This window comes from Lutra lutra, chromosome 13, assembly GCF_902655055.1.
Source record: "Lutra lutra chromosome 13, mLutLut1.2, whole genome shotgun sequence".
In the NCBI taxonomy this organism is placed as follows: domain Eukaryota; kingdom Metazoa; phylum Chordata; class Mammalia; order Carnivora; family Mustelidae; genus Lutra; species Lutra lutra.
Genome location: NC_062290.1, coordinates 80,823,574 through 80,895,662, shown reverse-complemented (window position 1 = coordinate 80,895,662; position 72,089 = coordinate 80,823,574). Strand labels below are relative to the sequence as shown.

The 72,089-nt window shown below is 42.0% G+C and overlaps 1 long non-coding RNA gene across 1 annotated transcript; it reads left to right on the top strand.

Moving 5' to 3' along the window:
- Positions 1-56,764: 56,764 nt before the first annotated feature.
- Positions 56,765-71,840, top strand: LOC125084009 (uncharacterized). The gene is made up of 3 exons (XR_007122435.1): positions 56,765-56,928; positions 64,563-64,702; positions 71,471-71,840. It is a non-coding gene; the product is annotated as an uncharacterized LOC125084009 (long non-coding RNA).
- Positions 71,841-72,089: the final 249 nt, after the last annotated feature.

Genomic DNA, 72,089 nt, shown 5'->3' with positions numbered 1-72,089 from the left:
GGCACCAAGGCTTAAATGTTTTATGATTCCAGCAGGAGCCCTGTGGTTGTCGTATAATCCTTGTGCAATAAATGCATGTGGAAGAAATACAAATAAATGGCATGAGACTGTTTTTGGAAATGAAGGGCATCAGATGTAGAATATTTCAATCCAAGATACTTTATCTCTCTCTAGCTGTCTGTGGTCTTCTCTGGGAAATGGAGGGGGTGGGGAAAGCCCACCTTGTCTATTTCATGAGTTCATAATGACAGCGAGATGCGGCGGGCTTGGTGGATCTCTATAAATACACAGCAAACTATTTGTTATTGCTCTTTGCTTCAGACAGTCTCTGGAAGGAGGAGCGTGGGCTGCTTTTGTGATAGGAAGATACAAGCTTAGATTTCTAGAATGGCCCTAAGAAAGTCTGTCTCTCTGGATCTCAGTACATCCAGGTATAAAAAGGAAGCAATTGGGCCAGATATGCCTGCAAGGTCCATTCCTCCCGTGTTAATCCATGACCAGCTCATGCACAGCAAGGTACAGAGACAGCCTAATCAAATGCTTTGGCAGATAATTTGTGCTGTCGCAGATGATCCCTAGGAAGGGGGAATTCATCTCCAGAGCAAGGCCACGTTTAGAGGACGACTCTGTTGTTGTGGTGCCATATGGACATTTCTCATGAACGAGCCGCGGACTTGGTTTCAGGGGCTAGGGTGTCAATTCCAGGTCTGTTGCTTGTCAGTGGTAGAACCCAGAACTGCTTTTTTTTTTTTTTCTTAAACATGTACTTTTTTTTTTAAAGATTTTTATTTATTTATTTGACAGACAGAGATTACAAGTAGGCAGAGAGGCAGGCAGAGAGAGAGAGAGGAGGAAGCAGGCTCCCTGCTGAGCAGAGAGCCCAACACGGGGCTCGATCCCAGGACCCTGGGATCATGACCTGAGCCGAAGGCAGAGGCTTTAACCCACTGAGCCACCCAGGCGGCCCCCAGAACTGCTTTTTTATACTTGTGAAGCCTCAGCATCCTCACTGGAAACACACAGGAGTCACATGACTGACCTCAGTGAGCCAAAGTGGGGAGAAAACAAGATCATGGTCAGGGGAGTCAGCTGTCAAATCAAAAAGGCTGCACACCATTTTCAGCAGGCAGGCACCTGACATCTCCCCAAAAGTGGGAGTGGGCCCTATTTTCCTTCTACAGAGAAGCCTGCTATAGAGCTTTGGAAACAAAAGGTGACACGGGCAGCCCCAGCACTTTAAAGCAGCAAATTGTTCCCAGTCCTTAGCCTGCAGCGCAGAGCACAATTTTTTATCCAGAGATGGCAAAAATTGGGCCTGGAGTAACTTGATACTGCAGGCTATTGTCTCACAAATGATTTATTAGCCAAGGCTGCTCTGTGCTCAGAAGTTTGCACACTGCCCAGGGCCCCCTCTCCAGAAGGGAATCTTGCCTCCCCTTGGGAATGGGTCTCTGGAGATGAATATGAAAACTCTGTTTATCCTCTGATACTCCCTGGACGCTGTTTCTGGCTATGTTCTAAGAACATCGAGGGTCCATCCCTATGGAGTGGTTAGTAAGGGACAGGACCTCCTGGTAAGAGGTATGTCTTAAATTGTGCCTGTTAAAAAAAAATAGCTCTGTGTGTTTGTGTGTGTGTGTGTGTGTGCGCGCGCGTGTGAAAAGGACATCAAATATAAATAGTTCAAAATCCAAACTCTACCATTTATTGACTTTAACAACTTGGGAAGTTTGTTTACTTGTTTGAGCTGCTATTTCCTCTCCTTTGCAAGGAGATATTAATGCCTCTGTGATGGGATCATGCGAAGCTCAAAAGATGAAATGCAGGTCAAGCCTTTAGCTCTATGCGTGACACATTCTAGGGGCTTACTGGGTGTCAGGGATTTTTCTTCCTTTAAGAAAGGGCAAAAGGTCACCCTGGGCCATTCAGTTTGAAAGGTGGTGCCTACAGCAGCTATTCCTCACTTTTGTAGCTGTATCAGTCATCTACTGCTGTGTAACAAGCAACAACAAATCTCAAGGCCATGCAATGAGCCTTTATTTATCCTTCAGCCCTGCTGATCTTGGCTGGACCCAAGCAGGTGGTGCTAGGCTGCAAATTGGCAAGGTCCACCCGCCGGGCTCCTGGTCCCCCTTGGCCCAACAGGTGAGACAGATATGTTCTTGTAGATATGGCAGAACTGCAAGACAGCAAATGGGGACACAAGATGGCTTTGGAAGCCTAGGTTGAAAATGGACACCCTGTTGTTTCCAACCCTCTTACACTGTCCAAAGCCAGTCACGTGGTTTGGCTCAAATTTAGGAGGTGTTAAAATGCACTTGGCATTTTAGGAAGGAAGGAAGTAAAAATCACTTGACAAAGGTTATGAATACAGGACAGGGTAAAGAGCTGGGGTCATTAATAAAATCTAGTGCAGCTGCCACACATACAAATACTCTTCCTTTTTCATGTATGTGGAAGGGGAATACACCATAAAAGGTGAAAGGAAGTCCTGCCTCCCTCCTTTCTAAGCAGTAGGAAGAAAAAATATTTTCTCCCCCTGCCTCCAGTAGCTAAAGCTGGAGTGAAGCAGACCAATCATATATTCCAGCCCAGGATATTGATGTTTTCTTTTTAATTCTATTTGTTTTTACTTTCTAAAATCACTTTAGATTAATCTTTTTATTAAGTAATGTATGCACATCGTGCAAAAGTCAAAGGATCCAAACAGCCATATTACAGTAAAAAGATGTCTCCTGTCTCCCATTTCTTCATCACAGAGCTTTTCTACTTGACAAAACTCTTATAACCAAGATGGTCTGGAGTCTCCCAGGGAAATATACTTAGGTATGTGCAACAGCATACCCATCCCTTTTTTGCTTAACATGAAGGTTACACACACCATTCTGTACCTTGATTTCTCACTCGACAATATATCTTGTAGATCTTGCCATGATAGGAGTAACTACTTTTTGTTAAACAACTGCCAGTATTCCTTTAAAAGGGGGGACTGTGAGTCCTTAAGGAGGAATCCAAAGATTTGGGGTTAGTTAGAAATCACTTCTGTGGCTTCAGTGCGGTTGGGAGTTCAACAATAGGACATGAATAGAGGGTCAGTGTTGGGAGAAGAGGATGCCTGAAGTAGACCATTCCAGGGCCAAGAGCTTGGCTATGCTCTGTCTCTTTCCATTCCTACCTGAGTCTGGTCCAACAGCCTTTCCAACAGCACTCTGCACCACCACCCCCCAGTACAGTTCTTCTCTGCTGAAGTTTACATGAAGTTGGTTTCTTTCATCTGCAATCAAGAACCCTAACTAATACAGAATGCCGCTAGGAGCAGGCTATCTGCAGGAGACCTGGGATCGATAGGACCAATGTAGGGCTAAAGACAGCAACAATCCACTGGTACTAAACGATGGGAATCTCAGAGTAAGAGGGAATGAATGGGGAGGCACCAGCGCAGGGTCTGAGCATTCATGCACCAAGCGTTTCTTGAGCTCTTAACATGGGCTGGACGTGATTGTCAGTGTTGAGGATCTAGTGAAAGGAAAATAGACAAGGTCTCTGGCCTCATGGAACTCACATGCTAGCACAGCAGAGACAATAAAGAAGCAAACAAATGCCTGGCATAACGTCAGGTAGTGATAAGTCTTAGTAAAAAGGAACAGAAGATGACAGGGATACCATTTTAATAAGAGAGAAGAAAAGAGGCCACCAGGCTCCACCAGCACAAGATTCTGCTCACTCAGTGCCTTTTCCACCATGGATCGGCAGTTGTCCAGCCCATGGATTTTGAGACCTATCTCCCTTATTATTTATTCTCTAAAAATTTGCTGTAATGTTTGACCTCTCCACTAGAGCTGAGTATTTCCTGTAAAGATGCTGCAAGTTGCAATGCTCTCTCCCCAGGCGGGAGCCTTCCTTTACAAGACCACTTACTAAGACTCCACTGCGAACTGGGGAACAAAGAAGCTCTAGGGAGATGAGGCAAAATGAATGAAGCTTCCCACTGAAAGCCTCAGTGACTCCATGTAGTTTATAGAATCTCTCATTCCATTTGGTACTAGGGGTGCTCCATGCCCAGATTTTCAGGGCTCCTTCTAATTTCTCTCCCTTAGAATATTTTCCAGCAAATGGTCATTCCCTTCCCTTTCCCCCTGGGATGGGGCATAATTTCCTGCTCCACTTTGGGATTGGCCGTGGGCCTTGCAGGGGCCAGTACAAGGTGAAGGCAGAGGCAACGTAATCGAAGGTGGCTTGTTCTCTTGAGCTTCCGTGAATCTCCATGAGGACAGACCTGTTCTGCCACTTCTCCAAGGAGGATGTAGGCACCTGTGGATGAGACATGTATGGAACAATGTCTGGAGTATGAGTGGGAAAAGAAGGTAAAAGCTTGTTGCTATAAGCCAAACAAGTTTGGGAGCTGATTATGTAGCAGGTTTGCAGCAATTGGTAATACTTTAATAATGAACTCAACAGGGACACCCGCATGGCTCAGTGGGTTAAGCCTCTGCCTTCGGCTCAGGTCATGATCTCAGGGTCCTAGGATTGAGCCCCGTGTCGGACTCTCTGCTCAGTGGAGAGCCTGCTTCCGCCTCCCCTCTCTGCCTGCCTCTCTGCCTACTTGTGAACCTCTGTCTGTCAAATAAATAAATCTTAAAAAATAAAAAAAATAATGAACTCAATAATTCACTGTTTATCTCCATAGGGATTTTTGCCTGTAGGGCTCAAGCCATCTGAGCTAGCTTCTCTCTCTAGGCATCATGACTCCATGTCTAAAGCGTCCTTGCTAAGATGATGTCCTGGAGACAAGAAAACGTGGGCTTGAGTTCCTGTCTGGCCACTTATTAACTTTGGGGAATCATTCAATTTCCTTGTGCTTCAATCTTCTCCAGTGTAAGTGAGATTAATAACGTTTACCTTTGTGGGCTCTTGCCAGGATTCAGAATATCACATATGTAAAGCTTGGCACTTACTATGTGCTCAGTATATGTTTCGATTTTTATTACATGTTTTCTTAGATAACATTGCAATAATGCTTTGAGGCAGGTGTATTGTTACCACCATTTTACATGGGAAAAAAGGGAGACTTGGACAAGTTAATTTACTTGTCTCACAGTTATTAAGTGGCGAGCTGAGGATACACACCAGGCAGCTGGACCCAGAAACTCTACCTTCATGGCCGTATTATGGGGTGTGGATGATTGCTGAGATTTCTTTCAGTTTCTCTGCTACGCGGTTCCTTGGTCAGAAATGTAAGTGCCAGAGGTGTAAATAAGGGAGGTTATGTTCTTTGAGCCCAGCCTTTTGCAAAGTGTGAGACGCACACTGGCGATGGTCCAAGAGGCAATTTAGATGGGACGGGACCCCGAAGACAGCAGACATCCAGTCACATTGTAAGAAAGTCATTTCCTTTCCAATTATTTTCAAATGTCAAAGAAAAACAAAATCTTAGTTGGGTGCTAGCATCTTTTACACTTTTAACACTTGCTAACCTCCCCACTTCCATCCTTTTTATAACAAGTAAGAGCTTGACCTAGGCAGAGAGCTTCTAATAAGGAACAGCATCCTGTTAGAATTTCACTAACCAAGTTGCGTCTCTGTGAGTGGTATTATTACCATTGTAATATTCCCACTGTCTTCTATTTAAACATGTGCTTTTGGCTTTCCCTTTAGTATGGAAGTTAGAGTCACCCTGGGAGAAGCATTTCTTTAACTAAAAAGGGTTAATATAAGAAAAAGAAGTTACATAAATAAAGAACATAAATGGTCTCTGAATAGCAAAAATCATGAAGGTGGTGGTTGAAACAACGGTCGTTTAGGAAGGACTGTTTCATGAAGGTTTGGCATTTTACTTTCGTCCATATGTCTGGCAGCCTACCTCTTGCCTCACCCACGCTACAGAACCAGTATTTCAGTCCCCATGGAAGTCCAGTAACTCAGAAGGATCCCTTGACAGCGAAACTGGGGACAGTGGTAAACATTTGAAACACAAACATCACACCAGTTTGAGATTATGCAGCTCCCTAAAAAATATCCCAAACTGGACAGCAGAAGCCCTGGATCTCTTCTGATTAGCTGTGTGACTGCAAACAACCTGCTCCAGCAAGCTGAGCCCCAATAGCCTCATTTATAAAAACAGGCATTTTAACTAGATGATCTCCAAGGCCTCAGCCATTGCAAAAGTGTGTGAATATTTTCAATATTATTTTTATTAAAAGAAGCACTTCACCATTGAGAATTTCAAATGTTTTTATAATAAAGCCCCAGAATCAAGGGCAACAATATATTTGCAATAGAAAGTGCATTAGCATATTTTGATAGTTTTTGATCATTTGTGCATGTATTAAAATGAAATATTTGGTAAAAATTAAACATTATATGCAAATGAGTGCAACAAGCCTACTTTTGGAATAATAATTCATTATCTCCCTTATAATATATGTGAGTGGCTTCGTTTTATTTCCAGTACACCGTAGCCATTAAGTCAGCTGTTGGAAGTTGACTAAGAAAGTGTAACAGAGGATCCAATCTTTCATTTACATAAATCCCAGAATTACACCTGTCGAAACTGTAGCTATTAATAGGTGACAAGACTGTCACTCGATGTTCATTATAATGTTGTCACTGGAACCTAATAACATTTAGGACATATTTCAGAAATTGTTGTAATTTTTTTTTTAATTTTTTTTTGCCAGCAAGAAGAAAGCGTGTTTGTGCTGTAACAAAACGTTTTTACACTGGAAAGATACTGCTAGCAGAGGTGTTGACTTTTTCCCTTGCGTATTTTTCCCTTCTTTTGCTTTTTTCAAAACAAGAATCCACATAATTGTGATATTAAGCTGGAAGGAAATAGGACGATCTTCTGCTTCACTGCTTTCATGTTTCAGTAAGGAAATTTTGACCCAACTTTCTTATGGTTTGCCACAGTTACTAGAGGTGCCAGAACTAGACCCCAAGGCTCTTGACTTCCTGTTAAGTATGTTTATGTATTTCTGCATGCATTGATATGTATGATATAAATACAGAGACTATAAATATATATGCAACATGACAACCATTATGGGGATTATTGTTCAAGGTCACGTCTAGAGAATCATGGAGTGAGTCAAGTTTCTCATCAATACTGTAGTTTTAGCTCCTTCCCCATCTCCTTCTGGAACAGCCATGTCAACCAAATGACTGTCTTTTCTCCACACCGCCACCACGGACAGCCCAAGCCACTTTCCAGGGACATGAACTCATGCTACACCGTGGCACTGTTTGCTTGAAATTTTAATTCAGATAGATTTTGTTTCTTGCAGTAAATTGTACATTCTTTGAGGAGTCTGCCTATTCTCTCCCAGATTTCTATGTTTTGTGACATCTGTTCCAGGACTAGAATGGAGAATCACTAAAATGTAAAGAACCTTAAACATAAATGGCCCCAACCTAATTCTTTTACTGAAATTAGTGGTTTGTCTAAGATTGCCTAGCAAGTTTAAAGAAGGGTCCTAATAAAATATATGCAGATATCAGATGTCAGTAAAATAAACAAACAGGTTAGCACTGGAAATGGTTCTGTTGCACATTTGTGACTTTAAGATCACTAAAAGTATGTCAACCTTATTCATAAAATAAACCTTAAGATCAGGTTAATAGATTTTATATATATATATATATTTATATATATTTTATATTATATATAATATACGTCTTGTATATATATATTATATTTATATTTATTATATAATATATTATTTTTATATTTTATTTGTGTATTTTATTTTTATATTACAAATATAATATTTTTATATTATATTATTATATTATATAATGTATTGTGTAGTTATAGAATGTTATATGATTATAGAATAACATATAGTTATATAATGTATATTAATATACATTATTATATAACAACATACATTATATATTATAGATCTATTCTATAATTATATATTATATGTAATTATATATAACATATAATTATATGATACATATTTATATAATACATATATATTATGTATATATAATATGTTATATATAATTATGTATATAATTATAGAATAGATTATATAATACATATAATTATACTTATATATAATATATATTATATTTATACCATATATTTTATATACACATATATTATATACACGTGTGACCATGTGTATGTTGCTATGTTAAATAAGCTATGCTAAATAAGCTAGTAAGTCCATAAAATAGCTAGTAGTAAGCTAGTAAGCCACAGTCCCCAAGCAGCATGAATAAAGAAAGAGTCACTGGGACATAGTCACAGAGACTAAATCTCTAGATGGTCTGGAGTGTGAACTCCAGCAATAGTGAGGAAACTCTGGACCTGAGACCATGTGAAGACAGGTAAACAACACCCATCACCTTTCCTAACTTTCCAAGCCCAGAGGGAAACACGATGCTCTTCAAAAGTGCACAATGGAATTGTAACAGGGCACCAACAGGCTTTAAGCTCTGGAATCAGACCCACCTGAATCTGACTCCTGGCTCCTCTTTACTAGCTGTATGTCTTTGGGCAAATCGATTCCTTTTTATGAGCTTTCTCTACTTTGTAAAATGGATCTAATGTTATCTACTTGTTAGGACTGCTGTTAACATTAAATTAAAAGTGAAAACTTAGCATTTTAGACAAGTAACTCTCATACAACAAGTGACCTCTAAAGAGTAGCCATCAGTAACAGTGATGGCATAAATTATGGAAGCCACTCAAGTGTCCATTGATAGAGAAATGAATAAAGAAGAAGTGGTATATATACAATGGGATATTACTCAGCCATAAAAAAGAATGGAATCTTGCCATTTGCAACAATGTGGATGGATCTAGAGAGTGCAATGCTAGGAGAAATAAGTCAAAGAAAGACAAATACTATAGGATTTCACTCATACGTGGAATTTAAGAAATAAAACAAAGGAACAAAGAAAAAAGAGGAAAAAAAATCAGATGTTTAATGTAGAAAACAATTTGATGGTTACCAGAGTGGGGGGGGGGTGAATAGGTGAAGGAGATTAAGAGTAAATCTACTGTGATGAGCATTGAGAAATGCATAGAAATGTTGAATCACTGTATTGTTAACCTGAAACAAGTACTGGAATTTTAAAATAATAATAAAAATAAAATTAAAAAAAATAAACAGCAGTGGCATTCATAACTGCAGAATTTAACACATACTAGAAAAGCAAGACCCTTATTGAATCTAGTAGCACTAATTACGAGCTGCTCTACACTATAACCACATTATTCTTATCCTCTCTGGACTGTAAGTTCCTTGAGGGGAAATGCATCACATCACACATATGAAAACTGAGACTCAGATCAATGCTCCAGACTCCAACTATTATTCCCAAGAAATCCTAAAATTCAATTAGTATCAATTGATATGGAAATTTTTGCATATTTTTAAGACAAAAAAGCACAGTACTCCTTTGCTTACCAGATCACTGTGACCAGGTTTCCTCCTATCTGGTGCAATGCTCTAGGCCCCCCATGTGAGCCCAATCTACCATTCCTTTCTCCTCTCAATCCATGCTTCAGCATGAAGAGTATATTTCAGACCCTCCAGTCTTCTCACCATTTCCTGAAAATGCTCTATCTATTCATTCTTCCCTGTTGTCCTCTTCACCCTCTTTTCTGCCTCAATAATGCAACTTAATATTCAAGAACCAACTGTGAAACATTCTCCACACAATCAGGAACATGGGAATGATAGCAGTAGTCACCGTTTACTGAGCCCTTATCCATGCCAGACACCTTGTTCTTGGAAGTCACACCATCTTCCGTGATGCCATTATGACAGCTGTCTTGTTGATTGTGCATCTTGAAAATTTCCATCTACCTGTCATTTTCCTACTCAACATGACATGAGGGCAGATCACTTACCAGCACTTTCCCAGCACAGATCCTGTTGTTGGTTCACAATAACTATCTGTTGTGCTGACGAATGGTAAGATTAGGGTTATAATTAATAAGTGTTTGTTGAATGAAAATACTGCAGAGCAAGTTTAAATATCAGACTGGAGATTGGGTGAATGACTCTCAATTACCTATCAACTGTAAGATTCACGATCTAGCTACCCTCATGTTCAAATAAATCCCCTCACACTGGGAATTAAGAATAGAAATAAGAAGTAGATACAGTGTGATCTCATGCATATTTGAGCTCCCAGATCTCCCTATCCAAAAAGGCTCAGACGTGGATTCATATGCAGTCGCACATCTGGAGCTATTCCTTCCCCACTGCCTTGGCAGAATCCCTGTGGCTTTGCAGCAGACCGTGCATGAGGGTATCTATAAATAATCACCCAAATGTAATGCCACCCAGTCCGCCAGGTTAAATATAGACATTGGATTAGCTCCAGGGAGGAGGGGACAAGTGATTCCCAACTCAAAGAAATTGTTATGAATTCCATTTGCTGCGTGAATATGTACATTGGATGTTTCCTTCCATAAGGACACCAAAATAGCAATTAACTCAAGGCTAATGTTATAGCTGCTACTGTCTCCCCTGCTTAATCTCTCCCCATCTGGACCCAACACAGATGCTGATGTGTCTAAATGTGTATGTCAATGACAGCTCTCTCCACACCTGTTCTAAGTATACCTGCCTTGCCCCCTGCTCACCGCCTCTGCTTCCCTTCGGTGGGAGAAGGTGTTGCATGGGTGACGACACACCATCTTTCCCTTTTATATCATGGATCTCCATAGGATGGTGGAAAGGACTGACCTGTGACTTCAGTCAGAACTGGGTTGGGTCTTTGTTTCCCAATTTACTAGTTGTGTGGTCTTGGGGAGGTTAGTTAACCTTTTTGGTTCTCATCAATTTCTCTATTTATAAAATGGAGATTATCTTACTTACCTGATAGTATAAGTTTCTTATGGAAATTGGGAAGATTTTGTAATCTTCTTTATGTAAATTGCCTGGTCCACTAGCAGACTCTGAGTGAAGTAACTCCTCTCCTTCTCACCCCATAATCTCATTTTATAGACCTCTGGAGATGAAATGGTCATTAGTGATTATCTGGTCCACTGCTTGCATTTGCAAGGAAATTGCAGGTTAGAGAGGTAAATAATGTGCTTCAGAGGTGTCAGATTGAGTTAAAGATGGGGCTAGGACCAGGATTCATGTGTACTACCTTAGAAGCCAGCATTTCTCCCCACATCATTCATTCCCTCATTTATTCATTAATCCTTCATGCACACATGTTTTCAGGTTTGTTGAGCACCTATCAAGCAGCAGGTACTGAAAATATGGAAATGAGCCAACAAATGCAACCCTCACCACCACCAAAGATGCAACCAAGTTGGTCCAGAAAAAAAAAGCTAATAATATTAGCTAATATTTTTGACCTCTCTTCCTACTCCACTTAGTGCTTAGAATTGTTCTAAAGACTTTACATGCTTGACTCCTTTAATTCTCCCAGCGTATATGAGTTATAGATTCCTTTGAGAAAAACCGAGGCATGGGGGTTGAATGATTTGCAGAAGATTACATGGCTAGTAAGTGGTTGTTACAGGATTCGACCCCAGGCAGTGTTATTTCCAAGTTCATGCTGTTAACCACTAAATTTTACCATCTCCTGGTGTGGAAATAAGACCAGCGAGTTTAACACAACAATCCAGAGACTGTATGAATTCAATGTTGGGCCACTCCCACTATCGAGTGGGTGTCAGGGGAAGGGACTCATTTGGGGAGTGATGTTGTCCATCTGATATTGTTAATGAGCTAGGATGTCATTAACTTCAGAGATGGCAATCTGATAGAATTCCATGGCATCAGAAATAAGACTCCAAGCGAATCACAGAAACATAAGATAAAGGAGACCAACCATGGGTTTAGGAACACTTCATGATTTGCATGTCACTTTCACACCTATTGGCTTGAGCAGCACAATACCGCCTTAGTCATGAGGGCAGGGCATGGATAATAATTCTAGTTCTACAAGTAAAAATAACTAGACTCAGAGACAGTAGCTTTGGTCAAAGATGTTAAGCAAGGTCATAGCAGAGCCGGTTATACCACAAGATAGGGGTCCTATGGTTATTTAGGGCACTCCCTGTCCTTGACTTGGCTCCCATTACCCTTTTTTTTTTGTTATTTGGCTTAAAAAATGAAGAAACCCCCAGCAAACAAGAGAAAGGGATAATTAGTGGACCCATCAGCCTGCCTCCCCAAACATCCAATGTTGTTGTTGTCAGGGTTCAGTATGGCTCTTAAGTTCAGACAGATAGCACTAAAATCCTCCAAAAGAACCCACAGGGTAGATATTCTACACATTGTTGTCTAAAGAGAGCAGGATTTTTTTGCCAGAAAAGTAAGGCTAGAGGGAATGATACTCTTGTATTTTTGCCCTGAGAGAAAGATTTACCAACCCTACAGTGAACCAAAGTAGGGCGCAGATAAGCCCATCTTTTTTTTTTTTTTTTAAAGAAACTGTGCTTTGGGATCATACAAAGGTTCTGCTCTCTATGACAAGAAAGTGATAACATTATCTGTTGGAAGCTTTTTTAAAGACACTCGTAACACTCTAATGGTTCAACACATAACCTTTGCGGCCTCTAGCAGCATATCATTTTGAGGACACATTTCTGATTGGATGAGTCAGCAGTGAAATGTATCCCTGAGTAGGCGGCCCTGCTATGTAAGTGCTGGCCAGTGTGAACAGGTTTTCACCGCATTACCATCAAAGGTTGTCAACATCCCTTTGAAAAACATGATGTAAAACCAAGGGCCTTCTCTTTAAAAAATGTACATAGGCACACACATGCACATTTTTAATACATTTTCCAGGAGTCCACAGATACCCTGAGGCCTAAACATAGAAATTCTGGTCATCCAGATACAAAAATGTAAAAATCCCAGAGTTTTAAAATTTTGTAGTTAACGTTTAAGATGGGTTGGATTTGCATATTTCCATGAACAGGGACTGTGTTTTATTCACTATTATGTCTTCAGTGACCAGGAACAAAATACGTATTCCAAATCATTTGGTTGAATTAAACTGACTTAAAATATAATTAAATGCTCTATCAGTTAGCTATTACTGCTTAACAAACTATCCCAAAAGATAATGGCTTAAAACAAAAAGCATTTATTTAACTCATGATTCTGCAGGTTAGCAATTTGGACAGGGCTCAGCTGGGAAGTTCCTTTGGTCTCAGCTAGGTTCCCTCATGTTTTGGGGGGGTTTGTTTTGTTTTTTAATTATGTTCAGTTAGCCAACATATAGTACATTATTAGCTTTGAGGTAGTGTACGACGATTCATTAGTTGCTTATAATACCCAGTGCTCATTACAACGTGCATCCTCCTTAATACCCTCATGCGTTTTGGGTCAGTTTCAAGTCAGATACAAATTATTTTTGCTGATAGCGATTGAACATTATATCTGGGGCCTCAACTGGGACAACCAGGTTGACTCATCTGTGTCATCTTTAATCAACATCACATGAGTTAGTTCACGTGATAGACACAGGGAAAACATACCTTCACACTCAGAGTGACTTGGCTAGCTTCTGTTGCCAAGGACACTCTCTGTCACCCCCAGCTCTGTTTTGTACCATCTCCATAAGAAACCCAATGCTAATTGATCCCTACTGAGCCTTCGTGTCTCATAATGTCTTCCTTTTGCCTTTAGCTGAAAAAGAGCAGACTCATTAATTCACAGAAATGTATTAGTGACTCATCTTTTAACACTGTACCTTGCTATCAGTGGCAACATCACCTATGGGTGGCTTGGAGACAAACACTGCTGAGGAGGTTGGGGTGGCAAAAGAGACAAAAGAGAAGCTATGAATAGCAGGACAGGGGGAAAGGGTGGAAGATGGTTGTTCATCAGGCTGACCAACTGCAGACTTTAATGCTATAGCTTCAGTTCTATATGTGGGCAACATTTCACCTTTCCACTGCCGCCACCAGATTTCCTAGAAGAAATCACTGGGGAAGAAAGCAGCCTGGATTTCCTGAAAGGCAGGAGGGTGAAGTCTGGAAGCGCTGAGATTTGAACTAATATTATTAATGTGTACCAAAGAGAGAGACCACACAGGGAACCTTGTCATCACCCTGTCTCCCGACCAGAATAGGAACTCCCTCCCTGAGCTCCCAGGGCGTTGGTCTGTGCGCCTCATCTGTGACTTTGATTGCCTGTATGATCATGTTTCATACAGAGCTTAAGTTCTACGAGAGCAGAGACCTCCACCGTATCTCTTTCATCCTCCCAAGATTGGTGTATAGAGAAGGCCCAGTGTTGATCCAATTTACTTACAACCATCTTTTATGGATAACACAAGAATTTGGGGAGAGAATGAAGTGTCAGGTCTAGGATGTAAGAGACCCAGATGCAGTTTTTAGACTGGCTTCCCCATCATTCCACCATCTTTAAAGATTCACCCCATCTCTAAGAGTCTCTGACTCTCCTGATCCAACTTCAGGGCCAGAGTTTCTCAGGAAGGGTCAGGTTGCTCATGATGGGTCTATCAAAATGCAAGCAATTCTGATGTAGGTGGAAAACAATGATAATAATCATAATAAGCACTACCAAAGAGATGTGTTGTTCTTTGCAGCTCTTATTAACCTGGATTTTGTTTAAGAGGTTTCCAATTAGCTTCTTGTATCTGCACAGTTAACCTTCTCTGAGCTTTTCTCTTCAGGGCCCCTCTCCCCAAGCCCTCAGCCCTCATTTCTGCCCATGGGGCCTCACAGGAATAGCTGGAATCCAGCCTCCTGAACAGCTCCTGAGCATGGGATAATTGCAATATAATTAATGAATTAAAAAGAATGAAATGTTTTAAGTGCTTTCAATATTCCCTTTTCTATAATTATCTACAGGAAACATGTTCATTAACAATCTTGGGCTGACAGCCCCCAGGCTCTAGATAAGCTAGCTCTCAGCTTCCAATAAGAAAATGAATTGATGACCTCTCTATCTCAGGCCTTCACCTTCGATGGGGAGAGTAGAGGCCAGAGCAAGACCATCATTTGGAAAACTGGTGACCAGATCAGACTCCCTCCCTTACCTTCAGTCTCAGGGCACCTTGACTAGTCTTATATGCTAAGGATATTCCCTTTGCCTGTCTCCCCAGATCTGCTTTATGCTGTCCCTCAAGGAAACACAATATTAGTTGGTCTCCATTAAGTCTCTCATGTCTCATATTGTCTTCCCTTTGCCCTCAGCAAGAAAAGAGCTGAGTCATTCATTCACAGAAATATGTGAATGACTCAGATTTCAATGCTGACCCTTGCAGCCAGGGGTAACACCATCCATGATGGGAAACCAGAAGTTACTCAGAGCCACAGGGTATACCTGGTGTAGATGTCTGGGACTTAATTTTATTTGGCCATTGGGAGGAAATATTGGTATTGCATAAAATAGTATTCAAAATACATGTGGATTGAAAAAACTAAAACATTATACCAAAATAAAATCCTGTTTGGGGGAAACTGTTTCAGACAGGGTGCCCAGTAGCTCCAGAGACACGTGGTCACTGATCACATCACCACAGACATTTATTGTTAAATCTGGTCGAATGAGATACCCTTACTATGATTACTTGGTGCCAACCCAGAACAACAAATCTTATACTGTGTTATTTCCATGATTGTGACAGACGATGAGAAGGACATTTTGGGTTAGGGTCCCATCCCAGAACTTTATAGGTTTATTTATTTTTAGACTTGTGAGTTTCTAATGCATACGAGGTGATAAGGCAGGTCCAGTGTAGAATACATTGGTGAACGACATAGAACTGTGTATTTAAAGGTTTTATAGACTAGTGGGGGAGATAAGATTTCTATCTATAAATAACTATAATAAAGACAGGGCTAGGGACTGGGAAAGAAGGGCAATAAAAGAACTTTAGAAGTGCAGAAGAAGCATTATCATCTCCAGTCCCAGGGACCTGAGGACAGGTCATGGAGAGGGAAGAATTTTCAGCTACAACTTGAAGGACAAGTAAGGTTTGGATGGGCCGAGATGCAAGAGGATGGTTGTCACTAGGTCAGGAAACAATCCTTCTCAGAGATGCAGAGACTGAGGCCAGAGGTCTGGCCAGGATGGGACTGTTGAGGTTAAATGTACAGTTGGGGTATGGCTGAAGGAAGCAAGTCTGGAATTGCAGTTGGGGAAGAGTCTGCAAAGGCGTCTGCCTGGCACACGCAAGAGGTTAAATCATTACCAGGCTTTCAGCTTATGAGCAAAAGGAGTCTTTGTGTTGCCGAAAGACAGCAGTGTGGTCAGGAGGGGCATGGTTCAAGTGGTTGGAGGAAAATGGAGGTAAGAGCTCAGGTTAGGAAACTGTGAAAGAGATAGTGCAGGCAACAGAGAATGAATGATCAAATAAAACCTGTTCAAATCCCGCCACCATCACTGCATGTGCCAGAGGACACCCGGCTACCATTATACCATGGAACACATGCAAATAAATGGAAATCAACAGTTGAAGGATGTGCAAAGGAGCCACAGGACACACTGAACAGATCTGAAAACCATCAGCATTAAAAAAAAAAAAAACTTAGTAATCTGTTGGGGCATCTCTGTGGCTCAGTTCGTTAAGCATCAGATTCTTCTGCTCAGGTCGTGATTTCAGGGTCATGAGATCAAGCCCCATGTCGGGCTCTGCACTCAGAGGGGAGTCTGCTTGAGGATTCTCTCTCTCTATCCCTCTGCCCCTCCCCCCACTTGCACACTCTCTAAATAAATAAATAAATAAAATCTTTGAAAAATAATCTGTTCATAGAATCAAACCATCTTTGTATATATTTTTGAGACACAGGAAGTTGGTAATCAATAAGATATTTATTGGGGTCATCTTTGGCATACCTAGAAAATTCAGATTTGGGAGCAGGCTCTTAGAGGCAGGAGATACTGCAGATAGGCTGGGCAGGGAACGGTTTGGGCAGCTGTCAATATAACAAAATGACAGCTTTAGAGTTTGTTGATGTCAAGGTGGGTGCCTTTGTTGGGGTCCCTGAAGCAGGTGCTGCACAGAATTCAAGGCAGGCAGAGATGGTCAGGCAGACACAGAGCCAGAGGCAGTTCCTTCCAGAGCTCCAACAGGCTTGGGCTACTCTGCCAGTTTGCAGTCCGCCAGAGGCTTTTCCACCCTCTGAGTTCAGGCCAAATTGTGTCATAAGTTTTCTTGTTCCTCAAAGGGACCTATCACTTTTATATATTCACTTTGTTTGAACTGAGCTCCATCATCATATCCTCAGGACAACGTGGTCCCTGAATTAAAATGGGAGGTCAGGACTTCTGATCTCATAAGAATGACAGAATGCGGCTTCTGGAGCCAGGCCAATTGGATGACTTCTTTTTTTTTCTTTTCTTTTCTTTCCTTATGCCTTTTACTGGGTGAGCAATGTTGGGCAAGTTTCTTAAAATCTCCGAGGTTTCGTATCCTTCTCTATGAGCTGATATTATGATCATATTTACCTTCCAGGGCCATCATGTGGATGAAATTAGGTAATATTTGGATGTCTGGGTGACTCAGTCAGTTAAGTGTCTGCCTTCAGCTCAGGCCCTGATCACGGGGTCCTGGGATCGAGTCCCACATCAGACCCCTTGGTCATCAGGGACCCTGCTTCTCCCTCTGCTTGCCACTCCCCCTGCTTGCGTGCCCTCTCTCTCTCTCTGACAATTAAATAAAATATTTTAAAAATACTTGCAAGTCCCTAAGCATAGAATGTGGTATTTACTAGACACCCAGCAAAGGTTCCTTGTTGTTCTTTTCATTGTTGTGGTTGTCTTTTGCGTACTGTTCTCGGGTTGTCTGCTGGCTAGTCCTTAAGGAACCCTATTATCATTTCATATCAGTTAACAACTTCTTAGATGTTTCTTTGGGGTTTTGTTTGTTTGTTTTGTTTTGCTTTGCTTTTTTAAAGGACCAAACCCGCCCTCTGTTCCTGGGAAGAGAGGTGTATGTAGTACTCAGGATTATTTGGTTGCAAGTAACAGAAACCCCAGTGATTCAAGCTAAAAGGAGAATGTGGGGTTTCATACAGCATGCTTCAAGAATGGCTGGAGAAGTTCAAGTTTCAGGAATCTCTGTTTTGCATGTTTCAGCTCTAATTTCCTTATCAGTATAATCTTCGGAAGATCCAAGATGGCCTCCGGTGGATTCAGGCTCGCGTTCTACCAGGTGAGAAATCCTCGAAGAAGAGGAGTGCATTGGTTCAATATGGTTCTCTTGTCTGCCCTAAATAATCCTCTATCAGTGGGTGGTTGGAATTAACTAATTGTCAGTTCTAGCTTGTGTTCCCACCTGTGGAGCTGAAGGCTGAAATTAGTCTCTGAACCCCATAGATTTAGAATCAAGGAGTGGTGGCTTTTTAGTGTAGTGGTTCCCAGAGTATGGCCCCTGGACCAGTAACATCAGCATCCCCTGAAAAAATACCTAGAAACACAACTTCCGTAATACAATCATATTGTATAATATAATTTTATATTAATACTACTATAAATTTTATGATACAATTATTTATACAGACCTATAAAGTCAGAAACTCTGAAGACAGTGTTCGGGAATCTGTGTTTTAACAGCTTTCCATGCGATTCTCAATGTATGCTCAAATTTGAGAATTACCCTTCTAAAGGAAAAGATGCAAATGATTTTTGGAAAAAGACAGAAGGTTACCAAACAAGCCCAGTATAGCCTGCACCTTCATCAATTGTCATGACCCTTTTACAGAAGGGGAATCTGAAGGTGCAGGAAGTAATGAGACTCTACCAAGGCTTCCTGTCTCATAAGCCCAGAGCCAGAACTGGCACTCAGATACCCTAATCCAGCACTCCTACCAAAACACTGTAAAAGAAAATGAAAGAAGAAACTTCTTGCCTCAAGGTATGACACCTGATTGTGTGGACGGTTCATTTTTTAAGGAGCTTTTTTCACCGAAGTAACCACTACTTAATAGTGGATTGCCCAAATGCGTTTTCAAGACATGAGCTTCTCTACGGCCCTAGAGGGAATACGCCCCCAAGAAGTGATGGGTACGTCAAGTAGCGGTTTCTATTCCATATCTGCTCACATCCCAGAATGCTTCCCCATGCCCACAGGTTCTGCATGGCCAGATGACATGATTATCTGCAGATGTTACTGACTCCAGGGCCAAGTTATTCATATTTTACATTTGAAAATCATCTCCCAGCTAAGGCCAAATGAAATGACCTTTGCAGAATGAACTAGACTGGAGTCAACAAGAATTTATTGAGGCAGGGAGCCTGTGGCAGGGACTGTCAGTCACGGCTGAGCGTGTGAGGGAGGAAGAAAGCATGGGCACTTCCCCAAAGGAGATCTCAATTCAGTCTGGCAGATGACATGAGTGCACTAAAAACAATTAGAGAATTTTACAGGCATTCTCATCCTCCAGTTGTGCTGTCATGTGCCCAGCACATGAACCTTCTTTCTGTGTTTGAAGAGTCTTTCACATTTATAAACCTTGATGAGGATCAATCTGTTTCTCACTGTGAAAGCTGAAAAGGCAGGTAGAAACTTTCCAGCTAGCCAGGAAATGAGAGCATGGACGGCCAGGCAGAGGTGCCTGGCGGGAGGTAATGGTAGAGCAGGTCAGGGGGAGAAAGACTGGAGAAAAGTTCATCATGGTAGCAGCAATGACACCTGCATCTTTTCAGGGCACTGGTGACAAAGGTGCGGGAGATAAGCCAGAAGCCCTGTGCTGCAGGGGTGGTGATGCTGGCTATGGATCCTGATGTTAAGACCATGAGCTCTCAGGGTCCTCACCAGATTGCTTAAGAACCACAATGTTTGTGATGGGCTTTAGTGGTGTAGACTCCTTTTGTTTCCAAGTGAGGCTTTGAACTTCTCACTATTCTTCCATAATTTGCTACTGGGCTTAAATGTCACCAGAGTCTGCTTCGGTTGCTTGCCCCTATGCATCCTGGCTGATGAACACTGCCTCCTTTCTCTTCTTCAGTGTATCATGTTCTCGCTGCCATGGGCTTGTGCTGGGTGTCCCCTCAGCCCAGGCCACATTTCCCCCCTTGTCTCCCCTTCTCTTTACTTATGTAACCACTAATCACCCTCCTAATCCTTTCGGCCCTAGCTTGAACACCATTTCTTCATGGCAGCCCTCCCTGAACACTGGGATACCTGTCTTCTTATCCACTCCCCCCACCATGCCATCTTGCTTTGAAACACTATCCAAGTTGGTGAATGCATGGAACTTGTTGCCAGCTCCTCAGACTAGATTTGAATTATATGAGGGTAAAGACTGTGTCGTTTGCTCACTGCCCGTATCACCACTGCCTAGCATGGTCTTGGGCACATGGAAGCTGCAGCATCTGGGATGGCTGAGTGGGATGAATGAATGAAGACTGGGGGGGGTGCGGAGAATGTGTCATACACACCATAAATACTGTAGTCCTTCTTCAAGGCACTGCAGAAACTAGAGTAACCAGAGAACGTTTCCTGGAGTAGAGGGTGTTGAGTTGGATTTTGAAGTATTTGTGGAATTTGAATTCAGGGAATTTGGAACAGGACAGCACATTCCAGATTGAGAGAACAGCATGGAGGCCAGAGTAGGAAGGGATTTGTCATTGTGTGCTCTGAGAACAAGCAGGTGACTTAGCTGCTGAAATGGGGGTCTGTGCAGGAGAGGAGGAATAGGTTCAACCACATTGGTTAGAGAAGGGAGATTTGATAGACTTTTATTAAAGGAGTCTAATCCTGGCTCTGCTATTTTTAAGCTATCAGTTCTAGGCAGATGCTTCATCCCATCTGAATGTCAACTTCTCCATTTGGAAACAGGAATAACGTCAAGTCCATGATTTCCCTGGAGCGACATAAATGTAACGTGATTTCTAAGGTTCCTTCTGAAAATCAAACATGGCCATCTCCTGCTAGGAACCTTCCCACTGTCAAAGCTGGAGATCCATAACCGAGTTTTGAGGTTCTTAATCATGTGACCCACACTGCTTCTCCAGCCTGGCTTCCTGCTTGACTCGTTCCCGCACTTCATTCACATTTCCCTAAGCTCTTTATCACCTCAGTGTCTTTGTGCATACTCTTCCTTCTGACTACCTTGCCCTTTCTGGTCCATCTGGTGAGCTCCCAAGTCATCCATTCAAACCCAGCTCATGTCATCTCCTCCAAGAAGGCTCTGTTGCATCAGAGGTCATCATCTGGTTCCCTTTCACAACTTAGAGATGTCAGTGATGATCTTTTTTCTTTCTTTTCTTTTTTTTTAAAAAAGATTTTATTTATTTATTTAACAGAGAGAGACATAGCGAGAGAAGGAACACAAGCAGGGGAGTGGGAGAGGGAGAAGCAGACTTCCTGCTCAGCAGGAAGCCCGATTTGGGGCTCGATCCCAGGACTCTGGGATCATGACCTGAGCCGAAGGCAGATGCTCAACGACTGAGCCACCCAGGTGCCCAATGATGATCTTTTTCACAAATTTTTTTTATAACCCAGCACCTTCTTTGTGACTGGAATAGAATAGGCACTCACCAACTGGGTATGAAATCAAACCTCTTGTGTGAACTACTGAAAAGTAGAGAGAGTTCATCTACTAAACACTTGCTGATCATCTATTATGTCCCAGGTGAAACATTAGGCAGCTTGTTGGTGACTGTAGGAAAACCAAGCAGTCCAGGGAACTCTCACTAATGGGAGGGACTTGGGAGCACCTGTTCCAATCCATAAGAGAGCAAAGCCCTGAGAAGTTAGGAGTTTGTTTAAGAGCAAAAAGTAATTTATAGCAGTGCAAAAGACAAACCCATTTCCTGTGACCCTCAGCTTGAGAACACGTCCCTATCGCCACCTACTTTTATGCTTATCATGGTTAGAATTATCCTGTCTCTTAGCCGCACTAGTTATCTCTTATTTTTATAGCCCGAGCTAACATTGTGGAGGATAAATATCCTTTCTTCCTACCCTTATTAGTACATTATGTGACTGCAACTAAGTCATAGCCTATGTTTTCCTCTGTTTTTTAGATGAATATACAAAGAATGACTTCCTAATATTTGAAGAGTTGCTAAATTATAAATTCAGAAAATTTCCATTTCCACCCACCTCCTTTCCTGCTGTAGCAATTCTGGAGTCATTTGGTGGTGATTTGTAAATCTTTGAACCTGTAACAGGAGAATGGATAATTCTAAGAGTGTGTCTAGAAGAAATAGTTTGCATCGTTTGGAACAATGAACTATTCTATAATTGAAGAGAAGAACTGAGACAGCATGAATGAGATCATGTCTGTAAAATGGTCTGAGCCCCTTAGAGGCAGTCACTCCATAAATACACGGTATTGTTATTCTAGCATTTGTAGCACCACATAATATGAGCACTACTCATTATGAGAGGAAATGGCTTATATGGAGTTTCATAAATAAAAAGAGTGTGCTTGCTCACTCCTCCCTCATTGTTCCTAGCTCTGTTGTGGCCTCTGGGCCAGTATTTGACCCTGTTTTCCATCTTGCCGCTTAAAACAGAATGTTGGAAAAAACTCAGCAAAATGGGTCATCCCTTCAGTAATTCATCCAATTTTTATTGAGATCCTACTATGTGCTAACTGTATGCTAGGTCCTTGGTAACTTGCTGGCATCTCTGTCCTCGAAGTCTTATCCCTAGTCCTCTGGACCCAAGAAGTTCTGGCATCAAGTGCTTATTTCCAGCCCAATGAAACTCTTCCCTGTTGTGCCATGAAGCCTCAGAGCTCAATTTGGTGCCAACACTTTATGAGTCAAGTGTAGAATTCTCAGAGATTGGAGCCATTTTCATTTTGTCCCCCCATAAAATTTCTTATTGGTGACAAACTGCAGTGCCCCTTATATGGTCAAAGGAGGACAAATTATTTAGTCACTCATTCAACCAATATTCACCAAGTGCCTATAACGTGTTGAGAAGGCACTATGGATATAGGGAAGAATGAGAAAGGTAAGTTCTCTACCCTCAGGAAAACAAATAATAAAGATGTCAACAAGTAAGGATAAGTAAGGATATCATATAATGACAGGTGGTGTAAGTTTTGTGAATAAAAATAAACCAAAAAAAAAAGAAAGAAAAAGAAAACAGGGTGAAGGGATTAAAAAATAACTGTGGGCCATTTTAGATATAGTAGCCTGGGCTACTGTATCCTGTCTACCCTATTGGAGCACTTTCTACTCCCTCTGATGCCAGGGTCTCATCCTTCCAATCATCACTGTGCATCTGAATTTAAAGTCTCCATCCAATCTTGGGTCAGATCAAGCCACATCTATCCTCAAGGCTTCCCAGGGGCTCCCTGATATTTAAAAAACTAAGTTCAAATGACTCTTCCTGACACTAGCATGTCAGTGTCATGGATATAGATGGGCGTAAGACTACGCCCATCTATATCCATCTACCTCCCTACACTCTGACTGCTTTTGAACATATGCATTCCTGGAAAATGCCTGGCTCTTTCTTACCATCATTCATGCCATTCCCTTGACCTTGTCCCTCTTCTTCATTTCTCATCCTTCAGGACTTGGCTCAAATGCCACGCTGTCTTCCAACACACAGTTGGAATGATGCTCTTCCCTGTGTGCTCCAAAATGGGCATTATTCCATTTGTGTTGTGTTGGATTCTGCCTCAGTGAACAGAACTTGTCCATGTGTCAGGTCCCGATGAGAGTGTCAGGTTCTTGAGAGCAGGGATTTTGTTCTTAGTTATTCCCAAGTTCTCAGCACTTTGCACCATGCCTGGCATTATGATCAGCACTTGGGAAAGGTTTGCTGAGTGACTAATAATCTTCATTGTAAGCAAAACAACCACAGAGGCTAACATTGTTAAGGAACCCACCATGTACTTAGTCTTAGGGTAGGAGTCTTAGGTAGAATATCTCACTTAATCTTTACCACAGTAGTTGGGGCTCTTACTAATGAAATTTACAGAGGAGAGGACAGAAAGGCAGAAAGTTAAGGATCTTAGCTAGGTTCAGTTTGACACTTTTAACCAAAGTTAAAGCTGCACTTTTAACCATCATGTTGGACGAAATCTCTACGATGGTTAAATTCCGTTTCTGTGGAGATCAGAACCAATTCACAGAAGGATGGAGAGATTCTAGCTGACCATGAAGAGGGTTTTCTTGTAATGGAAGTTTCCTTATTTCTGGAGTGTGTTGGCAAGGACCGCGATGAATGAGGTAAGTCTTCCCTATCCCTAGTAGGAGCTGGTTAGGATATGTCACTCCCCAGGTGATCCTTAGAGAACTCTTCTTCCCAAATTTGCCCTAATAGTCTATATCTTACCTATACAGAATAAAAGACTAAGACCTATATTTGAAAGTCCTTGACCTTAATCCTGGATCTGAGTATGACCTAGCTAGGAAACTTGTTTGTTTTTTTTTTTAGTTTTAGTTTTTTTATTTTTTCAGCATAACAGTATTCATTATTTTTGCACCACACCCAGTGCTCCATGCAATCTGTGCCCTCTACAATACCCACCACCTGGTGCCCCCAACCTCCCACCCCCCCCTTCAAAATTCTCAGATCGTTTTTCAGAGTCCATAGTCTCTCATGGTTCACCTCCCCTTCCAATTTCCCTCAACTCCCTTCTCCTCTCCATTTCCCCTTGTCCTCCATGCTATTTGTTATGCTCCACAAATAAGTGAAACCATATGATAATTGACTCTCTCTGCTTGACTTATTTCACTCAGCATAATCTCTTCCAGTCCCGTCCATGTTGCTACAAAACTTGGGTATTCATCTTTTCTTTTTTCTTTTTTTTTTTTTACAGCTTTATAAACATATATTTTTATCCCCAGGGGTACAGGTCTGCGAATCGCCAGGTTTACACACTTCACAGCACTCACCATAGCACATACCCTCCCCAATATCCATAACCCCCCCCCCCTCTCCCAACCCCCTCCCCCCATCAACCCTCAGTTTGTTTTGTGAGATTAAGAGTCACTTATGGTTTGTCTCCCTACCAATCCCATCTTGTTTCATTTACTCTTCTCCTACCCCCTCAACCCCCCATGTTGCATCTCCTCTCCCTCCTATCAGGGAGATCATATGATAGTTGTCTTTCTCCGATTGACTTATTTCACTAAGCATGATACCCTCTAGTTCCATCCATGTCGTCGCAAATGGCAAGATTTCATTTCTTTTGATGGCTGCATAGTATTCCATTGTGTATATATACCACATCTTCTTTATCCATTCGTCTGTAGATGGACATCTAGGTTCTTTCCATAGTTTGGCTATTGTAGACATTGCTGCTATAAACATTCGGGTGCACGTGCCCCTTCGGATCACTACGTTTGTATCTTTAGGAAACTTGGTTTTTTAATCTCTGAATTGGTGGCAATATACCTCTAACCATGCAGCTTCCCAGAGTTGTCACTATTAGACATAACATGTACTAATAGTCACTTCACTACCAGAAAACTTCATGTCCACCATAAATAGACAGGTGACATATAGTCCCTACCATCGTTGAGGAGTTTATATTACATTTAAGAAGATAAGACATATATTTGGAAAACCATGATTCTCATCAATGTATGATAAACACCAATAAAGGAGCTTGTACATAGAAAATGCTAAATAAGTGTTTATGGATGATTGACTGAGTTCATTAAATAATTCAAGAAACACTCATCAGGCATTGCATGCTATAAAAATTATGAAAAGATGGACCACTTCCGTGTTGTGTGACTTAAGAAGGCTTCACTGACAAGGTGACATTTGAGAAGACTCTGTAAATTTCAGGCTCCATGAGAGCAGGGATTTTCATTAATTTGCTACTGTATCCCTGGACTTAGGACAGTGCTTTGCATGTGTGGGCACTCGCTATGTATTTGTTCAATGAATGAATGAATAGAATTGCAATGGCCAGTTGACAAGAGCATGTGACAGCAGCTGAACCAGTTTTCTCCTAACACCAACATGCATGAAGCTCCACTCATCTCCAAGGCCACAACTGCAGCCCTTCACCTTGGTGATCTTCAGCATCATCTCTTGTCAATATTGCATCTGCACCAAAAGCTCCCCTGGGATGCCTTCCAGGTTTAATGCCGTATATTCAGAGTTTTCTGTGAAGCCTGGGGAAGGAAGGAGGGGGGACTCATGATTTGACCAAATCTCCCAGTCTAGAACCTGCGAGTATTGGTCCAGAACACTAAGGGAACCAATCTCCAAAACGTGTCTAACATTTCTAAAACATCTCTCTGGTGGCTTTTAACCACTTCTACCCTTGAGGTTGCCCTAGGCCCTGATCAGAGTGAGTAAATACTACAACTCATCTCTATCATGACACACAAAGTGGCCTTGCATGAGTTACTGCTCCCCACTGGACCTCAGCTTCCTCAACAGGAAACTATTGAGGTTGGCCTAGATGATCCCCAGGGCCTCCTCTCCCTCCTGTTGTGTGCTATATCCTGCACTGCTTCTAGTAAGCAATAGTCATCCCCATGACTAATGTGTTCTTGAGCTGGGACATATCTGTTTAACAAGGGCCTACAGGATGGAGTGGGTTTCTCTGTGTGTTCCCATTAGAGAAGAACACACTCTTCAGCATGGGCTTCAGCATGGACATCTGCCCACACCAAGCATGACGGTCCAGCCCCAGTGGATGAAGGCTTATGAATTTCATGGCAGTGCCTGGAACCTGAAGCCTGGGCCTGAAGCAGGTTCTGGGTGGGAGGATGTTGTCACTCAGAAGCCAGTTCATTCAGTAAGTGGAAAATTCCATTCTATCAGAGAGTTGATGCCATGAGGATCCAGAAGAAGGCTTCATTTCTAAAAGTCTTGAACGAGAGCTCACTAAGGGAGATCCTCCAAAATCCTATAGGAACAGGACTGAAAAATATTTTACTGTGTAGCGTTAGAAAAATTACTTACCTTCCCTGCTTCTTTCTTCCATCTCTCTCTGGAGAGGTGCTAGGGCATCACAAAGGATTTGAGATCCTCCCATACACCCTGGAGTAAGCTTTCTGGTCACCAGACTCCCCATATTGTAGACTCCTAGCTCTCTCCTCAAAACTATCCTGAGACAATGGATGGTTATTGTGATCTCTCCAAAGCTCTGTTTCTCTTCTATGGATGTTTTAAGACTGAATGAATGAATGCTTGATAAATAAAATATGAAAAAGACAGCAGAGTAACATAAAGGAAATAAAAACATCATGTTATCCTGGCTTGGTCGAATACGTTCTTTACTCCTAAGATGTATAACTTGGAAGAGTTAATTGACCTTGTGAGTCCAATTTTCCAACTGGACAAATGGCAATATCATACAAGATTATTGTGGGGGTTAAAGGAGATACCCCGTGGAAAATGTCAGGCCCATGGTAGGCATGCAGTAAATACTGTTTCCTGTCTCCATTTCTCCCTGTATGAACACATGAAATTACAGATGCATCAGTAAGATGCACTGTGCAATGTGGAGTGTTTCTGTTTCTGAGATACTGAGCATGCTCTGGGCTTTACTGGCAGTGTTAGGTAATTAAGAAAAGGGGTAATTATTCTAGCCCATGGAAGCTCATGAGGCCTGACAGGACTGTAGGAGCAGAGAAAGTAGTAGCTCAAGCCTAGCTCTAAGAAGAAAATGTACTTTCCATGATTTTCTTTTTTAATGTTTAGCTTGTAGTCCTGACCAGAGATCAACCACATTAACTGCCATAACCCCCTATTCCCCCAACTCAGTTGGTGGCTTGTCAAGATCAGGCAGTAAGATAAAGTTTTTGATGTTTTCTTTTGGGGGTTCCAACAGGTACACCTGATTTATTCTTGTGGATCTTGACATTGTGTACATTCAGCCCTGGCAGGGAGCATGCCCAGATGGAGAAAGGTGCCCTTGCAATGCTGACACATCCCTAATACCACATGTGTTTTTCCCAACAACCAGCAACCAGGCATCACAATAAAGAAGACCCAAGTCACATAAATCCCAAGGAATGACCGATATTCGCTTGTATCTGTGGTTACTCTCTTGCTAAACAATGAGCATGGATTCTCTTTCTGATTGAGAAATCAGTGCTCAGCAGTCGGTCGCGTTATTACCCCCATGTTACAGATGAGGACTTAAGCCCCAAGACCTCAGGTAATTGACCCAAGTAACCCTAGTAAATGACACAGCACAGATTTGAATCTAGGCTGGCGGGCTTCCTTTGACCTCCACCCAGTCTCACCTCTCAAAGACACAAGCCTCTGTCCTGGGAAGAGCTCTAAGCACAACACTGAAGTGATCTAGCACTCAGCTTGGGTTGACTTAATTCCATTTGGGCACCCTCATGCTGAGCTTTTCCAATATGGAGTTCGACCATTTGGCTAAATCAGCTCCTTCTTTCATAATGACTTTGGATAAAAATTCCTTGGAAGAAGGCCATTGGGGTCTGCAACTTGCAAGCAGTGAGATCCAGGCCCCCTGGGCACATTTTATCACTGACATTATCTAGAGTTGCCTAAGAAAAAGCCAATCGAATTTTAGGTTTAGATCTTATTGTTTTGTATTTATCTTTTATTGATTGTATCATTGTTTTTAAATTTCCTGCAGAGATGACATACCCCCTTGTTGCCTACCTCCAGGGTGGACCACTGCCACTATCCCACCCTAGAGACACCACTAGCAGAGAGTAAAGATTCTAGAAATTGCTTCTCCAATGCCCCCTGCACCCCCATGTCTCCATAGTAACCAGAAACTTTTGCTTTCATGTGGTTTATATGTTGGGGTATGGACAAAACTTTGGCTAGGAAACAGGCTCCACTACTAAAAAAGAATTTGAAACCATCCACCAAGATATTCTTTCTAGAGTTCAGTCTGGTCTCAACATTTTATGGTTCTAAAACTGTACTCCCTTGGGAGGAGTGATTCAAAGCACTTATTTACATAAGTGCACAAGTTCCCCTGAAGGCATTTGGGAACAAACTGTGGACATTTCCCACTTTGTGACCGTTATTCCTGATGTGAGTCCTAAAGACGATGCATCCCTTTTTTTAAAACAAAGAAAAAACCAGTTTACTCTGTGTTCACTGTTTGCCAGGCACTGTGTTAGGGACTGGCCTCTCAAGAAGGAAAAAGGAAAAATACGATTCTTGGGCTCATGGGGCTTGAGAATAGTGGGAGAAAGAGAGAGGGCAATGAATAATTCCAAACAAATATATAATTACAGATTGAGGTAAGTGCCAAGAGCAAAGGGATCCTCATTTAGGTTGGAGAGGGGTAAGAAGAATCTTTCTGCTAAAGTAATATTTCTTCAGAAATCTGGAGGAATGTTAGCAATGGATAGTAGAGGACCAGAGAGAAAGGCATTCCTCATGGTGGGAAAGGCCCATGCAACAGCACTGAGGAGGGAAATGAGCTAGGGTCCCTGTAGGAAAGCAGGGCTATGGGAATACAAGAGGTAGCGGTGTGGACCAGGGGACGTGAAGAGGCCAGAGAGGCAGGCAAAGGCCATATCTTCCAGACTCTAGAGGCAATGACAAGTATTGTGAAAGTCCCTAAAGATTTTTAGAAAGAAAATGCCATGACCCAGTTTTTATTTTAGAAAGACCCCTCTGGCTGTGCCATGAAGAACTGAGTCACTAAAACTTGCTGAATAATCCTAAAATATCTTTATCACAAAAATAGTACCCTCCTTGAATCTCAGTGAGAAAGTTGCGAATTCAAGCTTTGGGGATTGTCTGCGTCCACACCAGACCTTCTGTACACAGTGTTCTGGGGGTCTAGAGCTTAGCAGACCATAGACATCGCTTGTGTGGAGTCCCATGCTGCTGGGTGATGTGTCTCCCCCCTTCCCTTCCTCCACTGGGTGAATCATAGCTTTTGTCCAAAGTGGGTGGATCCTCCTGCCAGCTCCCATCCTCCTTGTCCCCATAAGAGGAGGCAGCTCTGCCAAGTCCCCCTTCAGAGTCAGGGACACCACCTGTCATGTTGCGTCCTCCTCCTACTCGGACATCTGACAGCCTCCGTGACTCGTGAGCTGAGGAATTACGGATCATCAAAGCAAAAGGGACCCTAGAAACTATCCAGTCATCCACCCAACTTACAAACTAAGGGAGGAGGAGGACGGTGCCCCTAAGGGCCACAGTTAGCTGGGGGCAGTGTCAGAACCAAGGTAAGTTGCAAGGGAGCTACATGATAAATACCTCTGGACCAGCCTAGTGCTGGAACTTGAACGGAAACATTGTAGGCATCAAGAGGTACTCTGGGATTGGAAGCCAGTGACTTGTGTTCCAGTCCCAACCCCAGAGATGGCCTGCTGTGTGACCTTGGGCAAGCTTCCTTCTTCTCTGAGCTGCACTGCTATCCCCTGCACTCTCAAAGGACCCGTGCTGCAGATGCCCAAGGTTTGCCTGAGCTTTCACGGGCAAGAACGCAGCCCATGGTCCAGGAACCCAGAAAGGGCCAGTCCCAGTGGCAGAGGATGTTTGATGGGGCTCTGCAGCAGCTCTCCTCCCAGCCAGCCTGAAGAATCTGCTGGAACTGCTGCCATCACTGGACACCCCTCTCCCCACATCCCTACATGGGACGCCTTGCCTCCACATCACCATCAGCCAGACACCCGACCCAGCTCTGCCTTTCTTGACAGAAGTCCTTTCCCCCCGGCCATTCTCCACTCCTTCTCTCCCACGAGTGCACACCCCTGGGGTTGCTCATCTTCCACATGGCCCATTAGTCTGTGACCCCATCTCGGGATGAGGGAGATAGTGGTGACTCAGCCATCCATCCCCAGGGCATCTCCTCATTTCATCCTCCCCACCATCCTACAGTTAAACAACAAGAAAAATACGTATTTCATACGGGAAGATGAAAGCAAAGACAGGGACGAGATGTTGCCAAAAGCACTCAGATACATAGGTTGAAGCCAACCGGGCTTCAACTTCATCTCCTAGCCAAGGCTGTAAGTAATTCCCTCTGCTGATAAAGCATTCACTTCCAAATGCACCCTTATTCCCCCCTTCCCGACATGAGGACTCTGCCATAAACCCCAAGAGTGACCTCTAGAACATCCAGCTTGCCGCAGGATTACCAAGGGGAAGTTTGAGGTGGAAGGGAGGCTTCAGCCACGCCAGCAGGCAGCTGCCTGCTCGGCCTATGCTCCAAGCCTGGCCTTGATGTTGCCTCTGGTGAAAGACATCCTGGCCCCTAACCAAGGAGGCTTCACTTGCTGGCTGTTTCCCTCTCCCTCTCTCCTTTCTTTCTGTGCCACTCAGTAATGTAAATTGGTGTTTTGAAGAAGCCCATTGCTTTCATGTGCAGCTCTAAAAGAATCATGCAGATGGCCCCCCGGGGCCCCTGCCTCTGCATTTACCCATGCGCAGATGCACATGCGCCCTCACCCCCACATGCATGCACACAGAGGCACTGAAGACCCCGCGAATGTAAAAAAAGAGCCAATGATAGAAACAGGGTATATATAATGCTGAGTTTATACAACTGGGTATACAAGGAGAGGGTCCTAGTTTTGTAGGTTAATGACAGTGTCTGTGGGGATGGCTATGGAATTTGCAAGCTTCCCTCCTTCTGAGATGGCCTCTCTATGCTCTGAGGGCGAGTTTTAAGATTCTAGGGAGGGAACGGGTCTGTTTGCTGTGGTGGATGTAGTATCCCCTACTCGGTGGTCCTCTGGTTGCAGGTGTTGACCCTGGCCTCCTCTTTCCAAGGCACAGCTTCCCCACCCTAGTTCCCCCCTCCCCTGAGGTGCCCACTAAGCACAGACATGACAGCTTGCTCTCGGTTCCCAGCTCAGGCTGCAGCCGTGCCCTCCTCATGCAGAAGAGGCTCAGGCTCTTTCACTCCTATGAACTTCCTTCCTCAAAAAAACAAAACAAAACAAAACAAACAAACAAACAAACAAACAAACAAAAAAACACCACCCCTTCCCTCTCTCCTATGGTCTTCTGGGGTGATGCAGTTGATCCCCCTCAAATGCCCAAGTCATAAATGTCAGCTCCCTTCCTGGGGTCACGGTAGGGAAACAGATGCCCATGCAAAATTAGTAGCTTTTTCAGAAACTTATCTTTTTTCACGAATCTGTTTAAGAATCAGAAACGAATCCAGAAGGTGGGGTGCTTTCTATTTTTTATCTAAGGATCGGTAACACAGCACAATGAGGAGATACTAATAAGAGGCCATGGTAGGAACAGAATGAAATAAGACAATTCAGACTGACACTAAATGCCGTGCTTGGCACATAATTAGTGTGAGGTTGAGTGTGTGTGTGTGTGTGTGAGTGTGTGTTCCCACGTACATGGGTGTTCACAAACCCCCTCCAAGGCCTCAGTGGGTCTGTGAGATGGAACAGAAGGGGGCCAGCCCTCTCCTTTTCTCTGAGACAAGTGATTTTCGGAAGAAGCACTTCTCACCACTCTTCGGCCCGAGCTGAGATTATAATTAACTGCTCTTCCTCACTCAACCCAGATTTCTTTCTCTCATGCTCCAAACGCTGGCAGCCTGTGCACTTCATTTTTCCTTTGGCCTGAGGGGCCATATCCCTCAGCTGAGGTGCCAAGTGCCCCTTTGCCGTGGCAGAGCTCATCGAATGCAGGGCCTGTCCTGGGCGGGGGCTTACGGAGGCCCACGCGCTCAGGGCTTCCAGAGTGGCCTGGCTCCAGCCTGGTGCAGACAGGAGAGCTGGGGGAAGGCGTGGAGAGGGAGCTGGGGTCTGCCAACCTTGGTCACTCTTGTTCACACTGTACTTCCGGGTTAGACCTCCAGTGGGATTTAGTGAAGATATGGCCTGTGTTTTCTGGAAGTTTACCCCGAATCTATTGTAAGTGCTTGCGTATATGGTGGGATGAAAAGCATGTGGACGTCAGATGAAGAGATACCCACATGGGTTTGGCTCTGACACATACTGGTTGTGAGACCTTAGATAAGATTTCCCACCTGCCCTAGTAAAGATGGGGGTTTTGCCTTTGCTCTGCCAAGCACTACGGGCATACCCATATCGTCGAACTTCGTCCCCTAACTATAACTACCCACTTACTCATCTGTGTTTCCCCTAGACTCTGAGTTCTTTGAGGGCAGAGACCATGTCTCGTTCAGCAATGTAATCTCGTGCTTAGCGAGGTTACTTTCACGATAGGTACTCCATGCAATGCCTTTGTGAGCGAATGGGTACGCTAATGATAGATGGATAGATGGATGAATGGATGGACGGATGGATGGTTTTTTTTCTCAAGTCGATACTCCCTCATCTGTCAAAAGGCAGAAATACCATCTACTTCATAAAGATTTTATGGAAATTAAATGAAATGAGATTCACTAAACCCTTGTCACAATCCCTGGTATCTAAAAGATACTAAGCAAAAACTGCCTCCTACCCAGTATCCATCCACATTTGCCTGCAAGGTAACATGCTAACTTTCGTAGATCTTACTCAATAGCAGTTATTGATTTGTAAGCTTCCAACATGCTATTAATTTACAAATGGCCAGGGTCAACTTTTTAAATGGCAGACCAGGCCATTTCACTTTTCCACTAAAACCCAATCGATGGTGCCCCAAAATCTGTAAGCAAAACAGGATTTCTCTCAATCAATTATCAAAATTCTCAGTGTAGCCCACGGAGTTCTGCCCAAGTTCACTGTTACCCATCTCTCCAGGCCTGGATGATGCTACTTTGCCCCCCCAGCCACCCTGGCCTTATTTTACACACTAGGCTTAGGATACACTAGACTACTTTCTCCTGGGGACCCCCACTTGTCTTGCCTCTCCTGCCTGCAATGACTCCCACCTCCTGGACTACATCAGGACCCCCCTTTTTTTTAAAAAAATAAATGTTCATATTTCCACAAATTTTTCTTCATGAAAGATAGTTTAAAATGCAAAAATAAAAATATATCTGTGTGATCACATGATGAATGTCAGCCTCCAACATGGATTCATCTGCTTTGCTCTGTCCCTGCCAATGAGCACATTTGCTGACATATTAAAAGGCATCACAAACATTTATTGAAGAGTGGAAATCCTGATCGTTCCCCAAAGCCTGCTCTCACGCTCCTCCCTGGCCATACACACTTACCAGCAAAGGTGTGTATGTCTTCCTTTCCATGCTACATTTTGGGATTATCTATTGTACTTTTGCTCCCCAGTCCAGTGTGTTTCTTGGCAAGCTATAACAGGTGCCTGTTCCGATGGAAACTCAACATTCGTAAGTCTTGGGGAACTTTCGTATTCGGATCCGTCTTCTGCCAGCACACCTGCCATTTGCTCCCACCTACCTCCCTGGGCTGACTTTTACCTGCTTTCTCCCTTCAGGTCATGGCAAGTACATCCCAGGAGTCCTTGGAAGTAGAAATAGGCAACCAAAGTGGGCATTATGGAGACATTTTATCTCAGATCCAGTCATACTGGAGAGAGGTCTTGTCCCTACAGGGAACTTCCTGGTCATAAGATTTTTTTTATTCTTAAAAAATTCATTTTTAAATTTTAAAATTAAATTTAAATTAAATTAAAAAAAACTTATAAAGACTATTTAGGGCCTGGGCTAGTGGAAGGAGATAGTTATTTATGGCATGTCACTTTAAATCAAAGATTAAAGCCTTCCCTGGGTTTGGAGGCATAGTGCATGCATGGTAGAGAGGGAAGCGTGCTTACAGACAGGCAGACTGGAGAGCTGGTCTAGGTCTCACCTCCTTTCAGTGACTGTTTCTTTGTCACCAAGTGGGAAGAGTTGTGTATATTGTAACAACAGCATTGATATTCAATGTGACAATGCCCATCAAGGACACACCCTTTCCCCCACGATTCAGATTTGGTGAATTCCTTGAGAAATTTTGACATGACAGAGCCAGACGAATTGGAGAGGACCATCCAAACCAACGTCCTCACGAGTTTGGCTGGAGCTCCTGCCATCTGCTAGAGCAAGAGCTTGCGTTAGAGAGTCAGTTTTGCAATCCATGTCACTTGAATTAGACCCGAAGTGAAATCTAATTCCAAAGTGGAATCATATATTATTTTCCCCGAGAAAATTATACAGGCAGTCACTTAAGCTACACACGCACTTCTAGAGTGATCGTTCTTCAAATTATTCATCTGTGTGTCACCAATGTGCATTAAGACTTGACATCTATTCACTTGAATTGTCATTTTATTGGACATTTTATCTCCATTTCTGCAGCCGTTCCCCCAACCCAGGCTTCGACCGATTGTTATATTTGGACATCTAACCAGATGCTATGGGTCTTCAAACCTCTGGCTGGTTTTGGCACCAGTCTCCCAGCCAGCCCCTCACCCCATGCCAGTTCCCCTTTCATGAACTCTAAGAACCACCTTCCAAAAATCCTCTTCTCCTATTGTCACTGCCCGGTGCTCTGCTGCCTCTCAGTACTTAATGTCGGCTCTGACTTTAGTCCAAACCTCATGGAGTTGAAGCCTCTCCTGTGACTCTCCCTGTCCACTGCAACCCATCCAAACATCTGATGCTTCCCACCCACCGGTCAAGCCCAAATTATCTTTCTTATCCCCAGACAGGTCCTGTTGAGTTCTGCTCTGCACCTTGGCTTACGAGCTGACTTTTCCCGAAATACATTCTCTTATTATTTGCCGTTTGTTGAAATGCGTTTATGGATTCACCACTGACCCCCTCCTTTCCTAAATCTCGGCACTACCTCTCTGAGATCCCCTTCCCATTCTTCAGGATCAGCGCGAATCCTACCTCGGGGGTTTTGTTCATCTCTCCAGCTCACACTGACCTCGCTTCTCTGAATTCCAAATACATTTATCATTAGTCAAAGTTATTTTTCTCAAATGATTCATATACTGCTTTGTTTTGGTGGTGGTTGTTGTTCTGTGCTTTCAAAATGAAGATGACTGCTGAGTTTAGGCCTGATATGCCAACTTCCCAAGCAGTTACTGGCTGGATCTCATGAGTTAGGGAGAAGTTTTAAAACCAACTGGTTTTTACCTCCTTGCCCATCTGCTCACTCCTTTCCCAATCCTGCCCAAAACATTAACAGCATCTTTTTTTGCTAGGGGGTAGGATTGCTAAACAGAAAACTCTATGCCATGTATGGCACCCTTTTTCACCTTTCCTTGTGGATGGTCAGTTAGATGCTTACCATTGTAGGTGGCTGATTGAGGGTGACTTCCCGAGGAGATCCAGCCATGTCTCTCTTCCGGCTCCATCTCCCTCCTGCTCACAAGGGGATGAGTAGTCAGAATTTCTGGCTAGCACAAGGAGGTAACTTGAGGCAGCTTTTCAGGGTCTCATTCTACCTGTTAGCCCCACCCCTCACTATCTGATAGAGTTACCCTTTTTTACAGAGATCACAGAAATTGATGTCAGAGTAGCATGTAGAGTGCATCTTTTCCGACCTTCTCTTTGGATACATGGTAAAATTATGACTCAGAGGAAGTATTGTATTTCTAGAGGTCCCAGAACAAAGTAGAGACAGGATCTGAATCCAGATCTCTTCTCTTTTTGTCCAGCTCTCTTTCAAGGATGCCATGTTCTAGGGCACAGGATGGGGACATCTTTGTTTGACTCCCATACCTGAATCTCACCAGGCAGACTTTCTCTGATGCAAAAGATAACATATTAAATTTATAAATGCCACTTTATTTCCACATCATGTGTGTCATTTGTGAAAAGAAAAATAACATGTTTCTGGGAAGGTAGTCAACACTTGATGGTAGGGCATGGGTACATTGTGAGCCAATGGAAATCCTCTTTTGTCCCTGGAGCCTGGGCATGGCTCCCAGCTCCTCGAAGGGCCCAAGGATGAGTCAGGAGTGGGATCATGTACAGCATGGGCTGAATGGCCACAAAACGTGGCCTTAAAGGAATTAGGGAAGGAATCTGGAGATAACACTTGCCCTAGCTTCCCCAACTCCAACAGTGCCGTGCATAAAACTCTCTAGGTCCGGGATACCTGGGTGGCTCAGTTGGTTAAGCAGCTGCCTTCGGCTCAGGTCATGATCCCAGCATCCTGGGATTGAGTCCCACATTGGGCTCCTTGCTCGGCGGGGAGCCTGCTTCTCCCTCTGCCTCTGCCTGCCATTCTGTCTGCCTGTGCTCGCACTCTCTCCCTCTCTCTCTCTGATAAATAAATAAAATCTTTAAAAAAAAAATAAATAAAACTCTCTAGGTCCAAAATGAAATGCTGGATTTAAAAAAAAATAATAAAGTGACACAAAATTAAATGGCCAAGAGCCACTTGCTCTTATAACTTGGACTTGGACTAACAGATGATTTAATTCTATCTAATGTTCAGCTAAAATGTTGCCACTTCTACAACACCTTTCTCAACCCCCATTATCAAGACAAATCGCCACACCCCCCCCATGTTGTCATAGAATGTATTAACATTGCACTGTTGGCTTGTGTGTCATGTAATTTAACTATTTATGTATTTGTCTGTCTTTCCCGATAGATTAAGAGACTTTTGGGGACAGGAGCTCCCTTAATACATATTTCTATCCCTTATAGCCAGAATGGCAAGTATGCAGTCTGCTGCCTTTACTTCACTCCTTGCTCTAGCCAGACATTGATAACAATCACAGCATTTCATACTATGGTGCTTGGAAAAGGCCTCAGAACCCTTCATAACAAAGCCCTTTAAGCTGCTACTACTGATTAACCAGAGTTTTGATGCAAAAGAAACTTATTTTTTGTGTCTATTATAAGTAGCATAGTGGTTCACACAATGTTGGTGTTCAATTAATATTTGTTGAGTTAAAATAGCTCCTGACAGGCATATACCCCCAAAAGTTTAGGAGATTGGTAGATAGGGTAAGGGTGAAATGAGCTGGGTCAGGGAGGGGCCACAATCAGTAGGACTGAGGGTCTTGGTTAAAAGGAGGAGAGTGGTCCAGGACACACTTTTCTGTTGGTATAGCACCTCAGGATATAGGATTATCATACTGAGCTGTGCATGGTAGTCAGGTCTGAGGCAGGGTGACATTCAGGTCATTCGGAGACAGACAATCAGGCTGTTCTGGCAGGACCACAACTTTGCTCATGGTGGCAAGGGCAAGAGACACTCTAAAGCATTTGTTAAAGGCCTGAATGCTCAGCATCTGGCACCGATTAAATGAATCAATAATCCAAAGTGCTCCAGGGTCCTTGTCTCCTAACCTCATTATAGTCTCTTTACCATGTTGCCTTTTTTTCCCTCCAAACCTAATGTTTTGTTCTTCTCTTATTCTGGGTTAACCAATCCCTTCAATTTTCTTTCCTGGTGGTTTGCTTAGCTAGTTAAGAGTGTTTCCACTGGGCAGAAACTTGAGTTCACAATAAATCAGGCAATGTGGGCCATTGATAAATGGGGCTGCCTTTGGTCAGCAGCTCACCATACAAGTGAAAATTTGATGTGAAGAAGTCAATCAGCACTTCCCTTGGTGGCTTAGTGTGGGCAGTTTGAGCTAGATAGAGATAGAGGCATTCTTAGCTCCTATGCTGGACTTCTTCAGTGTAGGGAAGGAACCATGAGAGAGTCAGAGAGCCACTAGGACAGGGCATAAAGTCAGGAGCTCAGTGCAAGGGATTGAGCAGAGAGTAGAACAGAACTTGGTGCAAGGGGAAGTTAGGGTACCCAGTAGGAAACCCTGTTGAGTTTCAAAGTTATTCTTGAATCCATGATTTGATCTTCTTTATCAATTTTGGAAAATCTTTGGCTATTATCTCTTCTAATATTTCTTCTTTTCCAGTTCTCTGCTTCTGGGACTCCAATTGCATCATTTGTTATTGTCTTACATGTATCTTTTTTTTCATTGTTTTTCTTTCCTCTGTGTGCTTCAGGTTGTAGAATTTCTATTGATTTATTTTTGAATTTACTGTTCCTTTATTCCGCTGTGTCAGGTCTGCTGGTAGGCTTACCCAATTAATTCTCTCTTTCAGATATTGTACTCTTCAGTTTTAGTGTTTACTTGGAACAGTTTTAGAGATTCTCTTTCTCCATTAATTTTCTCATTTCTTATCTATCTTTTCATCCTAAATTACATTACTACATAGTTATCATTTTAAAATCATTACCTGTTAATTCAAAAATTGGGGTCATCAATAGATCTGCTTTTATTGACTATTTTTCCTCTTTTTTTATGGATAGTGGTATCCTGTTCCTTTGCAAACCTTGAAATTTTAATGTACTCCAGATATTATAATTGAAACAACCATAGAGAGTACAGTAAATATTATTTTACTCCAAAGAGACCACAGCCAACTCAAAGAAAGCTAGAATAGGGGCTGACTATTTCAATTAAATTCAGTTATGAGTTGGAATTGGTCATATCTAGGTTTAAGCTTTCTTTAGTTTCAGTTCACCTCTGACTTCAAATGTCTAAGGTCAAGATGTATCCTGTGTGTATTACTGGCCCCTCTCTCTAGCAGGACTGTGAGCTCTGAAGACTGGTGAAGAGAGATTGCTATCATTCCAGCTCAGTCCTCAACATTATGCAATGCTACCATGCATTTGGCAAAATCCTATGGGGAAGAATCAATAGAAAAAGAGAATTAAAGCTGTGTTTTAGAAGGTGGAGTCCTACAGATATCAATTCATCATACCAGGCCATAGGACTACAAAAGCTTTGTTGGCTTATTATTAGCCCATACAAGATCATCTGCCTATGGAAGGCATACACTTTTACCTTCTCTGGCTTAAGCAATGTCAGATACTGACAGGGAGGAAAGCAGCCTCTCTTTTCTGCTCATCTAGAAGAACTCAGCTCTCTCTGAAATTTAATTATTTGTGTCCATTGTCCTCTAAGATCTGAAAAGATAAATGATATTTCCTGTTAGTTTTGGTTGCGAGAACAACAGTCTATCTTGAGGTAGCACATCCCAAACCGAAGCAGAATTCTCTCTGGTTATCATTATGGTCATATTCTAGGACCTCCTCATGGAGGTGACTGGGTTGCTTATATTCTTTCCTTGTGAGGTTTGGCTGTAGTTGATATTTTTTGTAGGATCTGAGATGATCTCAGTATATTAGTTATTGCTGTTAACAACTATCAAATTCTTGGTAGCATGCAATAAACATTTATTTTCTTCTTCATAAACCTTTGAGTTGGCTATGGTTCTGCTGGGATTGTCTGGGCTTGGCTTTGGGCTAAGGTTTGGGTTCAGGTATGATCCACATGCTCCATTATTCTTTTGGTTACCTGCAGAATGCTCTTAGGATGGGTCGAAGAAAATCAATAGGACCATGATATATAAACAAGTTTAAAGTCTCTGTTCATGTCACATTGGCTTATATTACAGTAGCCAAACCAAGTCATGGTGCCAAAGTAATCATCAATGGAACAGGGAAGTAGATTCCACAAACAGAGGAGAGCACTACAAAGAGAAACCACATGTATACAATCCTTTTATGGGGAGTAAAGAATGTGAAAATGTACTCTAATCCATCCTGAATTGTGTCATGGTAGGAAAGTCAAGGCACAGCTCCATTAACAAGAGCCTGAAGAAAGCTTTAAACCTCTCATGTCCATAAAAAGAATCTTTGACATTTTTTGCATTAACCTTTTTATATTGAGAACCCATATGACAACTCTCACCCAAGAGAGAGAAGAATAGATTTGAGGCAGACAAAGCCAAGACACTGACCTTGCTCCAGTTGGAAACATTCATCTCACCTGTTCTTCCTGATTGAGATGCTAATGGACAAGTGAGTCTATTAAGGAAAAAGAAAACCAAGTGCCTCATGAAACAAACAACAGAACCACAGTCGCCCAAAAAGCTCACAGCACTGCTGCAGTTGGTAGCATATGTCTTTATCTGTGCTTTGAATTTGCCCTACAATAGTAGTCTACAAACTTCAGCAAGCAGCATAATTACCTGGAAATCTCATTAATCACAGTCCTGGACCCCAACCCCATAGTTACCAATTTAGCTGGTCTTGGGTGGGACCAAATGATTTTCATTCCAAACAAGATTTCAGGTAATGCTGATGCTGCTGGTCTGGGACTATAGTTTGAGGACTCCTCCAATAGATCATAAATCCTCCAAAGCAGAGACATTTCATGCATTCTACTGAGGACTGTGGGAAGGCTCTCCTTCACCCCTGAGCTACCTTGATGTTCTGCCAGTGCTCCTGAAGGCTGAGGATTTTCATAAGGCAAAATGTATGAAGCTGTAGCCCATGGAGCTAGGTAGCCCTGTGTTAGGATCATTGGATTCTAATCCATTTGTGCTATTGGCCTATTTTGTAACAAGTCATTTTTACCTCTCTGGGCCTCAAGTTCCTTCCATGCTAAAGAAAATCCAAGCTTTGGACAACTCAGTTGACTTAGTTGACTTTTAAGAAATCCTTAATATAAAAACTATGTAATTTTTTTTAAATTTTTTATTTCTTTTCAGTGTAACTGTATTTATTGTTTTTGCACCACACCCAGTGCTCCATGCAGTCCATGCCCTCTCTAATACCCACCACCTGGTTCCCCCAACCTCCCACTCCCTGCCCCTTCAAAATCCTCAGATTGTTTTTCAGAGTCCATAGTCTCTCATGGTTCACCTCCCCTTCCGACTTCCCTCAACTCCCTTCTCCTCTCCATCTTCCCATGTCTTCCATGTTATTTGTTATGCTCCACAAATAAGTGAAACCATATGATAATTGACTCTCTCTGCTTGACTTATTTCACTCAGCATAATCTCTTCCAGTCCCATCCATGTTGCTACAATGCTGGGTATTCTTCCTTTCTGATGGAGGCATAATACTCCATAGTGTATATGGACCACATCTTCCTTATCCATTCATCCGTTGAAGGGCATCTTGGTTCTTTCCATAGTTTGGCGACCGTGGCCATTGCTGCTATAAACATTGGGGTACAGATGGCCCTTCTTTTCACTACATTTGTATCTTTGGGGTAAATACCCCATAGTGCAATGGCAGGGTCATAGGCAAGCTCTATTTTTAATTTATTGAGGAATCTCCACACTGTTTTCCAAAGTGGCTGCACCATCTTACATTCCCACCAACAGTGTAAGAGGGTTCCCCTTTCTCCACATCCTCTCCAACACATGTTGTTTCCTGTCTTGCTAATTTCGGCCATTCTAACTGGTGTAAGGTGGTATCTCAATGTGGTTTTAATTTGAATCTCCCTGATGGCTAGTGATGATGAACATTTTCTCATGTGTCTGATAGCCATTTGTATGTCTTCATTGGAGAAGTGTCTGTTCATGTTTTCTGCCCATTTTTTGACATGATTATCTATTTTGTGTGTGTTGAGTTTGAGGAGTTCTTTATAGATCCTGGATATCAACCTTTTGTCTGTACTTTCATTTGCAAATATCTTCTCCCATTCCGTGGGTTGCCTATTTGTTTTGTTGACTGTTTCCTTTGCTGTGCAGAAGCTTTTGATCTTGATGAAGTCCCAAAAGTTCATTTTTGCTTCTGTTTCCTACCCACAGCAAATATCATCCTCAATGGGAAAAAGCTTTCAGCCTTCCCGTTGAGATCAGGAACACGACAAGGATGCCCACTCTCACCACTCTTGTTCAACATAGTATTAGAAGTCCTAGCAACAGCAATCAGACAACAAAGAGAAATAAAAGGTATCCAAATTGGCAATGAAGTAGTCAAATTCTCTCTCTTCTCAGATGACATGATTCTTTATATGGAAAACCCAAAAGACTCCACCCCAAACTACTAGGACTCATACAGCAATTCAGTAACGTGGCAGGATACAAAGTCAATGTACAGAAATCAGTGGCTTTCTTATACACTAACAATGAAAATACAGAAAGGGAAATTAGAGAATTGATTCCATTTACTATAGCACCAAGAACCATAAGATACCTGGGAATAAACCTAACCAAAGAGGTAAAGGATCTGTACTCGAGGAACTACAGAACACTCATGAAAGAAATTGAAGAAGACACAAAAAGATGGAAGACCATTCCATGCTCTTGGATCAGAAGAATAAACATTGTTAAAATGTCTATACTGCCTAGAGCAATCTATACTTTTAATGCCATTCCAATCAAAATTCCACGGTATTTTCAAAGAGCTGGAGCAAATAATCCTAAAATTTGTATGGAATCAGAAGAGACCCCGATCACTACGGAAATGTTGAAAAACAAAAACAAAACTGGCAGCATCATGTTACCTGATTTCAAGCTTTACTACAAAGCTGTGATCACCAAGAAAGCATGGTACTGGCATAAAAACAGACACATAGACCAGTGGAACAGAGTAGAGAGCCCAGATATGGACCCTGAACTCTATGGTCAAATAATCTTCGACAAAACAGGAAAAAATATACGGTGGAAAAAAGTCTCTTCAATAAATGGTGCTGGTAAAACTGGACAGCTATATGCACAAGAATGAAACTCAACCATTCCCTTACACCATACACAAAGATAAACTCAAAATGTATAAAAGATCTCAACGTGAGACAGGAATCCATCAGAATCCTAGAGGAGTACAAAGGCAGTAACCTCTTCAATATCAGCCACAGCAACTTCTTTCAAGATAAAAACTATATAATTTTATGGTATTATTATCAGCAGCTCCATGGCTTTGGGTGATTTACTTAAACTCTACAAGCTTCAGTTTTTCATCTGTAAAACCGATAAAACAATTTTATCTACCCCCAGAGGACAAACATGTATGAGGATTCAATGGGATAATGCATGCACAAAACTTGGGATACTGCCTGGCACCAGTCAATGGTTAATAATTGTGCCATTATTGTTTATTATTACCATTACTAAGCATAGAGAATTTCACACAGTACTTTGGACTTCAAGAAGAGGGAGAGAGACCACTTCCAGAAGGAAGATAAGGGGAAATTTCAAGAAGGAAGAGATATTTGAGCTGGGTCATAAATATCAACTAAAACAGGGGTTTCTGGACTTTTTGGTGGGGCGGGAAGAGCAGTTTAGGCAGGGAAGCAACATGAGTTTGGACATAAAGTAGGGAAAATACAGGTTATGACTAGTGATCAGGAAGCTAAGTGTGGTGTTGCATGTATGGAGTAATATAGAAAAAACTAATAAGAGCCTAGAATGAAAGCAAGATCAGGGAGACCATGGTTTATAAGGCAAAAGAGTTTGGACTTAGGAGACAATGAGGAAGAATAACTTTTAGAGAAGACAGTGGTCATTGGATTTGGTTTTAATCTGAGCCCCACCACTTCAGATAGTGGCTTTGGTGGCTACTTTGACATCTGAGATTCAATTTCCTTATTGTAAAATGGAGAATATATGTACACACACACATATCATGGCGCTGTCATGAGAGTTAAAGAAGAATGTATACATGAACTTACCTTTTGTGGGGCTCTGCACATAGTGGACCCTGAGTTAATGCTTAAAAAAAAAGTAAAGTTATTTTGAAACAATTTAAATTTATAGAAGAGTTACGTAGTTAGTACATTGAGTTCCCACATATTTGTCATGCTGCTTCTCCTCCTCTTGCTAACATTTGATATTCTTTTTTTTAAATTTCTTTATTTCTTTTCAGCGTAACAGTATTCATTGTTTTTGCACCACACCCAGTGCTCCATGCAATCCACGCCCTCTCTAATACCCACCACCTAGTTCCCCCAACCTCCCACCCCCTGCCCCTTCAAAACCCTCAGATTGTTTTTCAGAGTCCATAGTCTCTCATGGTTCACCTCCCCTTCCAAGTTCCCTCAACTCCCTTCTCCTCTCCATCTCCCCTTGTCCTCCATGCTATTTGTTATGCTCCACAAATAAGTGAAACCATTTGATGACATTTGATATTCTGATGGTATATTTATCAAAACTGAAAAATTAACATGAATTAGTAATATGAGTGCTATTTACTAAACCACAGACTATTTGGGTTCTGCCAGTTTTCCCACTAATGTCCTTTTTTCTGTTCCAGGATCTGAGGTGGAACAGCAGGTTGTTTTAATTCATCACAGCCCCTTCATCTCCTCCAATCTGATAGTTTCCTGGTCTTTCCTTGACTTTCATGACCAGACATACTTTAAGAGCGCTGTTTGGGCATTTTGAGAATGTCTCTGAATTTGAGCTTGTCTGACTCTAATTTTATGAATAGACTTCATTTTGTTATTTGGAGGAAGAATATAAAAAAGCTGATTGTATTTTATCAGGTTATATGCAAAGTCGGCCACATAGTTTTCTGGGCACAGTATAAAATGAAAAGGTGAAGTCCCTTTAGAAAGGGGGGGGAGATTAAAGGTACTAACATACAAAGCTTTTCTTTTTCCTGCATAATTTCTCTCAACTTGTTACACTGTTTTTTTTTTTTTTTAGATTTTATTTATTTATTTTGTCAGAAAGAGCACAAACAGGGGGAATGGCAGATGGAGAGGAAGAGGCAGAACTCCCCCTGAGCAGGGAGCCCAATGTGGGGATCGGTCCCAAGATCCTGGGATCATGACCTGAGCTGAAGGCAGATGCTTAAGGGCTGAGCCACCCAGGCATCCTTACACTGTTTTTCATGTTTTGTTGTTGTTACTTTGTATAATTCTAAAGAAAGAAAAAGTATTGCAAATTATTGGCATGGATTTTATTATTTTTATATTGTACAATGGCATTTTAAGTAAAAATATATGAGCACGTAATTTGTATACAGAATCATCAGAATTAGACAATCTGTGTTTTGAAGCTTGCACACACATGTGTTTTATTCTTATGCCATTCATTGTTGTCTTCTGTTCCAAGCAAGCTCTGGTTTGAACAGGAAGTGTAGCTTCTAAGGTCAATCAGTGTCCCTCCCTCCTCAGTCACAGATGTAATACACTTACCTTGTACTTGCTTTAAGCCTTGCTGGACTTGCATGCATCATGGGTCCACGGGAACCTTGTGCTCCAGGGGCATCCAAATGCTGGGTGAGAGGAACTGTGGCCATGCATACTGTACACATCTCTTCTGTCCACACACCTCCTCCACTTCCCATAGCATTTAACTGACAACACACACGTTCAGAAATAAAATTATAAAGAATTTCAATATGCCAAAATCAGAACATTAATCAAGTGCAAGACCTTTCTGAGCATGGAGTCCTTTGTCTACACAGGTTGCACATCTGTGAAGCCAGCCCTGGCTACGTGATTTTAATGTTACTGTTGCTCTTAACTTTAATCATTTGATTAAGGGGGTGTCTGCCAGGTTTCTCATTGCCATATTAGCCTTATTCCCTTGCCATACTCTGTTTGTGAGAAGTCCAGTCCATATCCAAGGAGAGGAGAATGAAGCTCTGTTTCCTGGAGAGAGGAGTGTCAAAAATTTTGTGGACATGTGTTAACACCACTACAGTCACTTTGGAGTAGCTAATGTTTTTTGAATCTCATAATCCAAGGGCCAATTTGGAATCTCGTGACCCACATCTTGCCTCTAGTTCTGCGATATGACGAGTCTGGCAGGAACATTATAAAAGAGTGTGGCAAATCTCCCATTGTTGTAAATGCTGTTCTCCTACCAGTAAGAGACCCTCGGCCTTAGGACTGACCTGGATGATAGGGAAAGTGACCCTCTACCCAGGAAGTGCACCAACCTATTTTCCTTGGAAAATCTTTCCCTTCAGAGGCTGGGCAGCATTTGCGGGGGGGGGGGGGGGGGGGGCGTGGTGCTAGACATAGCATGTGCTGCAAGTAGGTGACCAGGAGTATGCAATTATCAGCCCATGGTGCAGGGAGCTCCAAGCCTCTTCATCACTCTCGGTGTGCACAGCATCTCTGCCTGCCCGCAGTTCCCCACTTCTGGCAGATGCTGTCTGCACAAGACGCTGAGTGCAGGCGAATTATTTCCACTACTTCCTGCTAATTTCAGCATTGCATTCATCCAAAGCTCTCGAAACTCTTAATCAACAGGAATATGCTAACCTGAGACTGGGTCACAGAGGGACAGCTTGGAGATCTGGGGGGATTGGTGACAGCTGCTGCCCTCTCTCTGAAGAGGATTGATGTGGATATCATCATGCTTGTTGACAGGAGGAGGGAGGAGCCGGACTTTTAAGGTCTCTTCCAATCTGGGAAGGCTATGAATACCGCTACCAGCTGAGTGATTCTCCATGCTTTATTCATCACGAAAATGACGCAAATTCAGTAAAGCAGCTCTCTCGAAGGTAGGTGGCCACTAAACCAGGCATACAGACACTTAGCACTCTGAGAACGCTTGCTGAGGAAAGTCCTTGAGTTGTTTTCCTTCTTTTTTTTTTTTTTTTAAGGTCATTTCAGGAATAGATGGGGAAAAAATGTAGTGCATTTGGTACTGCCTAGGAATAGACTAAAAGGTTTTAAGTTCAAAAGCAGTGAGCTGTGGTTGTCTGGAAAAGCTACTGCACTTCTAGATTGTGTTAATAGAAGTAAAATGTTTTAGATGAGGGAAATAATTCCTCTCTCCTCAGGGTTAATCAGAGCTTATATGAGCCACACTGTTCCTTTCTTGTTATACCTTGGAGGGAAGGAGAAGCTGACGATTTTCAGAGAAAGGTACCCCAGAGAGTGAAGGGTCTCAGAAACATGCAATTGGAAAAGCCCCTGAAAGGATGAGGCTCACGAAGCCTGAAAAGTTAGGAACTCACCAACGTAATGACTGTTATCATCCCATAGGATATGGAAGTTTCAAGAAGTTAAGAACAAGTTCTAATGAAACAGTGACAGGGATTTCTATCTTGGCACGTAAGGAAGATCTTTCTGACAACCAGAGCTGAGCAGCGAGGGGAGTAGATCTGGCTACATGTTCTTCAGAGGTGGCCCGAGATGATACAGTCTATTCATGATGCTGAGAAAGGATGTAAATAGCAGGTGGTCCAGCCCTAACTGGAAAACCCCAGCATCATACAGAGAGTGGTTTTGTCCACATTCATCTTGAGAGGTAAAACCAATTCCAATCAAGGTCTTACTAAAGCTATTTTATTTTAAAAGTTTTCACATATATAGCAAAGTTAAAATAACTCGAGTAAACACCTGTATACCCACCACCTAGATTTTATCACTGAAAATTTTATAACAGCTTTATTGAGACATGATCCATATATCATATAATTCATGTATTAAAAGTATACAATTTGATGCTTTTTACTGTTCAACCAGCACCACAAATGATTTCCAAACGTTTTCACCATTCCTTCCCAGAAAACACCATCTATTGCTCCCCTTCCCACTCCTAGTTCTCATGTCCTTTCCATCATCCCCTAGCACTGGAAAAACAATAGTCTACTTCCTGTCTCTATAGATTTGTTTATTCTGGACATTATTATAAATAGAATCCTATAATAGGTGACCTTCTGTGATTAGCTTCCTCGGTTTAGTACATTGTCTTCAAGGTTCTTCCACGTTGGGGCGCCTGGGTGGCTCAGTGGGTTAAAGCCTCTGCCTTCGGCTCAGGTCATGGTCCCAGTGTCCTGGGATCGAGCCCCACATCGGGCTCTCTGCTCAGCAGGGAACCTGCCTCCTCCTCTCTCTCTCTGCCTGCCTCTCTGCCTACTTGTGATCTCTATCTGTCAAATAAATAAATAAAATCTTAAAAAAAAAAAAAAGGTTCTTCCATGTTGTAACATGCATCAGGACTTCATTGCTTTTTATTACCAAAAAAAAAAAAATTCCATTGTATGGATATGCCACATTTTATTTACCCATTCATCAGTTGATGGCCATATGGATTGTTTCCACTTTTTGGCTATTATGAATAATGCTGCTCTGAACATTTGTCTACAAGTTTTTGTGTGGACATATGTTTGCATTTCTCTTGGGTATAACTCTAGGAACAGAATTGTTGGGTCATATGGTAACTCTATGTTTAACCTTTTGAAGAACTGCCAAGCTATTTCAGACGAGATCGGGCGCGTTCAGGGTGGTATGGCCGTAGACTGCCAAGCTATTTCAAAGTACCATTAACATTTTATTATGCTTGTTTTATTACATATCTTCCCTTCCATTAATCGATTCTTATTTTTTTTGCATTTCAAAGGAAACTGCAAGCATCAGTCACTCTGAAAACTTCAGCATTCGTGTCATTAACAGGACTCAATATTTACTTAACTTTTTCCTTCTATTATAACATTTATGTACAAGACAATGAACAAATCTTGAGGTATGCACTGATACTTGACAAATGCACTTACCTACAATCCAAACCCCTTTCAAGGTAGAGAACATCCCCATTTTTTCCAGAATTTTCCTCAAACCCATAACCAATTGCTAAATTCACCGTTTCCTCAGATGCAACCACTGTTCTGATTCTTTTCCACTATAGATTACATTTGCCTCTTCTATGATTTCATATAAAATAACTCAAAAGACTGCACTTTTTAAAGTAAGACTTGTTTCACTAAGCCTAATGTTTTCAGCCATCACTAATTCATTCCTTTTAATGCCTGCATAGTATTCCACCCTGTGGAGATACATTGTTTTGTTTCTCCATTGACCATTTGATGGACATTTGGTTCACATCCAGGCTCTGCTGTTGAGAATAATGCCTCTTTGACTGTTCATCTGCAAGTCTCTGTGTGGGCTTCCTCTTTTGTTTCTTAGTACTGCACTTGCTGGATCATAGGGTACATACACATTTATCTTTATCAGAATCTGTCAGAACTTTTCCCCACAGCAATTGTACCATTTTATACTCCCACCAAGAACAGGGTCTGGTTGCTCCACACCATTTTCAACCTCTAATGTTCTCAGTGTATATAATTATAGCCATTTTTTGTAACTGTGTAGCTATAGCTCATTGTGGTTTTAGTTTGCATCTCCATGATGTCTAATGGTATTGAGCACTTTATCATTTACTCTCTTTGGCCAATCTGTATATTTCTTTTGAAAATGGTATGCAAATATTTTGACTACTTTTTATTGATTTGTTTGCCTTTTAATTATTGAATTATAGGGATTACTTATATAACCCTGAATAACAGTCTTTTTAAAAGATTTTTCATTTATTTATTGACAGAGAGAAAGACACGAAGAAAGGGAACGCAAGCAGTGGGGGGAGGGAGAGGGAGAAGCAGGCCTCCCGCTGAACAGGGAGGGGGATGCAGGTCTCAATGCCAGGACCCTGGGATCATGACCTGAGCCAAAGGCAGCTGCTTAATGACTGAGCCATCCAGGTGCCCTGAATCATAGTTTTTTCTTATATTTAGAAATATTTTCTCTTTGTCTATGGCTTGTCTATCCATTTTCCAAATGGTGTCTTTTGCAGGGAAGAATTCTTAAATTTTGATATCTTATTTATCACAATTTTCCTCTTATGGTTACATTTTCTATGACCTGCTTAAGAAACGTTTGCTTTTTCTTGATCATAAAAATAATCTTTTACATTTACTTTAAAAAAACTTTTATGGGTTTAGCTTTTATGTTTTAATCTATGACCCATGTCAAGTAAATTTTCAGTAAGGTCAATGTTCATTTGGTATTTTTCATATGAATATCCAATTACTTTAGCACCGTTCATGGAAAAGACTCCTTTTAACACTGTGTCTGCTCTGGTGACTTTATTGAAAAACAGGTGACCGTGTAAGTGTGGTATATTTCTGACTCTCTGTTGTTTTAATCTATTTGTCAGTTCCAAAGCCAGCGTCATAGGGTTTGATAATTTAGGTCTTCTAACTTTTTATTAGCAACATATTTGTTCATTTTGTTTTGTTTTGTTTTTTTTAGTTTTCAGGGTACAGGTCTTACACATGCACTGATAAAATTTGTCCTATGTATGTTACATTTTAATGCTATTATAAGAGAAATTGTTTTTGAATTTTATTTTCTAATCACGTAGTTGTGTGCATAACAATACTGTTGATCTTTTTAAAATAAAACCTTGTATCCTGTAACCTTGATAAATTCACTTAATCCTTTTTATTAATTTTGCTTTATTTTCTCAGTATTCAAGATTCATTATTTATGAACCACACCCAGTGCTCCATGCAATAGTAGCTTTTTAAATCCCTTATGTTTTCTTTATAAACAAAATGTCATTTCAAATAGTTTGACTTTTTCCTTTCTGATTTTTATGGGTTTTGCATCTTTTCATATTATTGCAAGTAGTTAGGATTTCCAGCACTAAAAGTAGTGGGAGCAGGAATTCTTACCTTGTTTCTGATCTTAGGGTTCATTATGACACCATTAAGAATGATGCTATCTGTAAGTTTTACAAATTCTGTTTATTAAATGGAAGAATTCTCCTCTTCTTCATTAGCTGAGAATCTTTACATAAACTGGTGCTGAATTTTATAAAAATGCTTTTTCTGCACCTATTGACATGACTATAGGGCTTTTCCCTTTATTCTATTAATATGGTTAATTGTATGCATTGATTTTTTTTAATGGAGGTGAAACTGACACATCATAAAACTAATCATTTTAGGGTGAACAATTCAGTGAATTAAAATCAACCTTGCATTCCAGGTATAAGGCCCTCATGCTCATGATAAATTGCCATTTTTAGACATTTCATTTGATGTACTAATACTTTGTGAAGGATTTTTGTGTCTATGCTCATGAAGAAAAACAGTCTATAATTTTCTTTTCCTATAATGTTTTTATTAGTTTTGGTCTAAGGGATATACTGATCTTATACAATGTATTGGAAAATGTTTCCTCTTCCTCTGGGATTTGAAAGACTTTGTGTCATACTGGTATTAATTTCTTCCTAAATTACTAGAATTCACCAAAGAAACTCTTCTAAGCCAAGAGTTTCTTTGTGATAAGTTTTTACAGAAAGGATTTAATCTCGCCAATAGGCGATTCATATTTCTGTTTACAACTCATATTCTGTTCACAATTAAGCAAATTACATTTGAAGCACAATCGAGCTAAATTATTTTTCATTAAGTTGAGTAGGCCTTCATACTGCCTCCATATCTGCTAGGCAGATGATACCTGCAAAAATTGTGCAAATTGACTTCGTCTTAATATTTAGAGCAAATAGGGATATATTTTCTGTGGTCATTGTCAGTTCCTTGTACATGGTGGTAGGCAAGAGGGTAGCCCATGTCTCATTAAGAGGAAACCCAAAAGAGATCATCACTGCTCCCTGAACCAGCACGCGAACAGTAAGGGTTATTATATTAATTTTCTATTACTAGAGTAAAAATTGCCACAAAATTAGTGGCTTAAACAACACAAATTTGTTATCTAAATAGCTCTGTAGGTTAGAAGTCTGACATGGATCTCACTGGGCTAAAACCAAGACACTGGCAGGGCTATACTTGTTCCTGAAAGCCCTGGGGAAGAATCCATGTCCTTGCTTGTTCCTTGTCTCATGGCCCATTTCCCTGTCTTCAAAGCCAGTAACACTGAATACCATTGGCCATCCTTCCATGTACATAGCTTCTCTGATCATAGCTGGGAACGTTTCTTTGCTTTTAAGGATTGATTTTATTAAACTGGGCCCACCTGGATGATGCAAGATAATCTCCCCATCTCAATTCCTTAACCATAATCACATCTGCAATCTTCCTTCTGTCACAGAGGCTAACATATTTTCAGATTCTAAGGATTAAGACACGGACATCTTTGGGGAACCATCATTCTGCTTGTCACAAGGAAGCTTCTTGCTGGCTCAGTAGGACCTTAATCTGTTTGGAAGGGATCATGCTTCTTTGTGGGGGTTATAAGGCTGACAAGTCTTGCCCCTCCAGTGAGGAGAACACTACACATGCCTTGCTGCTTTGTCTTGCCATCCTCATGCAATTAAGTTTGTATTCTTGGAACACCTGAGTGGCTCAGGTGGTTAAGCGCCTGCCTTCGGTTCAGGTCATGATCCAGGGGTCCTGGGGTTAAGCCCCACATCAGGCTCTCTGCTTGTTGGGGAGTCTGTTTCTCCCTCTCCCTTTGCCCCTTCCCTCACTTTTGTTCTCTCTCTCTCTTTCTCAAATAAATAAATAAAATATTCAAAAAAAATATTGAGGTGTGCCTGGGTGGCTCAGTCTATTAAGTGTCTGCCTTTGACTCAGGTCATGATCCCAGGGTCCTGGGATCGAGTCCCACATCAGCCTCCCTGCTCATGCTCTCTCTCTCTCAAAATAAATAAAATCTTTAAAAAATATACCTAAGTTTTTATTCTTTAGCATTCAAGAAACTCTTATCTCTTGCCTGTGCCTATTGACATCTATTCCTTGTAATAATCTTTGAGACAACTATGTAAGCATTCCACTGAAAAGGAAAAAAAAAAACTTTAAAGTTGATGGTATTCTGTGTTGGCAAAAACTTGGAGAAATCCACTTCTATGTGATGTTGGTGAGTTTATATGTTGTCTCTGTGGCTTTGTTTAGAGGGCAGTATGGCTTAAATCTATCAAAATTTCAGAAATGTGATGATTCTTCAACTCAGCTCTTTCTTAGGTGTCTAACCTACAGAAAACATTCTCACATTGCACAAAGGCAGGTTCAAAGATGTTCTCTTCAACATTTCATTTGTTAAGGCATATCCAGGAGAATTTCTGTGATCATTAAATTAGCAGATGTTAAATATATTCCGGTAGATTCACACTTGGGAATAGGACAGATTTTTAAAAGACTGAAATAGATCGACATACAGCAAAATGAAAAGACCAAGATATAGCAAAGTAAAAGAGCAAACTACAACATGGAAGAATGGGATCAGGTGCGTGTGCATGTGTGTGTGTGTACAGTCATGAAAAGACTCAGAAAGATATAGGCAACATTTCAACAATGATTTGCATTGTGAGGAGAATTAAATATGGAGCCTGGGATAAGGGTTTTGAAGGCAGACTTTTATTTTTATTTATAACTTATAAGTATTCTTAAGTATTATTATGAAATGTATTTTTTTCTCCCATTTTTTAAATTAACATATAATGTATTTTTAGCCCCAGGGTACAGGTTTGTGAATCGCCAGGTTTACATACTTCACAGCACTCACCATAGCACATACCCTCCCCAATGTCCATAACCCAACCACCGTCTCCTTAATGAAATGTATTTCTAAATGAAAGACTTTTTAATGACTGAATAAAAGAGAAAAAAACAAATCTGTCTTTATTTCCAAGATTTGAAGACTGTGAATTCCATATTTTCTTTTTTTCCCATTTTTTTTCTAGTTTCAAAGGTAGAGTTTAGTGATTCATCAGTTGCGTATAACATTATGTAATAAGTACTTATTACATCATGTGCTCTCCTTAATGTCCATCACCCAGTTACCACATCTGTCCACCCACCTCCCCTCCAGCAACCCTCAGTTTGTCTCCTAGAGTTAGGAGTCTCTCATGGTTTGCCTCCCTCTGTGTTTTCATCTTATTTTATTTTTCCTTCCCTTCTCCTGTGTTTATCTGTTTTGTTTCTTATATTCCACATATGAGTGAATTCATAGGGTATTTGTCTTTCTCTCACTGACTTATTTCGCTTAGCATAATACCCTCTAGTTCCATCCACGTTGTTGCAAATGGCAAGATTTCATTCTTTTTGATGGTTAAGTAGTATTTTCTCCCTAAATTTAGAATCATTAAAAGATCCAATCAAGCTGATCTTGCTCCAGGGGTAAGCATTATTAGCCCCCATTTTCCAGACAAAACATTATGAATTGCCTTTCCCAATAATCCACAGCTACTTGGTAGCAGAGTTAGAACTGGAAGAGAGACCTTGGTTTAACTCCTAGCCATATCTAGGTATGTCACAGCCTGTAAGCAGCCAAAGTTGGTTTCTAGACACTTTTCTGAACCACTGTATTTTATTTATTTATGTTTTAAGATTGTATTTATTTATTTGACACAGAGATAGACAGCTAGAGAGGGAATACAAGCAGGGAGAGTGGGAGAGGGAGAGGGAGAAGCAGGCTTTCCCCGAACAGGGAGCCCGACAAGGGGCTTGATCCCAGGACCTGAACCGAAGGCAGATGCTTAAAAACTGAGCCACCCAGGCATCCTTGAACCACTAGTATTTTAAATGTGGCCTCGATTCTTCAGTCTGAAGCTATTCTCTTTCCTATGTGCTTTTGCAGCAACTTCCACAAAAGATGAGTGTGTTTCCCTGCCCCTTGAGTTTGGAATTAGCCATGGGATTTGCATGGGGCAATGAAATTTTGGTAGACATGATGTGATCCAGGGTTCAAATGTGCTTCCTTGGGGCCCCTGAGTGGCTCAGTTGGTTAAGAATTGGACTCTTGATATTGGTTCAAGTCATGATCTCAGGGTCATGAGATTGAGTCTTGAGTCATGCTCCATGCTCAGAGCAATGATTGGCCCCATGTGATTCCCACTCCACATATCATGGATGAACTCTTCATGTCACTGTGATGGCTTCTCACGAAGCTGGAGAGGACATGCAGTCATGGGAGCAGGGCATGGTCCTTGAGGGGCATGGGGCATTTAGAGGAAGGCCAACCTAGATGGAATGAAGGAAAGCAGGTCTCTAGGCGCAGCAGGAGGCCCAGTGGTCCTTGAGGAATGAAAGAGATAAATGAAGAACACGTACCTTTCGGTTTCATCCCTGTTTCCCTATTGCATGTGACTGCTTTGATCTGATAAACCCTGCAAGGCAGGTGGGCATAGGAAGGTGAAACACAGCAGGATGGAACAAGCAGGCAGAGGCTGGGACAGGAACTAGAGATCTTCGCAAGAATGTGGAAGCGCAGGAGAAGAAGCGTTAGAGGGGATGAGCCAGAGCAGCAGGAAAGACATGCTGTATTGTGGCGCCAGCAATGAGATACCCACTGTCAAGTCTGTGCAATGGACCTGCCCAAGGGCTGCCTATGAGCACGGCTAAGGGGAGTCCGCGGCAATTTCCCAAGAGCCAGAAAAAGGGACAGGGCAGGGTTAGAAGGCAGAAGTGGCCCAGGGGTAAAATTTTTGATGCCAGGATGAGAGGGAAGCGAAAGGAGTTTGCACTGATGCCTCCTAACAGAGGAGACAGAGAGTGCCAGTGCAGGGCAGAGCACATGCTCTTGGAGAGTGTGGGATCTTGACTGTTTGGGGTACCACTCTAACAACAGCACGGTGCACTGTGAAGAAATGTGTATCACAGGGGCACCTGGGTGGCTCAGTGGGTTAAGCCTCTGCCTTCAGCTCAGGTAATGGTCTCAGGGTCCTGGGATCGAGCCCCGAGTCGGGCTCTCTGCTCAGCAGGGAGCCTGCTTCCCTTCCTCTCTCTCTCTCTGCCTGCCTCTCTGCCTACTTGTGATGTCTGTCTGTCAAATAACTAAATAAAATCTTTAAAAAAAAAAAGAAATGTATATCACAGACTTTTGTATAAAACAGCATCAAATGCAAAATTCCAGCTCTATCACTAATAGGTTCTAAAACCCTGCATGCATGACCTTTCTGGACCTCAGTCTCTTTATATGGAATATAGGCATAACCATATCCTTTAACTCATAGGGAAATGATGAAAAAGTAAATGGCAGAGGACACACACAGCATCTGGCTCCTAATGAATAAAGTTCCAGAAGGGTGGTATTTTCTTGACTTCTTGGTTAGAATTCCAAGTTAGGGAACTGTAGATAATCAAGGGACACAGTTATCAAAGCTGATATATCAAGCAAGGGCTCAGGGACACGAACAGCACCAAGGCAGAGGTGAAGGAAGACCTGAGCTGCCTTCGGGGCTCCTGGGGGTTAATTAAGGACGAGTGTGAATTCCCCATCCCCTCAGCCCCAGGCCAGGCTGGCCCCGGAGACTGGAGTAGGTTTGGGACAGGCAGGTCTGTACGCGTTCCAGCCGTCCGCCTCTGCGAGCCAGGGCCCGAGGGGAAGCAGCAGCAGCCTGCCTGCACGGTGCCACAGTGGGGTTCGGAGCAGAGAGCGGCTGCGAGCCTGCCGGGTGATTTACAGCCTTTAAATGGCTCTCCCCTTCTGCAAAACTCTTAATTTAATAGACAAACATCTTGGGATAAGGGCTCACTAGAGACGGAACTGATGGGATAAATGCCTGAAGATTAAAGACCCGAAGAGGGGCGAAGAGAACTCTGTTATGACAATGGGAAAGAACTTTCCAGCAGGTAGCCTCCCCATCCCTTCCCCCACACAACAAACATGAGACAAGTCGCCTACAAGAGGTGAGATATTCAATGTCAAGAGACAGACTCCAGGTCATTGGGCTTGAAAGGGACATTAGCTATTGCCTCAACCAGTGTGTCCCCACCTGAGCATCCTGCAAGTGAGGAACTGAGACCCAGACAGGTCCGAAGTCCACTCAAGGTGAGTTGTTAGTAAAGCTAGTACTAAGAGGGGCGCCTGGGTGGCTCAGTCATCAAGTGTCTGCCTTCGGCTCACGTCATGATCCCAAAGTCCTGGGATCAATCCCTTCATTGGGCTGCCTGTTCCTCGGGAAGCCTGCTTCTCCCTCTCCCACTCCCCCTGCTTGTGTTCCCTCTCTTGCTTTGTCTCCCTCTGTCAAATAAATAAATAAAATATTTTTTTAAAGGCAGTACTAAGATTTTTTTTTTATTTTATCCATTTATTTGACAGAGAAAGAGAGAGCACAAGCAGGCAGAGTAGCAGGCACAGGGAGAGGGAGAAGCAGGCTCCCCGCTGAGCAAAGAGCAGGACACAGGGCTCGATTCCAGGATCCTGGGATCATGACCTGAGCTGAAGGCAGTTGCTTAACCAACTGAGCCCCCCAGGAGCCCCTCCAGTACTAAGATTTTAATGTTCAGGCTTCTGTTCCATCCTTTGCAAACAGTAAACTCCTCGTTCTGTCCTGCACACTGCTGTACCCCTGGGGACTAGCAGAGGGCTGGACACAGAACAGGTCCTCCATAAGTACTTGAGGAAGAAATGGACTATGAATGGGGCTTTCAGGAGCATCCCCCGGAAATGCATCACTTTCCGCTCGGCAAGGTGCCTAAAGTAAGTGTCTGGGAGTTGACTGTCTCAGTCCTCTTCTCTTGAGGATTTGGCTTCCAGTCGGAATACCCCCACTTGCAACCAGCCCTTTGCTTCTTTCAGCGAGATCTCTCCCAGTCCTGGGATCCTTCCTGTAACACACACATCAGGCCCTGGCCTGAACATTGAAGGAGAAGAGCCAAAAGAGAGGGGACTGGCACAGGGAAGGCAGTGAGATGGAAGGTCATAAGGGGATCCCCTAAGTTGACTATGAAAAGAATGGGTATAGAATTGGAGGGTGATCCAAGGCCATGAACTTGCTGTTGTTAACTTGATTTTCCAATCCAAAATTGGTAAGGATGTAGACAACAGATAAAATAATATCAACATGGGCAGGTAGGATAGAACAAACAAGATTAGGAGAACTGGAGCATATCACTCATCATCAGGGAAATACAAATCAAAACCACAATGAGATACCACCTTACACCAGTTAGAACAGCTAAAATTAACCAGACAGAGAACAACAAATGTGGGTGAGGATGTGGAGAAAGGGGAACCTTCTTACACTGTTGTTGGGAATGCACACTGGTACAGCCATTCTGGAAAACAGTATGAAGATTCCTCAAGATGTTAAAAATAGAGCTACCCTACAACCCAGCAATTGCACTCTGGGTATTTACCTCAAAGATACAGATATGTTGAAAAGAAGGGGCATATGCACCCCAATGTTCATAGCAGCAGTGTCCACAATAGCCAAACTGTAGAAAGAGCTGAGATATCCTTCAAAAGATGAACAGATAAAGAAGCTGTGGTTCATACATACAATGGAATATTACTCAGCCATGAGGAAGGATGAATACCCACCATTTGCACTGACATGGATGGAACTGGAAGGGATTATGCTAAATGAAGTAAGTCAATCAGAGAAAGACAATTATCATATCGTTTCACTCATATGTGGAAGACAAGGAATAGCATAGAGGATGATAGGGGAAGGGAGGGAAAATTGAATGGGAAGACATCAGAGAGGGAGACAAACCATGAGAGGCTCTTGACTCTCAGAAACAAACTGAGAGTTGCAGAAAGGGAGGTGGGTGGGGGGACAGGGTAACTGGGTGGTGGGCATTAAGGAGGGTATGTGATGTGATGAGCACTGGGTATTATATGCAAGTAATGAATCACTGAACACTACACCAAAAACTAATGATGCCCTATATGTTGGCTATTGAATTTAAATTAAAAAAAATAATAAGATTAAGGGACCTGGAACCACTAAATATGTAGAAAATCCAGACCAGGCTCTTGGGAGAGGAATCTGAAGGCTCTAGCCCTGGCTCCCACAGGGTTATCTTTATTGGTCTTTAAGGAACGGTAGTTTGGGTCTTCATTTGACCACTCTCCCCTTGTATTTAATCATGAATTAACTATAGCCAGTGTTTCAAAATGTGTAAGAGGGTAGGAGAAACCTCTTCAAGTTTACTTACAGACAGTTGTGCACACCAGTAGCAGTGAAATACCAGGCTTTCAGTCCTGTGTCTAGTTTGGACTGTGTACATGACCTAGAGCAATCAATGTCATCTACATAAGATTCAGTTTTCTGTTTTATATAGTGCAGATGACCAACAAGAGTATCAGTGGGTTGTTGGAAGACTTTACTGAGATGTAGCACAATGCCTGGCCCACAGCAGGTGTTCAGTGGGAACTGAGTTAGCTAATATTATGTATGTGTGTTGAGGGGACGCTTTATTGTTGTCTGGAACTCCCTCATGCTCATCAAAACATTCTCAGAAGACCATCAATAGTAGCCAAAAGCATGGACCTACTCCAGGGAAAATGTTTTATGTACCTCTAAGAGTGGTTGGTTTCATTTTGAACACTGCTACACTTTCCAGCTTTTGACTTCCCTTGAGAATTGAATTTATCTTTACAACTTTGTGTTCCCTCTCCTCAACCTTTGTGTGGTGGATCCTCTTATTTTTTCTGTGTATTTTCTTTGATTTTTTTTTTCAAAGTTAGATGTGGCAGACCTGTCCCATGGTTTCATTTACCTGATAAGTGGTAGATAGGTATTACGTGCTAGATGTATCCCTTATGTACTTACAGTGTCTTATCTTTATGTCCTACAGTACTTTTTGAAGTGAAAAAAAGGTAGTAAAAATAACCCAGGTTATCACCATTTCATATAAAAACTTCATTCTTAATCTCAATTTGTAATATGTCAACTAAGAGCGGGAGTACATGGTAGGTTTATTGATCAAAACTTTGCATGTCATGAAGTTCAGAGGAATAGTCAATAATAGGTTGAGTAATAATCACGATTTAACAACTTCTTGGCAAGTGAAAATATTGGGTTGGTTCTAAAGAAAGAAAATTAAATATGGGCAAAAATGAGCCCAAAACCCCAACTCTATAAATACAGGATGAAGAAGACATGGTTTAAGGAAAAAAAAAAAAGATAGGTTAAAAGTGTGAGGTTGTATTTCTATTTAAGCACAGCATGAGTCAGTAGTGAACTTTGATTGGAACAAAATATGCTAATGTTATTACAGGCTGAGCTAAGAGTAGTTTCACACTCAGTGGAGGAAATTGAAAACTCCACCCTACTTAACCTTGGTCCAACCACATCTGCGATCTTGAGTTCAACTTCAATTTAGACTCAGTGATGACAAACCAGAGTGTGGGCAGAAGAAGGAGAGGAAGAAAAAATTAAGATCCACAGAATACTTAAGAGAACTTCAGATTCTTAATCTGGAGAAAGGAAATTGTGGGAGAAGTAACTTGGTAGCTATCAAGAAACATCTGAACACCTCCTCAGGAAGATACTGAAAATTAGGATAGTACAATAGATGTAAATTGCAGGAAGACACAGATTCGCTCCACATGCGGAATAACTTCCTAAAAATTAAAGCTTCTTGCTTAAGCAATTAGCTGCCTTATCTGTTCACCAGCCTTGATCAGTCACACACAGGGTAACCATCAAAACCATCTGCTGTTGCAGAGGATGTTAGGTGTCACAGAGGATGTTGAAGAGGGTGTTGGGTGTGATAGAAGGTGTTGAACAGCGTTGTATAAAGTCGAAGTCCACATCTGAGACATCTTATATGCATGACAAATATTTGTTGAATGAAGAGTGAACAGCTAGCTAAATTGCTTCTTTGAATAACTTATATGATTAATTTTTCAAAAAGCAAATTTTCACTAGCTTGGAGAGATGGATTTTGAGAGGATTGACTGCAGTTTTAAAATTGGAAGAGAGATGGGTAAAGGAGAGTGGTTGCTCGCCAAAGTTGAGGACATGAGATATGCCATGAAGTTGGAAAGTATTAATACCAATTATATACTCACCGAGAGCACTGAAGAATGCTCAAGGCACTCAGCCCCATGATTCGGGATCTAAAAATTACCAACAAAAGTGAGATGAGAAGATGCTATTACTATTACGGTCCCCACTTAACAGAGGATCTAACTAAAGCTCAGGAAGGGCAATGGATTGGCTGTGGGTGTTTGTTTTGTTTGTTGTTTGTTTATTAGAATTAGGTTTTAAAGACAAGATTTTTTTTTAGTCCAAATCATAAATGTTTTTAACTGTATCACACTAATATGGGACTAATAAGTAGAGTACACATAAGAAAGTAGAGTGGTTATTACTTTAAAAGTAGTATAGGCTGAAAATATAAGTAATTTCAGGACCTGTCTTTAATAAAAAAAAATAATAATAATAATAATAAAAATGAAGTACCATTCCAAGCAAGAAAAGCTGAGAAACCATAAGGGGAAAAAATGAAGGAACTTTGTAAAGAAAGACATTTAAAGCATATCCGTGCTGGGTGGAGAGCAGAACTAGGAGGGGGGCTGATTTCTGGTGTGCTTGTTCCTTCCGGGACTTGATGTGGCTAAGCATACAATGAGATTGGAAGGAAGGGGAGGAGAGAATGATGCTTCCTTTGGGAGCCAGGCATTATTGCTTTGCTGTGGTGAACAGGTAGTTTTGAAAATTACACACTACAGTGGCAGGTAATTTATTTTTTATAAATTGTGAGTCCTGAGTTGAAACTGAGAGGGGGGGAAAAAACTGTATCTGAAATGATTAGGAAGGAGTAAAATGGGCTCCTCTGCATGTGGCCAGGGTGATTAGTATCCAGGGTTACCTGGAGGGGGCAATGTACACACTGCTCTGAGGAGCCAAACATGTCCTTGGCCAAGAGCTTACCTGGAGATGGTTTATGCCCGAATCCCCAGATGTGGCCAGTCCCTCACTCTGCTCCCTTACCGTTTCTAAACCCATTACTGTAACACACATCACAATTTATTATAATTACGCCTCTCTTTGCTTGCCTGTTCTGCTTCACTGGAAGAACCAGCACTCAGCCTCAGTAAGCTCTGGAGATAGAACATTGGCGAAGACCAACATTGTGCAGGATTGTTAGTGCTTGAAAAAATGAACTGTGAAAATGAATCCCTAACATTACAGAGACACTGAAACCCAGAGAAGAGAACTAAAGGCCTAGGGAAATCAGGGACAACGATCACAAGCACTGTGGCATGGTACAGTGGGGAGTAACGTGACCTTACCCTCTTGGAGCTTGCCAACTAGTGGAGAACATAGACATTAAATCAGTAATGCAAATCATCATCCCAAATGTGCAAAATGCTGCCGTCAGAGTTTTGTGTGGTGTGGGAAGGTTTCACGTGGGCTTAGAGAGTCAGGTAATTCTTCCTGATGGCACACAGTCTGTTACTGGCAAAGCCAAGTCTAGTTCCCAAATCTACTTATTATCATGGAGTTATTTCTTCCTTATATTTTTTGCAATGATATTTTGAAGTTTTGTTTGCCCTAGACTAGGGGTTCCTTAGAATCTGTGGCCCGTAGGTCTCTCTGAAGATCTGATGAAAGCTATGAACTATCATTGAAAAGGTACAAAGGGGTGCCTGCCTGGCTCAGTTGAAGGAATGTGCTACTCTTGATCTTAGGGTTGTGGGTTCAAGCCCCACGTTGGGCATAGAGCCTACTTAAAATATATTTTTTTAAAAAACGGAAATTTAAAATATACATGTATACCCAAATGGTAGAATTTGGATAGAATTTGGGGGACCATCTCTGAACCCTGAATTCCTGCTCTGAATTCAGGTTCTGAGCTCTTTCCTAGGTAATTTCATTTAATCCTAGCTCTCCTTTCTTTGGGATCTTTCCCAACCTGGATTTTCAGTTCAGTTATCTTCCTTGCAATCCAGATGTCCGGGCGGTTATCTGCTGGGCATCTCCCTGATGGTTCCACTAGGTTGTTCTACAATTAGGATGTAGCAGAAACTGTACTCGGTGACAAATTATTTGTACAGCGATTGGGGTTGACAGTGGCATCAGGAACCTCAGAGACCAGATTTATGGTGATCAAAATCTCAGTTCACAGCTGGAAATGGCTAATAGAGAGTCATAAAAATGTGTCTGGTTCTCAGAAAAAAAAAAAAAAAACAACTAAGAAAGAAATGTCAAGGTAAGAATTATTAGAGGATAAGTGGTAGGTTAAGCTCTAAATTTGACTGATATCTCCCCTGAAGAGTATAGAACGGGAAGAGAAGGGGAAGGGAAGAAATATGGAGGGAAAGGAAGAAAAGAGGAAAAGGGGGAAAGAGGGAAAAAAGTAAGCCAGTCAGTTGAAGGAAAAGAGAGAAGATCAAAGAGGATCATGGAGGAAACATCAATATTTCACAAAGTCAGTAAAGGATGAAGGAACTTTGCAGGAACCTGAGAATCTCTAGGAAGAAAATCCATGTTTCCAGGAGGAAGTTCTCAGCACCCGATGGCATAGACATCATACAAGACAAGAAGCTCAAAGTAGACCCTGTGTTTTTTAATTAGGAGATGGTTGGAACACTTGGCAGGGAAATACAAATGGACTTTTGGGAGAGGAGACCGAATTTATTAGGCTGCAGAATTCATGGAAGATCAGAATGCAGCCACAATCAAGGGAGAGAATGTCTTTTCATGACTCATCTTTGAAGGACTCAAGAAAGAGCAAGTGAGAGAGGGACAACACGGCACCAGGCACAGCAATTGTGGGAGAGACGTCTTTACTGAGAGGAAGGTGAGGGTCACAATATACAGTCGACATGTCGGAAATAGAGGGCACAGCTGATGAAATAAAGTTGGCTAAGAGAAGCAAAGAGATTCACAGATGAGGAGCACAAGGTAAAATCTCCAGTGATACGGGATCCTGGAGCAGGAGATAAGGCAGACAGCAAGCCCAGATGCCCTTCCTTTTTCAAGTAAGACAGGGAAGCGGTGAATGGAAAGGGCTTGTTGCTGAGATCCACTTGTTGCTGAGATCTGCATGTTGTCTGAAGGTCAAAAGCCGCCTTGCCTGCTTCCCTACTTTCTCTTTATGGCAGCCGGTTTTCTCTGGGGTCTATCAATGCCTTTTGCGGTAGAGGGATTAGAAGTCATGGGGCTAGTTTTTAAATAGCCCTGCAGTCTGTCTGAGACACTGACTCACCATGAACTCAACCTTTTTAGAATACAACCTTTAAAGAAACTTTAAGCATTGGACATCAAAAACAAGGGGAAAAAATGTTTTCCCTAATGTTATTTGCAAATGTCATTGTAGGGCTGAGGAGTCTAGCTGGGAAACTGTGAACCCTGTTTCACTTGCCATGGCCCACGCAGATATGTGAAGAACAGGCAACCTTCTGGAACCTTCCAACAGCGCTCCATGGGGATGAATGGGCCATGATTTCAGGCCCTGCATTTGCTGACACTTCCAGTCTCATTCGAGCAAAGGGAGACAGGGCGTGGCAGCCTCCAAAGTCTCTTTCAACCCAAAGAAAGATTCTCTAAGACTTGAAATCATAAAATGTTACTAGGAACCCAAAGTTTCCATTAAGTGGCACATTTAGCTATGAATCATATTGCACAGGATGAAGAAGGGGAAAAAAAATGAAGGGATAGAACCCTGGGCAAGAAAAAAAAAATACGTGCAGATGTTTTATCCTGAGTTCATCTTTTCCAGGAAAGTACAGCCCTTTTTCAAAGCCCTCAGCACAGAGATAGCCTGCCACGTGTCACTGACTCACAGGGGCAGATCAAAGCTATTCTTACATCCGTCCCTCAACTTGACCTGAGAAATAAAGAAAGCTGAAGGCAAAAGGGGTAAGTACATAAAGGATCCGGCAGTGACAGTAGAACAAAACGCAGTGGAGACAACCCACAGAAACTTGCAGATACATTTTTGGGTTTGTTTTGTTTTTTGTTTTTGTTGTTGTTGTTGTTGTTTGTTTATTGTTGTTTGTTGTTTTTGTTGTTGTTTTGGTTTGTTTATATTTGCCATCATTCCAGGCAGGGGTCAGTGGGGGATGCATGCGGTACCTCACTTCCTCTTTGCGGGGCAGTCTTCCACCACTCTTCCTTCCTCTGTAGGAAGATTTGTGAATAGGTTCATGGGGCTGGGAATCAGCTGTCTGAAGGTTTAGTTTTGAAAGCCGATTTTGCAGCATCGTAAACCCAGTGGTCTTGGGCCACACAACCCTGAAATTTTCGTCTTGCTCATTATTCAAATTGGAATAAGATCTATTGACCTTGCAGTATAATTTTAAAACTGTATAGTCTATGAGAAATTAGCAGATATCAGAACCTGCTGGACCTGGGCTTGAATTCTACCATATTTTCCTAATCCATTCCTTGGGATTATTTCATTTCTTATCTGTTGCTCTCACATCTCTGGTACCTCTTCCCCCACTTCCCACTCTTTGCTCAGACTTTGCTACCTATTTCACTAGAAAATCCATGAGAATATCTACCAGCCTACTAGGTTTGTGCCCATACCCTTGGCTTTCCCTCTTATTACTATAGATCAATTGTTCATATTTTTATCTAAGATGGATCTGTTCACTTCTGCCTCTAGATGCCACCCCTGCTTTTCTTCTACCCCCAATCCAACTTCTGCTCAAAGTCACTGCTCTTATAATCTGGAAATCATCCTGATTTCTGAAAATTGTATTTCCCTCCTCTGGAAAATCTTACTAATTAATATAAGAAATGAAACAGTATCTCCCATGGTTCAGAAAATTCCCTAGACACCAGGCCCACCTACACATGCCGTTTTGTAGTAAAGGGCAACTCTTTGTTTCCAGTTCTTCAAAGCATAACTCTGGGCTCATCCTTTCTTCCTCACATTCTCCATCCAATTCATCAGCAAACTTCCCTGACTCTCCTTCGAAATATATCCAAGATGCAAAACACTTCTCACAACTTCTGGTATTGTTGGCTTCAAAGATGATGCAAAGAACCACCCACCAAATAATGTGGTTTGCCTACTGCAATATTGTAATTTATAAGAAATATATATTTGGCCATTCAGTTAAACAAAATACGTTTATCATATATATTTGTTCTTTCTCCACAGTTTCTGACTCACAGCTCCACAAACTCTTGGGATTCCTTGAGAGATAAGAGCATCGGGAGCATCTTTTTTTATATTTGGTCTCTAGTCCTCAGTTCCTGAAATCATTTCAAAGCCATAAATGTGAAATGGGTGTCTTGTTATCTACAAGGAGCCCCTTTTTACCACAACTGGGTTTATGTTAATGAGGTGACTTTGGGATGCACTTTAGAATGGGGGCTGTTTGCCAGGGGATCTGACCATGAATTTGGAGAGGTTTGGAACTTGCAGTCCCATTTCCTGATTTCCAGGGAGACAAGAGGGGCTGGAGTTTGAATCAATCACCAATGGCCAACGATGTAGTCAATCATGCCGATGTAATGAAACCTCCATAAAACCCGAAAAGGTTAGGCTCCTGAGAGCTTCACAGTTGGTGAATGCATGAAAATTTAGAGCTGGTGGTTCACTCTTTCCACATTCCTTGCCCTATGCATCTCTTCCCTCTGGCTATTCCTGAGTTAGATCCTTTTATAATAAACTGCTGATCTGGTGAGTAAACAGGTTTACTGAGTTCTGTGAGCAACTCGAGCTAAGTAATTAAACACAAGGAAGGGATTGTGGGAACCTCTGATCTATAGCCAGTGGTGAGAAGCTTGGGTGGTAACCTAGGCTTGCAATTGGTGTCCTAACTTGGAGAGGGTTAGCTGGAACCTCTAATTTGTAGCTTGTTGGTCAGAACCACAGGTAACAACCTGGACTGATGACTGGTGTCTGAAATGTAGTGGCAGGTGATCTCGTGGGACTAGAGCCCTTAACCTGTGGAATTTGATGCTATCTTATGATGGAGAGTGTCAGAATTGAGTTGAATTACAGGACACCCAGCTTGGTGCTGTGGAAACTCCTCCCCACCACACACACATTGGAACTGGGTGAAGAACCCAAAAGACTTAGTTTCTATAGAAACTAGAAAGGGCAAAGAAATGGATTCTTTACCATAGAATCTCTATAAAGAAACACAGCCTTGCCAACTCCTTGATTTTAGCACAGGGAGACCCATTTCCAACTTCTGACTTCCAGAAGCATAAAATAATGAATCTGTGTTGTGTCAGCCACTTAAGTTTGTGGTAATTTGCTAAAACAATGGAAACAAATATAATTACTATTTGGCCACAAAGTAGAGGTGATAAGAAGATCTGCCTGCAACATTTGTGGGGTTCATAGTGAGATTAGAGATCTAGGTTCTTGGCCTGAAGTCCACCTTTCTTCTCTTTTTGCCCAAGCTCTTCCTTACATCAAGAGGGCCCCTATGTTCTTATGTGAGAAAAACCCAGCCCACAGGTCTATCCCTACAGTCAGTTGTTGGACATAGAGGGATGACACGAGCCTCAGAATTCATGCTCAAGAAGACAGATCCATGGACAAGGCCTTACTAAGAGACTTGGAGCTGTCCCCACAGATCATTCTGGGCTACTGGGTTCCTGACACAAGGTCTGAAACTTGGGCTGTCTGCTCCCAGTGAGCATACTCTTTTGGTTCCATAAAGCCCTCAAGCCTCTTTTCCCCAAAGAAGAGGCAGAAGTGACTTCCAAATACCAGTCTCAGTAGATCTTTTTTTTTTTTTTTTTTTTTTTTTTTGATGATACAAATGTTGTACATCCGAGTTGGCATATGTGGCTCGTGAGCACCTGGAATGTGGCCAGTGTGACTGCAGAACTGAATTTTCAGTTTTATTTACTTTACTTAATTAATCAACTCAAATCTAAATAGCCCCATGTGGCAAGTGGCTACTATGTTAGAGAGCACAGTTCTAAATCATGGGGTCCTGGACAGAGTTGCTAGTTCACCAGGCTCTGCTGATGGTAAAGGGCATGAGAAGGAAGAAAAAAAGGGTGGGGAAGAGTTTTCTTTTTTACCTTTAAAAAAACCATGAGAGACTGTGGACTCTGAAAAACAATCTGAGGGTTTTGGAGGGGAGGAGGGTAGGGGTTGGGTGAGCCTGGTGGTGGGTATTATGGAGGGCACGTACTACATGGAGCACTGGGTGTGGTGCATAAACAATGAATGCTGGAACACCAAAAAGAAATAAAAAATTAAAAATAAACATTTATTGTCCAAGGAGTAAAGGAAATCAGTTTTTCATTCAGGATCTGTTAGGAATTCTGCTGTTTTCCATTTTGATCCTTTTGCACCTTCTGTCCTTGTCTCTAGGTATATACTCCCAGCCCTGGGGACTAAACTCAAGGTTACTATCTCAGCTAGCCTTTGCCGTGTAACAAGTCACCCCCAAGTGTAGTGGCTTAAAACAACGCTTTTGCTCATTATTCTGCCAGTTGTCAGTTTGGGGCAGACTTAGCTGGATGGTTTCCTGTGGTCTTGACCAGAGTTAATCATGTGTCTGGTCTGTGTTAACACAGTTTGAAATGGCCTCTGCTGGGATAACTCCCCTTTGCCCCAGGTGCTCCCCTATTCTTCATTGGGCCAGCATGTTCACTTAGTGGTCAGCTGCCAGGAGAACACATGGAAGCCCCACAGCCTCTTGAAACCTAGGCTCATACACAAAGGAACAAGTCGCATTATAAAGATGGGATATGGAGGCTTTAAGAATTGTGGACATTTTTGATAATCTATCTCATTCACCTCCTGTTGAGAGTTTTCCAGTCCTTCCCACAATCCCAGGCTCAGCAGGACGTCCTGCGCTTTTCCCTGTACATGAAACACTTGGACTCGATATCTACCCTCTCACTTAATTTACACCAAACTTGGGGCACCTGGGTGGCTCAGTCAGTTACGCATCCGACTCTTGATTTCGGCTCAGGTCATGCATGATCTCAAGATCATGATATCAAGCCCAGAGTCGGGCTCTGCACTGAGTGTAGAGCCTGCTTAAGATTCTCTCTCTCCTTTTTCCCCTCCCCTCCCCTCCACTCACTCATGCTCTCTCTCCAAAAAAAAAAAAAAGGAAGTGTACCAAATTTCATAAATTAGGTAGCTTTATGATTATTACCCCAATTGAAAAATGAGGAAGGTAAGGACAAGAAACTTCCTAAATTCATACAACTACTCCTAGCAGTAGTAGGAGGCAGGGCTTGCACAGTCTGACTGCAAATCGGAGTTTCTCAGTCTGGGTACGACTGACGTTTTGGATGAGATGATTCTTTGCTGTGGAGAGCTGTCCTGAGTACTGTAGGATATTTAGTGGGATTCCTAGCCTCTACCGCATGGATGCCAGTAACTTAACCTCCAGTTGTGATGACCAAAAATAGCTCTAGACATTGCCAAATGTCCCAGTGTGGGCAAAAACCACCTCTGGTTGAAAACCACCACTCTAAATCTGCAATACCCTCTTTCCCTTAGTGAGGGAGGTGATTCTTATTAAAAGCCCACCAATCCTCTATCCATGCGTTTAGTCTGGGGCCGAACTAGGGCAGAGGTGGGAGCTGGAACCATTCTTCCAGTAGGCTCCTCTCAGAACTCCCTCCTCAGCATTACCCTTGTCTCTTTCCAGTGGCTTTGAATTTCTCATTATAAAGTCAGCATCCTCTACCAGGTTACAGTCTGTGAGAACCAGCCAGCTCTCCCAGGACATGAAAAGATGGCCTCAGAGCAGGCTAAAGAGAAAGCTCCAAGTTGGAATGGCTTTGCCGTCGTGGCAGGGAGCTAAATATTTCATCTTCATAAAATAAACATAGATCGTCTCATCATGAAATATACATAAAAATGTTTAAACATGTTAATTATTAAACCAATATTGATTCATATTGGATGAGGCATTAAGGGAAAATTAGCTAATGTATTTAATATCTCCTCCACAGTTGACTAGTATCAGAATTCATCATATCTAACCACCAATAATCATAAAAGTGGCAGGCGATATTTATGACCAGGGGTGAGTGAGTGCTGGGCAGGAAGTGACAGGGATGGAGAAAATATGGGGATCTAGAAGACAGAGCTTTCAGCTTTCACAACCCACCCCTTGAATTTCAGACATCAATCACTGGGTGGAGTCACATTATCAAAGTTTGATAAACCTTTCATATTGGCACAGTTACTGAATATCACTGGGACCTGGATCCCCTCTCAAAAATGAAATGAGGTGGCAGATAGAATTGTGGAGGTAGAAGGAGAATGGGAATAGGGCTTAAAAACCCTGGGTTAGAATTGTTTCACTGACTTGTTACAGCTTTAGGCTCAACTTACTCATCTGTAAAATGGGGCAATAATATCCAGTGGATGACATTTTCCTCTTGTTATCTGGGATGTTTTAATCTTATCTTACTAACTGGTTTTCAAACCCGTCAAGGGAAAAGAACATACCCCCCAAATTTTTTTTCCCCCGTGTCCTAAAAGTAGGCTACTGTACTCACTTAAAACCCTGCTCTGGAATCAGAACATCTGGATTTGAATTCCAGATCTTGAGTAAGTTATTTCTTTCTTGGTGCCTCTATTTCCCCATCTGTAATTTATTTACCTCACAAACCTGCTACAAATACAAACTGTTAAGTACAGGAAGTGGTAAGAACATCACAGGTGGGGACCACGAGAGGCTTGATGGAGGTTACTGACTGATGCTCCTAGAGCAGGGACAAAGAACGAAACAGCTGGCAAGTATTCATTGAGATTCCAATGGATTTTTTAAAGTGAGTGATTCATGAACCGTAAATTGGAAATACCTTTACCAGCCACCGTAGGTAACTACAGCATCTACATAAGCCAGCCTGTAATGCAAACTGCGTCACTGATAAGGGACAAATTTTGGGAAGGGGCTCAGCCTGTCATGTCTCCAAATTTGGTGACTTCCACCTCCCCCAGGCCCTGGTGCTAGGAAGGGAGCATTTCTCCCTCGTGTGAAGACGTGTTTGAGAAGAGCCGTCAAGAACCCCACTTTTGCCATCAACACTCTTCACCTCTGAGACCCAGTTTCCTCATTTGTGAAAAAGAGATAAAAAGATCTAACATACAGGTTCATTTTGAGAACAAAGGAAAACAGAAACCTTAACACAGCCCCTTTTTTGCCAGTTTAGATATATCACATATTGGATTTCCTAAATTTTGAGGTCTATCCTTTTCTCCCCCACACTTTAAACAGATCTGAAATTAGGATGTCTTACAATTGACATAGACATTAATGTAGTGATTCTCTCCTTTTCCCAAGGGGCTCTTAATAAATCAGTAGTGTGTCTTATAATTGGAAATGTCGTCAAAAAGAATGTCTTCAAAAAGAGGGAAAGCAGTATTATTATGCATCTCACCACAACTGAGTACACCCTCCTGAGAAACAGGGCTGCTGCATCCCGAATCAGCTACTCTGGGGTCAGGTAGTTGTTAATAAATGAAAAAAAAAAAGTAGGTGACACCTTGATGTGTTCACTCTCTTTTATCCCTCCCCTGCAGCGAGGTGTCTTGCCTTTTTATGGAATATTCCTCAGCTCCAAGGTGGGGGGAAATGGCAGACACATGGTTATTTCCCAAACACGTTTTCCTTAGATGCTCTTTGTCATCTGGGAAAAGTTGATGAGAAACGGCTTCACGTTCTGTTTCAGGACCCGTCAAACTCGGGAGACTGGAAACCTCTCCAGGAGCATTTTCTCGGTGACCAGATGTTACACAGCTGCATTGCAAATTGTCGTCAGAACTCAAAAGACAAGGGAAGAGAGGATTGTTGGAGCCACGAAGGCATATGACACAGTAAACGGTGCATTTAATTTCGACTTAATGGGAGAGATAGCGTGCATTAGATAAATACCATCTGATCATTAAAAACATATTTATGGAAGTATAGCAACTTTGTCAGGGATGTGTGACTAATCACACCGAGCTGTGAGTCCTCAAAAACATATTTGTCTTAATCGACTGGTGTTTAGTTTGGATTATTGACTGTTAAATCAAAATAGAAGTTTTCACTTGAGATTTTGCGTTTCATTTGTGACTGATTCGTCTTCATCAGATACCCGTACCACATACCCAGTTGGCCCATAAAAGGCCCGCTCTCCCAGAATTGTAGAATTTCCATGTTGGGAAATTTCTCAGAAGTCCAACCTCCTCCAGCTCTTTTCGGGGCACAGGGTATCATCTGGTTTGAATTGCAATTATATTTTCTGAATAAATGTAGTATCACCACGCTGGGGAAAATTTGGAAAAAGAAACAGGAAAAAATGTCAG